Here is a 60,948-nt window from a genome sequence, read left to right on the forward strand (position 1 = left end):
ACAGACACTATTACCATCACGTCCCTTTAACAGATGAGAAAACGGAGGCATTGAGTTAAAGCAACCACCCAATGTCACATACAGTTAGCTTCAGAACCAGAATTTGAAGCCAGCAATCTGGCTTAAGTATGTGTGCATATGGCATCTCCGCTGTGTGGCCACTTCGGCCTCCCAGGACCTCCAGGACCTCAATTTCCTCACTGGCTGGGGGAGAGGGATGGACAGTGAGGAATGAGGGATCAGCAGCCTAGCAAATCTTCCCAGTTATGTGACCGTTTTATAAAGGAATCCTACTTGGCTAGTCACATCCATAGAAACAGAAAGTAGAATGGTGGCTACCAAGGTCTTCAGGGAGGGGAAAAGGGGAGTTGTTGTTTAAAGAGTAGAGAGTTTCAGTTCTTCAAGATGAAATAGTTCTGGAGATCTGGTTCACAACAACGTGAATACACTGAACACTACTGAACTGCACAGTTAAATGGTTAAGATGGTAAATTTTATGTGCTTAAAAAAAAAGACAGAAATCTTACCTGGCAGCTCAATAAGTGAAACAGACGTGGGAGCAGCAGCCTATGACCCCAGCCTCTTGGCTTCTTTTCCTAGACCATTCCACCCGAACAGCCCCCAACGGAGGTGTCTAACCACTGGTTTGACACCACTACACAAGACAACTTAGAAATTCTCTTTAAGATGATTCCAAAAGCCTTAGGCCAGATCGTAATCTCAAGAGTCCCAAAATCCTCAAAAACTTCAACTATCCTTGTGGCTCCTTGATACATAATCAGTTCACACTTGTCACCCTGGTACTTAAGATCTTCCGCCACGTGGCTCCAGTTTAAGCGTCCAAGTTTACAAAGCAGCGCTGTGTGCCCCCCGCCCCCATGCCTTGTGCCCTCCACTCCAGCCACGTGCGACTCCAATCTTTCCCTCATCAGACCATCACTGGCACACTCCCATGTCATCATGTCCCACTTCCTCTTCTTGCAAACCCTAGTCCTCTAGACTCTCCGATTCCCCGATTCTCAGAATTAACCACAACAGTCTCATGTCTCAATGTATCACCTATTTCATATTTGTTGTGAAACCAGGGCTGTGTGCTCAACCCCTCTGCCAGCCCAGAAGGCTCTTTCTATGCCCACCTTAGCGGGGGTGAGGCCCCATCTCTCTTCCACTGTCACTCCCAGAAAGTCCCCAATTTCCCCACCTTCTGTCTGTTCTTGGGGCTTAACAAGTATCTGGGACTCCCACATGGAAGGGCCGATGGGAGTAGTTCAGAAGAGACTCCAGCATAGGGGAGCATTGACGATGCCCCATCCCTCCCTCTCCACCTCCCCCTCCCCATCATGGTTCTGAGCCTAAGGAACAGGAGGGAGTGGATGCTGGAAGGCAACCTCTGCCATAACCAGCTTGTAGCAATGAGAGCCAAAGAACTCCAAGACGAAAGTAAGTAGGGGCATTGGCACCTATTTTTCATTTAAAAAATCCTAACTAAAGGACAGAACAATTATCATATTTGCCAATGAAGCTCTTTGCGTCTTCCTTGAGTCTTAAAGTGACCTACTTCCATCATATGTACATTCCACCAGCACCTGAAACTCACCTCAGCACCTACGATATATTGGGACCCAGTTTACCTGGAGCTGACCGAAGGGAGGCACAGAGCAGGAAAATCAGGCATTTGAAAGGGAAATGCACGCTTCCTAGTTTAGATCTGCAGCAACTCCTTTGCCCACCACAGGAAATTATTTGGTTACTCAAACCGGGCAACCCATCTCTTTGTTTGGGAACATGGTGATTATTCTCAGGAGAGAGGGTAAATAAGATAAAGGACAGAACACACACTGGATTTTTCATTTGGTGAGCAGAATGAAAATCATCTGAACACATCCCTGTGGGAAAAATAATCAATTTTTCATAGACTTGTTCTAGGTTTCATAAAATATATTGCACACATATTTTTTAAAGAAAATGGCTTTTTAATGATACTTAAAATATATGGCATGGCAAGAATTATTTAAAATGTGTTTCTGAGGCCTGAAGTTTGGTACTGCCTGCTAAAATATAGATGATTTGGATAAGTCCTGTCTTCTTGGGATAAATGTGAGACCTGGCTCATCTTATTATAAAGCTCACATGCAGGAACTTGGTATTCGGGCAGTTAAGTAATTGGTACAAATCCCCCCAAGGTATTAGATCTCCTGAACTTCTACCACTTAACAGTTGCCCACTGGCCTGTGAGCAATAACTACTCTTAACCCACAGGCCAGCAAAACATAGTTCACACAGAAAAAGTCAACACAGTGCAGAATGAGAGGAAGCAGAGCTGAATCCAATAGAATATGACCATCGCTCACTCAACATGTTTCCTGAGCAGTGCACCAGGCCCAGGAGCATAGGGACACGTGATCCAGATGGTCTGGCTTCTCAATCCTTGATCCAGGAAGATCAGCTCCATTTTTAGGAGCAACCGGCTTGATTTTCCGCATGGGAGACCATGCTTTTCCCAGGAACAACTCCATTCTAAGTGGAAGACTATGCTCCTAGACCCACGACCCACATCCAGCCTCATGTGAGCATTCAGCGCAGGTCTATAGGGTGCAGGTGAGAACATAGAGGATAAGCGGGTCACCACCACAACGGGGGAAACAGGCATCTTCAGAGCCAAGGTGGCAAGTCGCGAGGGGCCATCCATAGAGCATGGGCTGCCCATTTGTCACAGTTCCGGAAAACCAAGGTGTTTTCTCCACTCTCTGCTGAATAAGGACGTGCCTGACATCTGACACGTATTCGGCACTTCGTATATTATATATACAAATAACTAGATGAATGGATAAGTGAATGAAAGTTTTTAAGTCGACTTAAAGCAGATCCAACATACGAAGATCTAGGTTTCCAAAAAAAAAAAAAAACCATTTGGCTCTAATTTTTTTCATCATGCAGGGAGTTACATAAATATTATGCTATTTTGTGTCTAACATCTTCCTTCAAGGAGGTATGAAGACATTAAGCCTCACTGATGTCAGAATTTCATCTACCTGAGAAGACAAGTGACGTGCCCAAAACAGAGACCACATCAAATTTACAACACCAAGAACACAAGCTTCAGTAGCTTACAAAAGGAAGAGTCCCTTCAGGCCCAAGTTGGCCGAGAGGACTTGGAGCAGTGGACTCAGAAGGGCATGAAGAGTGGAAGTCTTTAAATTACTAAAGGGGCGGAGATGTCACTTCAGAGAGATGGGAAAACAGAGGCAAAGATTTAGAAGTAGAAATAAGCATCTGTTTGCTGACGGCCATGAGAGCACCTGCCTGCTCAGAGCTTGGGAAACAGGGCGCATCCCAGGGCAGGGACTTGTAACGGAGGGAGGGGTAACAACTGCAGATAAGTTGATTTGTTACATCAGGGAGTCATTTTAGGACCTTGAGAAGGAGTAACAGAGTGTTCCTTTGGTGAGAATCCACCCCGGGATTCCTTGAAAGAGCATGCTCCCCTTGACATTGAGTTAGTGATTTCATTTGCACTCGGCTTTTCAATATCCCATCTCAGTGGTTCCCAACTTATGGACCACAGAGCTACGGCAGAGGTCCCTGAAGTCAGATAAGCACTGCCCAGAGATTGACTTGCTCCCGGTATATTGCCGCTATCTTGTTCTAATATATGCAGACACAGTATGAGATATAAAATGCAAATTCACTCAAAAGCAACAGTAACCTGAGTTGCCCCAGGCACCAGCCTATGGCTACACATGGAGTCACCTTAACAATAACCCAAATGTCACTTGCTCTAATCTCCCTGCTGTTCATGCAGGACTTCAGCCTCCAGTAAAATGTCCCTCACCCGTTTCCAGGAGTTCCCAGGGATTTTGCACCAGTGCCTGCAAACAAATCCGTCCTCTCCAGACAGCCACTGGGTGGCGCTGTGTCTGCACAGCTCCCTCAGTACCACCGCGCCTCGGACCCCCAGTGGACCAAAGCTGCCAATGGTTTATATGGAACAGTACAGGGAAATACCTCATTCCTCTTTTGAGCTGTCATTCCCAAGGCAGTCATATTTGTGCTGCACACAATATTTTACCAAGATTTTTTTTTTTTTTTTAGAGAAATAGCTCTTCCAGTTTTTACTTACTGCCCCTAAGCTATAAATGAAAGCTGTATTCAATGTGAATCCAGTGGGGAGGTTGGTCAGGAAGAAAAATATTCAGGACAGATCCCATGCTATGTTCACAATCGCCCCTCCCATAATCTGCTGTCAAAACGCACATCCTTTTCGACCCAGCAAATAAACTTCTAAGTGTGCAAAGAAACGAAAAGTACAGAAGATTTTCACTGCAGATTATTTGCAAGAGTGAAAAAAAAGAGAAAAACATTTTGTATAGAAAGGGTTAAATTAGTTATGGCACGTTCATATGGTAGAATAGAGACAGTTGTTAAAAACAATGAGGTTGGCTTATAAATACTGCTGAAGATCTGTGATGTGTTATCAAGTGAAATAAGCCAATCAGAAGACATTAGGTATAAGACCCCATTTTTAAAATGGACACCGTGGTGAGAGGTACACATAGACATCATGTGTCAGGAACAAAACCTATTGAAGTATTGACAACCTTTCTCCTCCATCCCCATTCCTAAAACGTAGTGGTTTCTTATCACTAAGATCCTTTCTGGAACTGACCCAGGAGACAGTAAGAGACATGTGTCAGAGTCCTTGATTGGCCAAACTGTCTTCATCTCGTCTTCACGGAGACAAGATGAAAGAGGAGGTAGTGGATGAAGAAAGGCAGCCAGCCAGAGGTGGAAGGAAAGATCCCGGAGCAGTTGCTAAAGACTTGGACCACGGGAGCGGAAGCCGGGTGAAGTTGGGTTTAAGGGTGTTTTGCTGTCGTCATGGGCCATGTGACCCCTCCACAGAGTCTGTGAGTAAATCCATGACAAAAATCTAGAACACCAGTGAGGTTTGGGGATCCAATTTGTGATCTGATCTTCTGCATGTTTCTGTGCTACCTGTGAGGTGAGAACAAGAAGCCTAGTTTAAGGTCATATATGTATGAAAAATGCAAGGAAGGCCACCCCAGAATTTGTCCCAGTGGGTACCTCAGCAAAGTCAGATTAGGTACCGGTGTACTTTGTTGCAGTGAACATGTATGACATTCATCATTTTAACAGGCATATATTTTACTTACACTCAGGACAGGGAGCCAGGGCAAGGCAAGCCTAGTGACTAAGGTGCAAAATTTAAGGAAGCACTGGCTCTCAGGGTCTTCCCTGCTCATATTGGAATATAAGCACCCCTGTGAGGGAGCGCCTCCTTAAATTTAGCACCTGAGCCACCCTGATTGCCTCAACCCCACCTCGGCCCCGCTTACCCTCTTCTTATTAACTACCATGGTTCTGAATCTTTATTTAAATTCAAGCTGGGATGTCATCTACCGCACAGCTATATACAGAGTAGGTTGTTGTTTCAAAAACACCTTCATATACGTATTTCATGACTCTTCACAACAATCTTGGAGATAGACCAGACAGGTGTTATAATTCCCATTCTACAGATGAAAGACCAGAAAGGTTAAGACACCTATTCAAGGTGACACTGCTCTCTGAGGGCCAGCAAACTCAGCCCAGTTCAGCTGACTCCAATGATTCTCTTCCCTCTAGTGTTTCCATGACCCCATGCATAAAAAATAGAAATTGATATTGTGCTTATATCTATCAGGGAAAAATGAATCTCTGAAGTGAACCTAACCCAAATATTCATATCTCCCAGCAAATAAGGCCCTGCATCTCCCCTTGTAGCTTTGGAAACCATAGAAGACAAAGGCAGCCTCTAACCAAGATGGCCGCCCCATTACGAGCAAGCCCTCGGACTTCTCAATTAGCCCTAGCCGCTCACAAGGACCTACAGGCAGGTCCCTAGCTGCTAGTTGGCATGAAGTCTGAGCCATAGGAACCCTTTGGGAGGCTGGGCAGTGGGGGGCATCTGCAAAGGAGCCATCAACCTAAGAGAACCTCTCAGAGTTGGACAACCCCAGCAGGAACGCAGTCTGCTGGGGGCCAGCACTTCCAGCTTTTCCCCCTTGAGACGAGCAGAAAGGAGTAAGACTAGCCTGGCTGGCCGAGTGGTTAAGTTCGCGCGCTCCGCTGCAGGCGGCCCAGTGTTTCGTTGGTTCGAATTCTGGGTGCGGACATGGCACCGCTCATCAAACCACGCTGAGGCAGCGTCCCACATGCCACAGCTAGAAGGACCCACAAAGAAGAATATACAACTATGTACTGGGGGGGCTTTGGGGAGAAAAAGGAAAAAAAAAAATAAAATAAAATCTTAAAATAAAAAGACTAGCCTGGAGCTCAACCAGGTGGCCTGGTGACCTCAGGGAATTAGTTTAGGCAGACTCTGAACTACCCTATTCATCCAGCTGTGTTTTACAACATTGCAAGATCCTAACACTGTATTTAATAAAAATGAGACTTCCCTCCCTTGCCCTCTGAAAATTTGTTTCTCTCAGTTCCCAACTGGTGCTTTCTTTTAAAACTTTAACTGAAGTTAAAAAAATTAAGAAATCAGGGAGTCCCCGTGGCCAAGTGGTTAAGTTCACACACTCCGCTGTGGCCGCCCAGGGTTTTGCCAGTTCAGATCCTGGGCGTGGACATGGCGCCGCGCATCAGGCCATGCTGAGGCAGCATCCCACATGCCACAACCAAAAGGACCCACAACTAAAATATGCAACTATGTAGTGGGGGGATTTAGGGAGAAAAAGCAGGGTAAAAAAAAAATAAGATTGGCAACAGTTGTTAGCTCAGGGGCCAATCTTAAAAAAAAAAAAAAATTAAATCGGCAGAACATTTTCCTGCCAATTGTGCTTTTCTTTCTTCTTCTGAAAAACCTAAACCACACCTGGGAGAACTCACCCTGTTCTTGTTGACCTGCTCCTCTAAGAACACGGATCCATCCATCTCCCCCCAACCTGGGGCTCAGGGACACTGTTTAGTCAAGTCTTTGCCTCCCTCTTGCGTTGAAAAGAAGAATAACATGCAAACAAATTCTATATCAGAAAAAACGTTGAGAGGACCTCTACCCTGGGCTGTTTACACAAGCTGTGTAAAAAGGGTATTACAGTATTATCCATATAACGTTCGAATTAATACTTCCCAGAAAAAGTAAACTTTAAATCAAATAAAATCAAATCAGAATAAATTGCACACCCACCTGAGCAGCTGAACCAAAAATCAATGGAGTGATTCTTTGGTCTCTGGACTAAAAGATTCAAGATTGATTTTTCCCCTTTTTCGTAAACAACGAAGCTCCCTGGTAACTTGAAGTGTTATCGCAGTCCTGTATCTTGCAAGGATTGATATGACAAAAGCATAGCAGTTTGTCTAAAAACTTTCAATAGCCATACAGATGGCTGAATTTGCATGAGCTCATCAGGCAATGATTTTTTTTTTTTAAAGCATTAACCTCAGAAGTAGGAAAAAAACAAGTTTCCTCCTAAATACCCGAGTTCTCCATCACAAATATTCCTTCGCAAACTCAGTTATATCCTAAAATAATATGACTTCTCCCAATATTCAGTGATCTGCAGGGAATGTTAAGTTTCTGAAGGGCCTTACACTGTCCTGAATGTAACGAAGATTCCTTTGAGGGAGTTCTTCTTTGAGGAAGACGCCTATGCACCGTGGACTGTTGTGACGCCCTGCTGGGCCTGTCTTATTCACGAGCTGCTTCCCCATTGGGGTCACCTGGTTTTTGTACAGTACTCCTCTTCATGAAGGTGACCACCATTTGGCACTGAGCACCTATACAGGTGCTGACAACGAGTTAGCATTATCCTTGGTTCTCAAGGGGGGAAACTGAGGATTAAAAGTAACGTACCTGAGATGGCGAGGTCTGGTGAGGGGCAGAGCTGGGACGCAGACTTAGACACTGGAACCTTGAACTCTGTGCTCTGGAGGCAACGCCCACTGCCTCTTATGAAGTTTCTTCCCTTACCTGGCGGGAAGGCACACCTGAGACCAACATTTCCCTGTGATAAGATTCACCTGGGAGCTTGTTCAACCCTGCTTCCCAGACTCCCTACCCAGGAGATTCTGACTCAGCAACTCCGTGCTGAGCTCAGAAACTCTTTTTAACAAATGATCCAGGTGATTCTTATCATCAGAGAGCTAGGGGAATGAATGGTCTTAGACCCAGAGTAGGCAAGGTAAAGGGCCAGAGGGTATTTTTGGCCTTGTGGGCCATAAGGTCTCTGTCACAGCTACTCAGCTCTGCGGTGGTGACACAAAAGGAGCCAGAGGCAATTCGTACCTGCATGGGCATGGCTGTGGTCCAACACTTTATTTACAAAAAACAGGTGGCTGGCTGTAGTTTGCTGACCCCTATCTTAGACCATTTGTAACACCATTAAAAAAGAGACTTTGACGCTTGCTATTTGTCACCTCACTAAGTCTGTGTCTGAATCAGGCAATTGATCCAACGAAAATCTCCCCACACCATGAAACATCACCTACATTGAGGGATAAAGTCAAGGCTGTGTCTTCCCTCCCTCTTCAGGGAGCAGCGCTGTTAATGTCAGATGCAGGTTTGTGACCTCCTCTGTCTACACCACTCATGACGTAGGGGAGGACATTAGGAGGTCAGGCGGAGGCAGACAAGCAAAGCTTTCACCTCAGCTGATTGGTGAGTGTGGAATTCTAAGATGGCCTCCATGTGTTCCATCCCCTGGCGAATAGGCACCTCCTTCCAATTACCCAGTCACACACTAATTTAAGGCTACTCTGCAGGGATTTTGCAGATGTAATTAAGGCCCCGAATCAGTTGACCTTAAGAGGAAGCAATCATCCTAATGGGCCTGATCAAAACAGCTGAGCCCTTTAAACCCAAGTCTAGAAGTCAGAGACAGAAGAGTCAGGGAGAATCAAAATGAGAAGACGCCAGGTGGGGCAAGAGTCTCCATTGCTGGCTTTAGACATGGAGGGGGCCACATAGCAAGAAAAGTGGGTCATCTCTAGGAGCTGAGAGGATCCTGGCTGGCTGATGGCCAGGAAGGAAAGGAATCCTCAGTCCTACAACCATAAGGAAATAAGTCTTCCAACAACTAGTAAGCTTGGAAGAGAACGCCCAGCCCCAGATGAACACCGAGCCCTGGCCGACACGTTGACATCAAGTGGGTGAGACCCCAGCAGAGCAGAGAATCCAGCCACGCTGTGCCTGGACTTCCGACCTACAGAAACTGCGAGATAATAGTTATGTACGGCAGACTGCTCAGTTTGTACTAATTTGTTACACAGCACTAGAAAACTATTACAGAGAGGCCCAGGGCTTTAATGTCTAAGTTACTGCTGGAGATTTTTAAGTTTAACAATTTCTGGTTTAAGTATAGATGGATGTGTCCCCTTAGAGCCATTTTCATTCAGCCTGGCTGGATTATCCCATGACTTAGGCCATGCACACAGCCCACCTTTCAGGACTGTGGTTATCAACATGTTGACTGCAATAATGTTTGTCCAAGACCAACTGCAGGCTTATTTCAACACACTTGACATGTGCAAAGCATCAAACCAGTTACTGGGGTTTACATCTTGGATGAGGGACGTAAGTTTGAAAAATTAACTGTCAGGCACATATTGTAACTGCAGTGTAAGAAAACCGTACGGTAGCTCAGAAAGCAGGGCAGTTAATTCTCACCGAGAAAAGATGGTATTTCCATCAGAGGACACAGTGTAGGCCAGAGAATAGAAGTGCGTGGTATTTTAAAGGACTAGAATGAAATCGTAAATGTAAGGTGTTGGTGGAGATTGTGGGGGACCTCGGACTGTGTTCTTTATGCAGTGGACCACCAAGGGCCCCCAAAACTCTTCCTGCATCCTGGGAATTCAGAGCTCTGACCACCAAGTAATCTTTTGGGGCACCTGTTTCTATGTTCCTTTTTTTTTTTTTTTACTCCCTCATGAGGAAGACTGATGCTCAGCTGAATCCAAAGGAGCGTTGACTTGCCTGCTGTCCTCTGGAGATGCTCCCGCTAAATGCATGGAAAGTCACTCAACATCAGAGATCATTGAGCCAAGGATGTGAGAGCCACTGTCACCTTAGAGAGCTTACAGTCGCCCACGTTCTCTTAAAATTTTCCGCAATTCCAGATACAGAGGTGGGGAGGGTTGGCGGGAACGAGAGAGCAAGGGTTAATACGGTGGAATTTCTATCGGCACCAGCTCCCAAGCAGCCTTTTAACAGAGATGTTTAATTGATCTTTATTGAGCAGAGCCTTCCCTTCTGCTTATAAAAGAAATGATCGCTCTTCCCCCTGGCTCTATCTGGAGAAGTTAATAGCCCCAATTTTCTCTTACAGCGGAGATACTTAATGACCGGGAGGCCATCATAAATAGAGTTTATCGTCCGAAATACAAGCCATGTCCTAATCAAGCTTCACATGAAGGTTGCCTTGCTTGTCTCTGCTGATTTTTGGAGGGGCTTTTCCCAGCTGACAAGCACACTGTTCTTGCCACTAAGGGTCTGCTGTCCAGTTAACAAATGTCTTCAGCAAAGTATTCTATAGGCCTTTCCCAAAGACCCTTGAGGATGCCGTAATGCAGATGGATTTGATCCTCTCATGCAGGAGCTTCTAGGTGAGGCCCAAGAACTGGGTCAAATCGTTTGCACGCGTTGTGCAGGAATATTTTGCAGGTATGAGGACAATCATTTCAATCCTTGCAGGATTCAGAGACACTTCCAGGATTCAGGACAAACAGAGCCACTGCCGGGGAGATACGAAGAGTGGTTGAGAGGGAAAGCAATACTTTCCAAGTTGCTTTAGTTCATTTTTAAAGGGCCTTATTGATATTAGCATTATTCCTGGAAATAACCTTCCAACGCAATAAGCATTTATTAATATTTCCATTTTACAGCTAGGAAATTTTGTATTCAATGTTCCTACTGGTATGCTGTTTGAGGAATAGATTTGTCAGTAAACTGGAGGCTAGTTCTTGCTGCCACAGGAAACTATTGTTATTTGGGGGGTTGTTCTAGAGGTACGGATTTTCTGGGTCTTTGGTTTTCTCTCTTCCTTCTGGCTTCACCCACCTGTCACCTCCACTCCCTCCTCCCCGCTCCAAGTTGCCATCTTGGCATAGTAGGCACCACGGTGGTGATTTCTAAACCAAATTTTGAAACCTGCTGTATGAAAAATACAAGTGTTCTTAGGTGGACAAGAGGACAGAATGTTTGAAACCATGATTGTCCAGAAAAATCTAAGATAAGTGGTCACTCTCATAGTGTGGCTCTGCCATATCCTGAAATGGCCTGCACGGGAAGGTGTGGGAAGGGACACACCTACCATTAATTGACACAGGAACATAACCAAGGCAGATGTAAGACCTGGGCCTGAGGTCACACCGGGAACACAAAGGGGAAGAAGGAAGGAAGCTTTGCACCTGAGATTTTAGCTTTCTTTTCACTTGATATCACAGGTAAACGCTCAGGACTGTGGTGGTGTTGTTACCAGGTCCTTTCCACCTGTAATGGGCTGAGTTGTCTCCCCACAGTTTATATGATGAAGCTCTAACCCCCATTACCTGAGAATGTGACTGTGTTGAGATGGGGCCTTTAAAGAGGTAATTAAGTTAAAATGAGGCCATTAGGGTGGGTCCCAATCCAATATGACTGGTGTTCTTATAAGCAGAGGAGATGAGGACACACGGAGAGACACCACGGATGCCCACAGAGTGAAGGCCACACAGCAGGAAGGTGGCCATCTGCAAGCCAAGGAAGGAATTCCGGAACAGTCCCTTCCCTCACAGCCCTTAGAGGAAACCAATGCTGCTGACGCCTTGATCTTGGACCTCCAGGCTCCAGAATCGTGAGAAAATAAGTTTTCTGTTGTTATGGTAGCCCCAGCGAATTAATACAGCGCCCAACAAAGAATGTGGAAAGAGGCCTGGAACAGCTGCCCCTGACACGGTGTTTGCCACATGCCAAACACGGCTCTGAACGCGTCCCAAGTGTTAACTCGATCGTCACGTAACACTGTGAAGTGGGCACAATTATCTTAGATCCCCATTTTACAGATGAAGAAACCGAGGCACAGCGAGGTTTGGCGAATTGCCCAAGGCCATACATCTGACATGGGGAAAAGCTGGGATGTGAACCCCGTCACGTGCCTCGGAGTTCGTTCTGTTACTGCCTGTCTCCCCTAATTGATCGCTCATCCAGAAAACCTTCCAAAACAGGTCTAGGAGGCAATGTGGGTGGCACATCTGAGGATACTGTGCCCCCTGGTGCAAGGCAAGGAATCACAAGTTGGAAAGCTATGGAGAGAGGAGGGAAGCTGGTTCACCTCGGAGGCCCACGGGATGGGGGGAAGAGATGCCTGGGCCTGGTGGACTGATGGCCCGGAGAAAGGAAGGCTTTTCCCATGATGGCCGCCACACGGTCCACAGCGCTGCTGAGGACATAGCCCTACTCAGGCAGCCTCGTGTTCCTCTGGGCCTGTTGGCTGCTGTACGCACATGGTGTGCTACGGGCTGCTGGGACCTCCTGAGTGTACAGTCAGAAATGGCTCGCTCCGTCTCGAGCAGTTGTTTCTCCAGAATAAGCAGAGAGAAGATGCCAGAGTGGGAGTCAAGGAGGCTCACCTTCACCCTGTGGACCAGCATTTCTCAGCTTTAGCTCCCACGACATTTTGAGCTGGGTAATTCTTTGTTGTGGGGGTTGCCATGTGCACTGTAAAATTGTTTAGCAGCATCCCTGGCCTCAACCCTCTAGATGCCAGTAGCACCACCACCCTCATGTAACAACCAAAAATGTCTCCAGACATTGCCAAATATCCCCTAGGAGACAAAATCACCCCTGTTGAGAAGTACTTCTCTGTCCTCTAGGAGAAAAAGGAAAAGGTAGTTTGTTGAGACACTTATTTCCATCTGTCAGAAAGTTGTCATAATAATATGTGAAATGTTCTATGTCTATGATATTGTATACTGCCCATGGCAGTCTCCTCTTCCTCTTCTCTCCCTCTCCTTGAGAGTCACAGGAGAATGAGGCTAATCCGCTCTATACTTGATCATTCCTTTCTACTTCCCATACTTCTGAGATACTAGAAGGAACCTGTGGCTGACTACACCATCAAAATTCAAGCTTTCTGACCTCAGCTTGGGGAAGGGTTTGGGATTGACCTTTCTCTACCCTGAGGTAAAGATTAAGAAAATAAAACCCGTGCTGATCCTTCTGATTTTCTAGTCCAGCCATTAATGTGACAGGCATGGGGTGCTAATAACACCTTTTCTCCCTCATTGCTGAAGCAGTAGATAAAACAATGTTGTAGCTGTGTTCCCCTATCCTGAAAGCAGGCAGTATTAATTAGGAAATAAAGCAGTGACAGCGTGTGCATTAATGGACTATTAATGCTTGCCGTGGGTGCCCCGCACGGTCTGAAGCCAAAGGCCAACCGATTTCCACCGCCTGGTAAGCACACTAATAGCCAATTAAAATCCATCCTGAATCGGCTCCTTTCTCCTGGTTGGGAGGTTTTTCAATTTAAAAAGTCAGGAAGTTTCCGAGTGAGCAGAGGTTTGTTTTAACGCACGTTCCTTCTCTCTACGTGCAAGGAAAGGTGAATTGGCCCACAGAGGACGGCGGGAGAAGGCACAGGAAGGACTGGAGTGACAGGGACCCACATGCTGGCTCTCAGCGCAGCCCTTTGGCTTGTTGGCTGGAGGCAAGAGGCCCCTTGTGTGAGGTCATTTACTCCACTCATCTCTTTCCTGTGTGTCCAAGCCGCAGCAGGAAAGGAGGCTGACGTTTTTGCAGGAGCTTTTGTTTTCGAGAATATTCAGTCGTGTTGACGTCTTATCTTCTACCAATAGCTGTCTCCCAAGAAAAATAAGGGCTAAGGAAACATACCCTGAGTTCTGACGGGCGCCGGGGCTGCTGCGGGCCTGAGTCAGTTTCCTCATTTAATCCCCACAACAGCCCCTGAGGGAGGGACAAGGTCTACCCTGTGCTGCTGATGGAGAAACAGGCACAGAGAGAGTAAACAATGATCCAAGATCACACAGCTGGAGTGCAAGAGCCCGTTTTTAAAACCAGACGGTCTGCCTCCCATTCCAGGAGCCTGGAACCAGACTCACAGCCTACAGGTCTCTTCTGCCCACCTTGACCTGGCGGTACAGGCCCCTTGCCCCAGCGGAAAAGTAGGTTATGGTGTTCGCAGTGCAGCCATTTTCTCCTCCCAGTGGAGGGGCAGGTGTCTGACGCTGCCAGGAAGCAGGGAGAAAGGCAGGAGCCAGAGCCTTGCTGTTCCAGGTGTGGTCCATGATCCAGCAGCCTCACCATCACCTGGGAGCTAGTTAGAAATACAGAATCCAGGCCCCAGCCCGGAACTTGTGAATCAGAAGCCGTATTGTGACAAGATCCGCAGGAGATGCATATGCATATTAATGTTTGAGAAGCACAAAGCTGGAGTCCAACTATCCCATCCCTGGGGTCATGTTCTTCTCTGCAACTAATGAAAAGGAAGCGAAGATCCATTCCATTCTGTACCTACTCTGCCCCAGTTACCTGAATATCACAAGAGCTCATTTAACCCTCGCCAGAGCCTGCAAATGATACTGAGAGTCAGAGCGGTCAAGCACCTAAGGGTCCATAAAAACATACAACCAAGGCATATTGGAGCCCAGAGCCCTACAGGGAAGTCCCCTTAGCACAACATCACACCATAGCAGCCCAACTGCAGGGCAGGAGGGCGGGTCGGGGACCCCAAGCAGAGTTCACATCACTCGACCCCAATGCCCACAGCAGACCACAAGGCAAAGGGGAGAAGTGAATTCTTAGTGCAGAGTCTCTGAATTTTGCCATAAAGAAAAAAAAGTCTGTTTTTCAGGGCTGGTTAAAATAGTACTTTCAGGGAGGAAAGAGAGAGCATCTCAAGGCCCCTTCAGGACTTAGAATTTAATGCCTATTTATTGAGAACTTCCTGGGGCCTTTGCTCAGTACCACATCAAGATGGAGTCGTTCTCTGTGCCCTAAAAGCTTATGATCTAAAAAGACCACAGAAATGGGCGAGACGTAAAACATGCCAGAACAATGCAACAGCCTTAATCAGACGGTCTTTGCTTTTCTTTGCTTATAAGTCACTGGTTTTAAATTTAATATAGTGTCATGTCTTTATTCTTCTTGAAGTTTTCTTAAAAGATCATATAAAGATTGTCTTCCATGGTAAGACTTTTATATTGTATTTTTCTTAAAATGGAGTACGGTACATCTAACCCTTCATCAGATGATTGCTTACAACTCACCTTGCTTTATTAAGAACACTGCCAGAGGCTTCTATGCCCCTAGTAATAAAAACGTATTTTAAGGCCCATTCAAACCAATGAAAATCTGAGTTTTCAGAGCACAAGATAATGAAAATTCTCTAGATCAGTGTCTTTTACTACTTTTAATCTGTTAACAGAGCCTGAGTGTCTCAGATGAAAGGTACTCTAGCATGAATTGCTGTCGTTAATAGCATTCCATACAGGTAACTCTTGATTATTCCAATTTCTCACAAATTTGGACACTTTTACTGCCACTGTAACATCTCTAAGGGGTTTGAAAGAAAAGAGACCTGTACGATTTATTTCTCAAAATATACACATAAATATAATTGCACGTGCATAGAAGGAAACCTTATAAATAATGTATGAGGACCAATGTAATGTCAATAATAGAACTATTCTTGTAGAAAGACAACACTTCTCACAAATTGCCCCCTCACCAAAATTAATTGGGAATTTTTAGGGACCACCAAACTAGAGTTGGAGATTTACAGGAATCTGGCATGTTTGAAAAATGAAGGGTTTTGGCAACCTCCTTGATGAAGGCAGCAGTTGTCTTCCCAAATTGCAAAAAAGGCCCCAGATAGTCTCCTTGAATCCTTACCCCTTGCACCGTGACTTTGCAGCTTTTCCCATCAAGAGGCAGACTCAGTTTCCCCACCCCTGGAATCTAGGCTCACTGTGTGACTTGCCTTGGCCAACAGAATGCAGCAGAAACGATGGTGTGCAGTTCAGAGCTGGGCCTCAAGGCGCCTCGCATCTTCTCCTCTCCCTCTCGGAGCCCCGCCACTGTCAGCACAAACCCCAGCCGCCTGCTTGTGGGATGACAGACAGGCGGCTCAGTCAGCCCCATGGCCCCGGAGACAGACAGCCCCCAGCCGACCCCACAGAACATAGGAGCAATTCCAGCCATATAAGCTGGGTTTTGAGGAAGAATTAAGAGCATATGCATACGCTGTATAAACTGCTCTGCAAGCATAAGATATTATTTTTCAAAAGCATTCTTGTTAGACATTACATTATATATATAGATGTGTGGGCATATTGAAAACAGCACTCCAATGAATATTGGAGAGCAAAGGATACAACTGACATTGAGGGTAAAATATATTTTATATCCAAATTCACACTCATTTTTATAAATTATCTGACGAAAAACAGGCTTGGATAAAAAAACAGCCCAAAGAGCAAAACAGTGAAGAAACAGTCAATTTGACCGCCACCTTCAAGGATGTGACGGAAAGTATATGTTTGGTTCTTTGTATAATTTTGATCACAAAAGCTTTATTTGATTGGCACATACCTGGAAGAAAACAAAGCGTGAAGATTATGTGTTGGTTTGCACACTGGCCCCTGTACACGGAGGGCAAGGAGAGACTGAAGGAGGCAGCCACTCCAGACTTGTAGGTGGCAGGTCTAATAAGCAAGGGAACTTATATAAGGGGCTTGTCTTGGCTGCGAGACGAGCAGACCTCTGCACCTGCCCATCAGAATCTCACAAGTTTCTACAGAGGCCTTAACTGGGTTCAGTCATGTGTAACATCCAGAAGCTCTCAACAACACACTGCTCTCTCAAGGCTCTGTCCTTGAAAACGGCTCCCACTGTGGGAACGGTGGGCAGAATGTACATTTCAAGGACAGGGGAGAGGTGAAGAGCCTCTGATGCCCGGGTCCAGGTCAAGGGTCAACTGGCATCCACGTCCTCTCCATGACCTCCTCCAACATTGTCAACAAGGAAAGATGCCAGAAAAGATAAGCTTGGGCAGAAGCCACTCTCCATGTTATAATGAATGCCAGGGTAACCCAAGCAGTTGGATACACGAGCCTAATTAGGGCTTGGAAGTAGGAAGCCTTTGGGGACTACCCCTGGGCAGACACTGACTTTCCCAAAGGGACAAGAGAAGCAGAAACCCAGGTGGAACCAAAAGAGAAAACAAAGAAAGGCGAGTTTGGTGCGTAGGAAGATGTGGTCCAAGCACGTGTGTCTCAGAGCTTCTCGGGCACTGCAGACCTGCTCTTTCTCCCATTCCCCCTGACCTGCATGGGTATAAACACCTCAGGGTTGGCTCCTTCACTTCCACCTATCCACGGAGCTGACAGTTACTTGCTCAGAGGGAAACAACCTCCCTGCACTCAACAGCTACTGGGGAGGTGTGAGTCCACCCTGAGTGAGGGAAGAGAGCAAGATGTCAGCACGACCAGGTGAAGAGGAAGAAACGCTCAGTGGACGGACTGGGTAGATAGAGGGCTAAAGGGGACAGGTGTAGAAAAAGGAAAAGGGAAGGGGGTTCATGAAGATACAGTCCAGCCCCATCCTATGGATATTTAATTTATTTTATATAAATTCCATTAAATCTGCTCTGAATAAAAAAGAGAAAACATGATCATTTAAACCGCGTCAGTGATTTTACTGCCATCCCGCTCAATGGGCTCGCAGTGCGGAGTCAGAGGGAAACAGGAGGTGTGAGTCCGCCAGTCTCTCAGGAAGGCTCAGGCCTCGGCGCCTCTCATAGCCCAAGTATCGTGCCTTTTGCATTTTTCTAGGTACGTTATTTCTAAGTGCAAGTCGACCCCTTCATTGGGTTCTCAAAGGAACAGCAATCTCGCCCAGTACTACTGGGAAAATGGCTACTTTGGGTTTTTGAGAACCAGTGTGTGGGGCTCCAAAGTAGTACATGCCTAGGGGATTTTTCAAGAAAATTAAGCATCTTTACTGATTTTTTTTTGTCCTAAATTAGGTTCTTGAATAAGGTTATTTGAGGTTATAACATATGACCCAGATGTACCAAGAGCTAAGAGAGGGGGGCAGCAAATGAATCAAGGATGGCCAATCGGAGAGTCAAGGGTCAGCTTCCGCAGTCCATGTGGAAAGCTAGAGAAAGAGAACGTCCAGTCAGTGGGAGCTGAGTGAAGACATAAGCCAGTCCTCCTTGGGCTGGGGGTGCCTCCTCTCTTCCTACATCTTCACACTCTCCTTCTCTGTTGACCCCTCCAACCCACAGTTAAATAGCCACAAGGCTCTCCCCTGGGGAAGCCGTCCTCTGGTTCTAGTCTCATGTCCTTCCATCCACCCCTCTCTCATATCCCTTCACCAATGGATTTCTTGACTTGCCCCCAGTTGCTCCCCTCGTATCTACTCTTGGCCCACAGCCATCTGGTTTCTGTCCCATCACTCGCATAAAACTACTCTCTTTGAAGCCCCTGATGGATTTCTTTGTTAAGAAGTCCAGGGGTCCTGCCCGGTGGCAGAGAGGTAACTTCGCACGTTCCGCTTCGACGGCCCAGGGTTCACCAGTTCAGATCCCAGGTGCGGGCCTACACACCACTTATCCAGCCATGCTGTGGCAGGCAGCCCACGTATAAAATAGAGGAAAATAGGCATGGATGTTAGCTCAGGGCCAATCTTCCTCAGCACTCCCCTAGCTTAATTACCATCTATATCTGTCTCCATGCAAGCCCACTGTCTGCAGCTTTCAACCTACATATGTGACTTCCTGTTAAATATCTCTATTAACGTGTCGTCCAGGCACCTCAAACTCAACACAATCGTATTACTTAATCTCCACTCAGAAAAACAGCCCAGGACAGGCAGTTCAATACAGCAAATTTCGTTAGGTGATGGAAAAGCTAAAAGCCCAAAGAAGATAATGAAACAACCCAGAAAGACACCACAGCGGAAGCCACAGCCACTCCATGGCTGGAGGGGCAAAGAAGGAGGGTGTGTTGCCTCAGCCAGAGCTGGGACTGCTAGGCAGGAGCAGGAAGCGCAGAGGGAACAGCTGCCTGGTGGGGCAGGGATTCAGAGGCAAAGGAGCCACCAGCCCTGCAGCAGGTGCCTAGATAGAGAACAGAGAGGGAGGAAGAAGTACTCTGGTTTCTCCCCTCCTCCTGCCCTCCAACCTCCTGCCAATGCTTTCCATTGGCCGACTGACCTTACCTGGAAAAGAGTTGGCAAGGAAATCTGAGAGATGGGGTTTGCAGGGTCAGCCCCCTCTGACACAAAGTGGAGCAGCAGAAAGGCAGAGAGTGCATCTGAAGCAAACGGGCAAATGACAGCCGTACCCAGTTATCCCTGCGTCTCCTGTCCCATTGAGCGGAAACATCTTTCACTCATTCTATAAGTCATCCTTGACCTTTCCCTTTCCCTCACCTCCCACAGCTAATCATCCACCCTCTAAGTAACTCATCCATTTCTCTCCTCCTCACAGCCACCACCATCACTCACTATTATTACGGCAACAGGCACTACTCTCCCTTCTCCCCTCTCCCTCCTCCAGACGCTCCCCTCTAATCAGCCACTACACTCCAGCAGGGGTTTTCCTCAAATGCATATCTTACATCACTCTGCTGCTTAGAGTCCTATGATGGCTCTCTCATTGTGCTTAGGATCAAGTCCATGGCAGGACTTTGTTACTTCTTGAGCCTCTCTCTCCTCTTGTCACACACTCCTTTACCCTGCAAGCTCTGACCGTCCTGAACTTCCCGCCCTTGAACACCCTGTGGCACATCTTGGGTGACAGTCTTCACATGTGCTCTCCTCTCTCTTCACAGAACACTCCCCAATCCTCTACCCTCTCTGACTTAGCCCCCTAGTGTTGGCCTCATGGCAATTCTTCCAGGAAGCCTTCCCCAGTCTTCCTCATATGTGTTCCTTGCACCTGCACTTCCCCCAGTGGTAAGGTTACCACATTTAACAAATAAGCCACGCAAGTTTAACTGGGCTTCCTGTATTTTATCTGGCAACCCTGCCTGGCGGGCACTTGTCCCAGGCTATGACAATTGCATGTTCACAGTTTAGTTTCCCCACTGGACACCAACTCCCTTGAGGATAATGATCTTGTCCATACCGTTCCCCATTTTGCTAAGTGAATAAGCAAGTGTGAGTGACTTAGATGGATGGATGAGTGACTTGTGGATGGGAGTTTTCACTCAAGATCCTATAGGACTGGACTTCAGGCCTAAACAGGAGAGATGCTTCAGAGACTAAAAGGAGACCGATGGCAATGATTCACCCAAGCTCGAGGGGTTGGTTCTGGTCCAGGCTCTCAGGCTATAAGAACTTAGCAGAGGAAACTGTAGGCTAAAGGGAAACGCCAAGAGGGTGTAACTGGAAACAATTGTTTAATGCTTTCAGCCTCTACAAAGCTAACAGACCGACGTCAGTTGGCTTTGTAATTGCTCTGGCTCAGTTTTGAGGGTCCTTCGCACAGCTGTGGTTTGTTTGTGCTCCTGCTACAGAGGTTAAAACGGTGGAAAAGGTCAGAAGGCAGTGCCAGGGAAGAATAAACATCTTACTCTTTTTTACCTTGAGACAGTTTTCTGATAGAAAGCTTAAATCTTGCTATTTGCAGACTGAATAACCAAGGGCCAGGTCAGGAACAAATATGAAAGAAGTGGGCAGGGTGGAAGAAAGATGAATTAGAGCACATTCTCTAAAGAGGTCCCAGACAATTGTCGCCATGTTGGAATGCAGGCCCAAATTTCCTACCCCTTCAAGAGAAGACATTAATGCTTCATGATTTTTTAATGTGGCCATGAATTTAATAATAATAACAAGTATTAGAAGGTTCAAACAAAACACAACAGTGAGTTTATTACTCTGTGTGGGCTTCCAAATACTCTACAATGGAATCAACATGTCTCTCTGGGCTGAGATCCCCTCGCCCAACAAACCTCAGGCAGACGTTCATTCAACTTCCAGAAGCCTCTAGTAGAGAATCAATGCCTAGGATGCTCTGCAGAATCTTGGGAAGCATTTGTTAATTCGCTCTGGGACGAAATCTTGTCAATATCAATGAGGCATGAATGTAGATTGCTTTCCCATGCTATCACTATAGTCATCTATATGCCTAGTCAACATTTGTTGAACATCACACGTGGAAGGTGAGCAGACAGTGGGAAGAGGCTGAGAAGAACGAGGTACACTTAGGGCTGAAATCCAGCAGGTACACACCTCTGCCGCTTGTTCACATATTGATCTACTTCCATCCTTGTCGATTAATGATCACTGCCCAAGCCCAGCCACGCTGGCCTCAGACCCCAGCAGGAAAGAAAGTGCCCCAGGCACTGCAGGAGGCCAGTGTTGGCTCACGTGACGCCCTGAGGTTGTGGCCGACTGCGGGGGGGGCCTGGTACTTTCCTGCAGCACCTCCTGTGGCCACATTTAGTGAGTGCGGTCTCTACAGGGTGCCATACTGGTGGTCCAATATTTTGAGTATCACACACCAGCTTTCCTAAGAGAAAGGAAAATACATGTCCTCCAAAATGCCCAAATTGCTCTCGTCTCTCCCTGTTCTTTTCTTGATTAACTCCTGCTCTACAGTTCAAACCTCAACTCAAATGTCACTTCCTGGTCTGGAATGTGTCCCCCTGACACAGTCTCACGGTTCTGTGTTCCTTTACTCCATACCTTGTTTGTTTATTGTCTGCCTCCCCAGCTAGGCTGTTGTAGGCTCCATGAGGGCAACAGAAAGCAGAATTTATTTGGCAAACTCTGCGGGCTTCCATATGGTTTGGCTGGAATTGGCCACCCACTAGCTCCAAGAATGGGCCCCGATGTCTTCCAGCTGGTTAGCATGTCCCTTCTTCCAGGACCTAGTAATGGCTTCAGGAATGAGAACCTGACCCAGGCAGCCCAAGCAGAGCAAGGCTGGACACACTCTCTGGGAAACCAGTGACACAGACCTATTCTGAAGAGGCAGTGTCACCACGGTGGTTATCACAAAGCACGATGTGAAGGAAGGCAAAGGTGCAGAGTCCTAGAAAGATGGACCCAAAGCTACATATCCTGGGCCTCTGGAGCAAACCAGACCTGGGCTGGCCCCGCCTTTGGACTTTTCAATTATATCAATCAATAAATTCCCCCCCCCTTTTTTTTTTTTTGTTGGCTTGAGCCAGTTTGAGTCAAGTTTTCTATCCATTGTCACCAACAAAACCCTAATTGATATAATACCATGATTGTTTTGCTTGCTCCTGTATCCACAAGAACCCTGCTCATGGCAAACACTGAATAGGTATGTTGAATAATGTGCTGCTGGGAGAATGGGGCGTGGCTTAATGGAGGAAGTGATTGGGTGACCGTCAGCTGGAGCCTTAATTTGAACAAATTTCTTTAGACAACGTGTGCTATTGCCCTAGACTTAAATGCACCAGAAACTCAGAAATATTTTCCCCAGTATATTTTATAGCAGAATGCTTATTACCTGAGACCATTACCCTGCTCACCTGTCCTTTCCCAAGAACTCCTGAAGATTTCTGCTTCAACCCCTGGACTTTCAACCTGAAGAAAGGAAGGGTTTAAAGAGGGGGAAGGGATCAGGAAAGAACAATTCAGCTGCTAGCAGCCTTTTACTCTGCTCTGCTGTCATTTTCCCCCTAAAATGACCTGTAACTTCTTACATTGCAACCTCAGGTTTCATTTCTCGGGCATTTAAGATGCCTTTGGCTTTTTACCTGGCTAGATAGAAGCCAAGATTTTATTTTTCTCTTGGGGGCTATTCTGCTAGGCTGGAGTCATCAGAAGCAACTTTAACTTTAGGCTGTTACCTGACAACTTCCAAAGTATAATCAGGCTGTGTGGTTCATGAGCTGGCTATTAGATCAAACGCCCGTGTCGCCAAAGCGCTGTACTTCTAAAAATATTGAGAAAGAAACAAATTTGACTGGACAGGGAAGGAAAATTCCACAAGTTGGTCCCTATATCTTGATCAGGGGATCTCTTCCTCCTTTCCTGATTCACCAAAAAGCACACTTGCCCATACTATTTGCATTCTCAAAATATGTTTCTTATTCTTGGGGATCTTGGAATATATATCCTCCAATCGTTGGCTTTTCACTTCCTGATGTACTTTTTTGCACACCTTTGCTTATATTTTAGGATTTTCTTCCTTTGAGGGAGAGGGGAGTAAGTTATAAAAAGTACTGATGGAAAATAAGCAATAAATCACTTCACCTTCTCCATCAAATCAATCCACCTGTATTATCCTTTTTATGGAACAGATTTGCAATTCAAAAGTTTGACGAAGAACAGGATAGTTACAGAATCTCAAAATCTCTCTCTATAAATGACATTAATTATGAAGAGACACAGAGTAACATGACAGCGGAGAAACGTCGTGGACACCACCTTAACCAAGACACCAATGACAGATGGACATCAGGTGCCTCTCGTCAGGATGCACTGAGAGGGACTCAATATCGTTTCTGTGGTACCCTTGCTGAAAATACATACCCTGAAACAATCAGAGGACAAATCCAAATTGAGAGTCATCCTACGTAACAACCAGCCTATACTCTTCGCAAACTGTCCATAACCTGAAGAACAAAGAAATTGAAGCAGTGTTTCATATTTAGACTAAAGAGACACGAGAACCAAGTGCAGTGCATGATTGTAGACTCATTCCTGGCCTGAAAAAATTAGCTATAAATGATGTTATTGGGATAATTGGCAAAATTTGAATATAGACTGTAGATTAGTCAACAGTACCAGTGTTAAGTTTCTGACTTCGATCATTGTGCTGTGGTTGTGGAAGAGAATATTGTTCTTAGGCGATGACTATTCAGAGGAAAAGGAGCTCAATGTCTCCAACTTACCCTGAAGCGGTTCTGACAAAAAATGTCTATATGGAGAGTGAATGCCAAAGCAAGGGAAGCTATACGTTAATAATTGGTGAATCTAGATAAAGCGCAGACAAGAGTTCCTTGTACTAATCTTGCAACTTTTCTGTAAGTTTGAAATTGTATCTATATTTATATATCTACCTCTTTAGAGCTGTATAAAATAAATACACACAATTCGAAATAAATTTATAACCCATTGCATCAGCCTAAAATCCAGCCCGTTCCTCCAGTATTCTTAGGCAATCTGTATAGAAATAAAGGCTAGAATACCAACAGTGACGAGGTCAGCAGATGCATTAATTAGGGTCCTGTCTACATTTCCAAAGGAAATTACGTTTCATTTGAATAAAATGTATTGGACTTCCTTAAACTTAGTGCTGATTACTGACGCGTTTAAACACTCAAAGTACAAATTCCATCTTTCCCCAAGCGAGGCCCAAGGTTGTCAATATGCTCGTGTACTAACGAGTCAGCAAGGCTAATTTCTATCACCTGACTGTAGAACTTTTGTGGACATAAGCTTTTTCTAACATGCCCAGTTCCCCATTTTCTTAGAAAATTCAATTTACATCTTGGGATTTCAAATACCATGAGATCTTGTTTTTGTCACATCAAACGAACTATTTTATTCTTTAGCTTCTTAAAAAGAAATTCAATAAATCTTTGCTCACTGCTAGCTTTTCTGTCTCCCAATATCTCTTTGATCAAGCTTTTCCACCCACTCTGGAATAATCCAGGGGTAATTAGAACTTACCTTCTTTAGCCCAAAAGGAGCCAATTTATCACAAACTGTCATAGATTCCGATTTTAAATTACCAAGAGCCCAATTACCAACAGAGGCAAGGAATCTCCTTTCCAATTAAAGTGATTGATTTCTTTGCAGACCCAGTAGCATTTCACTTTTTAATTATGTTCATTCCGATCAAATGTGAGAAAATTCTTCCTCATTTTATTTTCCTTCCGAAGAACACCATACAACAAACATTAATCACGGAGCGGTACCAGGCCGGACCTGCTAATGCCTTTGGCAGAATTGGACATCTAATCTATCAATGGGTCTTGTCTATTTTATGGGTCTTGGCTCCTTCCGCTCTAAAGAGGGGAGAAGGGAATTATTTGTTACTTCACATGGTTCACCTAAGGGCTGGCCAAACCTTTCAGCATCAGCTAAGTTGTGATGAGACAGCATTAGATATTTAGATAAATAGACTAGCAGGGGAATGAAGACTTTAAGACAGAACACAATTTTGTTTCTTGTGCAAAGAACAGAACCGCAGTGTTGGAGACGAAGCAGTGTGTGGAGGAAAACTAAGGAATGGGAACAATTTTTTCTCATTTCAATTGCATTAGCACAATTATGTGTTGTCACAAATTTTGAAAGAGAAAAATAAAACTCCAAATTCAGTTTGAGGGAAAAAATACTATTTGGAGCAACCGAAGGAACATGAGGCCGCCACGCCTTACACAGATTCCCCAAGGTCTGAAAGACATTTAATCTTCAAGGGAAGGCCAGCAGGTTCTGGCTCCTGCAGCTTGCTGACCCAGGAGCCTGCATCCTTATCTCGCCTTCCACCTCTCTGCATGTGGTCAGCAGATTGGCATCACTTCACTCACTGGAAACAAACAAAGGTCAAGTTTTTCACTCAATGAGTATTTTCCAGCAAACTGTGTCCAGACAACAGTGACTACCCTTTGTACTTGTACAGATGCTCTTGCTGACCATTTTCCAAAAGCTTTCACAGATTTATAAGGATGAGACTGGAAGGCCTCCAAGATTTTGTTTCCCCATTCAACCAGTCATATTTGATCATCTTAGTGGAAAATGAAATTGGATCGTATACTAACCTTTTGAAAATTAAAAAAATCCACGTATGAGATTGTACCTCTGCCTTTACTCCAGGCTGTTTGCAAAACTCAGAAGACCAAGAGGACCCGTATTAAGACTTTTCATTCATTCAACAGACAATCCCAAGGGCGAGGCAGGGTGCCAGGTGACTGAACTGGAGAAACACGGGTCCTTCCACACCCCTGTAGCAGGAAGCAGATAAGCTGACACCTCTGTAAAGAACAGAATGGAGGCGCTGTGAGGGGACAAAAGGGTCACCCTTGTAAGAACAAAGGAAAAGAGAATTGTTCCAATGGAGACACCAACAAGGCTGGCAGGTGTCTTGAAGAAAGTTGGTCTTGCCAAGCAGGGGCAGGAACTCCAGGCTTCCGTGTGATGGCACAGGCAAATGCAAGCCACATTCCAAGAACCACAAACATAGGAAAGAGGCAGCCAGATCAGACTCTAGAAAGCTGTGATTGCCGAAGCCTGGGCTTTTTATGTATCAAGGAGGAGCACGAGGGGAAGTAACAGTCCAACTGTCTGTGCTGGGAGGCGCAGACGAGGCGGCCGAAATAACCCGCTGAGGGCTCACAGCAGAGCTGGCCATGGCAGCGGGAACGGAAATAAGTGGAGATTAGAGACTAGGGGCTGGTACAAACCACAGGGACTTGCAACCATCATACGAAAGGATGAGGAAGGAGGTAAGGTAGACTCAGTGCTATCCTATGTGAACACTTAGCTGGATTCCAGGGACTGGCTGGCTCCTATGTAAACATTTATTGCGGTTATTATTCACATCCTGCATCGAGCCCTTGTTTTCAGCTCTTAAACATCCCTGAGATAAGTGAGGGAATTATTTCAATCCTCCTTTTTACAGATGAGAGAACCAAGACTGAGGAATCTTAGCCTTGACCAGGGGAACCCAAGTAACAACCCAACTAATTGGCATAGAGTTGGCATGAGATCAGCACAGTCCTCATTCCACGGTCCAACAAAATACGAAGAGAGCTCGAAACTGTCCTCTTGGCAGGTTTCTGGCCTATGTGGGACAGAGGTCACAGAACTTTACACCGTGAGCTGTGCTGTCAGGTGGTTTGTTGAGAATGCCCATCCCAAGAGCCAATGGAAAGCTACTGCAGTGCACTGAACCATTAAAGACAATGGATGCACAGGACTGAGTCCCACACCTTTGGTTGGACTAAATTACTCTTATCAGATCAGAGGCTACATTTAGATTCAAGTTTTGCCATCATAAAGTTCTTAAAAGAACAATCAGTCTAAAAAGCAGGTAAAGAAATGCACTGACAAAGGTTTGGGTATTTTAGGACTTTAATGTCTTTCACATATTCAACATAAAATACTGACAATGGATACACAACAGGGGAAAAGAGTCTTCAGCAAAGATCTTCTGGAAGTCACAGCATCACTGGTCAAACACTACAAAGAGAACAGTCAAGTGAACAAACGATGAGGGGGTTTACCAGGGGATTTCAGCTTAATGGAATGACTGAAAAATAAAGAACCAACCAACCAACCAACCAACCTCCTCCGCTACCCACGGAAAGGAAAGTACAAGTGAATCAGGGAGCTTAATCTTGGGAAGCAGCTTAAAAAGGAAGGCGGAGCGGAGGGCCATCACTGTTGAGAATGTAGTGCTATAAGGCACAGTGCAAGGATGCTAACACACTCTCAAAGTCTCTACATATACCACCAAGAACCGTATTAGTGGAAATACATTGCATAGAGATATAAACTATTCAGTATTAAAAACAGACCTTGCTAGATAAACGTATAGTATGTCACTTCTATCTCTTAGAATAACAGTATCAAGAAAGATTCCAGTTTGCCCTGTAGCACGGAACTCCTAAAATCACATGGTCAATGTTGACCTGAATTAACAGCTGCTGAGATTCCACTGTTGTCACTTTGAAAGGATCAAGATTCAGCACCCAGTGGGCCCCACCCACGCTCCAGGCTTTGTGTTTGTCTGTCTCCAGAAATAATTAACATCAATTTGCATAATTAAGCCCACAGGCAAGTTTGAATACTGAGATCTAGCTAGAAAAAGTAGCAGCAAAGACAAAATAAGCCCGAATTTGTTAGAAAAACAAGAGGAAGATTTTTTAAATGCTTCCAGTTCAAGTTATATTAAGATTTCCATTGAGTCCCACCAGCTTTGCACAGCTGTGGATGTTTTGCTGTTCTTTAAAAAAGAATCTATAATAAACATATTGGTTCGAGAAAAATACCATGTCTAAGTTTTTGTAGCCCTTCCCAAGTTACTTTAAATTTTGTACATTGTTCAAGGGCAGAGTATATATTGGTTAGGATGTGTTCACAGCTGATGCATCTCCAAAAAATTCTTCATGAAAGCTGCCAGCTTCTGAACATCTTCGATCGTAACAGCATTATACAGAGAGGCCCGGATGCCTCCCACAGACCTAGAACAACGCAGCAAGGATGCAGCCATTAAGAACAAAAGCATCTAACTCTCATGAGGGAGTCGCAGTACCTGAGACCATTGTGTCCAACCTCCCACCCGAGGGCCCCTAGGGGTGGCCAAGAGCTTCAGACATCTCAGTGATGAGAAAATTCTCCCAAATTCAGGGAAGGTCCCTCATGCTCACGTGTAGCCTAGATTAATTCAACTACTCTTGGCAAAGATAAAAACAAGGTGGGGAGAAGAAAAGATAAAGTGGGTGATTTTGCTCAGCATGCTACTTGATGAGGCTGCCATACAGGGAGCAGGCGCCGGCAACCCCTGCAGGGTGGGAGCCCCACCGCTGCCATTCTCACATGTGGGGACACATCATTTTCATAGAGCGCTCAGCACTAACTACTCTAGCTGATGTTCAGCTGGAGCAACACTGGAACAAGATTGTACCAGCCTCATCAGAGATGGGACAGAAAGCTCTAGAAACTGCTATAAGAGCAATTTAAGAGATATTCAAAGGTGATTTTGACAAAGGCCCCCGAAAGATGTGGCTCCATGGTCTGGGCTGGGGAATCATGCTAAGGGTTCTAGAAGCAACAGGAGGAAGGGTTACCCCTGTAACAAGTGGCCTTTGCCAACAAGTTATAACAACTGCTACTCCAAGCTGGGCAGGCTCCCAGACGTGTCATTCTGCATTTGAAAAAGTAAACCAATTCTCCACTGACCTCCTGGATGTGTACTCACCGATGCCCTTTCAAAGAGATCATGTTGAGTTCAAGAGCTTTATCGAGAAATCTCTTCTCTAAAGCATCATCTCCCTTGGCGCTGCCAATGCGGAATGGGATATTCATCCTGCTTCTGTTCCTGGGCTCCACTGGACACCTGAAAAACACGTTCATCACTCCAGCCACTTTTCTGAAATGTGCAGCCTGTCATTAACAAATCAACAGAAAATATTTTAAGAAGATTTTATAGATGCAAACAGGAGATTTTTTAAAAAAAGATGTGCTCCGGGACATTTATAATTTACTTAGGCAGATCTTTCTTGCATGGGGAACAGTTGAGTTAGCATTCTCTTGTGTGACTAGTACTTAATTTCCATGAGCCTCAGTTTCCTCATCTGAATATTGGGAATAATACTATAATACCTCCATTTCAGACTAGATGTTGACAGTTCAGTGGTACAACACACATGAAGCTTCTAACACATGGGAGCCACACAGCAATGAGAGTGACTCTTTCTCTACGAGGCTACAGAGAAAAGAATACGTTGGTCCTAATAGTGGCTGAAAGACTTAAAAATGAGCAGTAGCTTTCAAAGCACTTACCACATTGTATTGTCCCAAGCTGTGTGACCTCGAGCAATTTACTAAGCCATTCTGTTGTGCCTCACTTTCCTCATTATTGAATAGGGGGAAGAATAATGGAACCTACCTCACAAAGTTGATGTGAGGATTAAGTGAGCCAGTATTTATAGAGAATTTTTGTGGTACATTTAAAAAAGGTCACAAAATCTCTGCAGCCCTCCCAGGAAGAGGTGGAATCCAGTTCTCCACCTTTTGAAACTGGGCCGGCCTTATAAATTGCTTTGACCAAGAGACGGCAACACAAGTGATGCTGTGCAACATCCAAGCGCAGACCTCATGGGCACCCAGTTTCTACACCTGCCGTCTCCCACACTGTGCCATGTAAACCAAGCTAGCCTGAGAAAAACAAGAGGCCTGCCAACAGCCAGCACCAACTCTCAGACATGTGAGTGAGGCCATTTCAGACCACTGGCTCTGAGTGAATTTCCAGGTGACTTTGGCTGAATACATGATCCCAGGTGGAGCAGCAGCAGAACCACCCAGCTGAGCCCAGCCCAAGCTGCGGACCAAAAGAATCATGAACAAAGAAAATGGCAGCTGTTTGAAGTCACCATGTTGGGGTATTCTGTGATGCAAACAAAGATAACTGATACAATTTAGAACAATGTCTGGAACATATTAAATACTATGTGTCCATTAAATTTCATAAATTCTTTTGTTTTTATTTTAATTTCCAGCACCTTACACAGGGCTCATGCAGACTCTCAAAGATGAATGATGTGTGAGTTTTTATCCAGGAAAGGTTAGTACTTGACTTTCAGTTTCTGATTTGGAAAATGAGCAGCTAAAATTATTTTCCACTGACAACCACCTACAAATGGAAGAGCTGACACGCTACTCTGCAATAGAAGAAAATATGTAATAACCCTCTCTCTATTTTCTCAAGCACATCTTGTGTCATTCTTACACTTCCACACGGTGGGATTCATTAAAATTAAACAGCAAACAAAGCAGTGAGGAAGCCCCCATTAAGAGTTATGCTCTCCCCTGAGGGCACCTACATAATTCCTGTCAGTGTAAATGGGAGTCAGACGCACACCCACAGGCAGAGCCTGAATTCTGGGCCCCCTTTCTCACCAGGTGGTAGGTTTCATGGTTGACATTTAAATTAAAAATCTTGGGGGCAGGGGCTGGCCCCGTGGCCGAGTGGTTAAGTTCGCGCGCTCCGCTGCAGGCGGCCCAGTGTTTCGTCGGTTCGAATCCTGGGCGCGGACATGGCACTGCTCGTCAGACCACGCTGAGGCAGCATCCCACATGCCACAACTAGAGGAACCCACAGCGAAGAATACACAACTATGTACCGGGGGGCTAAACAACTATGTACCGGGGGGCTTTGGGGAGAAAAAGGAAAAAATAAAATCTTTAAAAAAAAAATAAAAAAAAAAGTATACCTTACCATCTAAAAAAATCTTTAAAAAAAAAAATCTTGGGGGCAGCCCCATGGCCAAGTGGTTAGTTCCACACACTCTGCTTCGGTGGTCCAGATTCGCATGTTCCGATCCCAGGTGCAGAGCTACTATATTCAACAGCCATGCTGAGGAGACATCCCACATACAAAGTAGAGGAGGATTGGCACAGATGTTAGCTCAGGGCAAATCTTCCTCACCAAAAAAATTAAAAATTCAGTGGGTACCCTCTTTTGATATTCTAAGGCCTCAGGTTCCCAATGTGAGGGTCCAATTAAAGAGATGGAGCAGCAAAAAGTCTATCTAATTTGAGGGCCAGACCAGTGGCCTGCTGGTTAAGTTCAGCGCACTCCACTTTGGCAGCCTGGATTCAATTCCCGGGTGCAGACCTACAGTACTTTTCAGGAGCCATGCTGTGGCAGCAACCCACATACAAAATAGAGGAAGACTGGCAGCAGATGTTAGCTCAGGGTGAATCTTCCTCAGAAAAGTAAAGAAAGAAAGAAAACATATATCTAATTTAAGAAAAGAAACTTAAAAGGGAGAAAAATTAAAAATCTGGATTTACAGTTCACTCCACCCCACAAATTTGCCCATGCTACCATGAAAGTAGATGACATCACAAAAGCCACGACGTCATAAAAGTCAGAAAGTGAAGATTAATCTCCACACAAGAAATATTGACGCAGTGCCCAAGGTGTCACTGGGATGGGACTGAGTGAGGAAAAAAAAGACTAAGAGGAATTAACTGTTCCCAATCTAGTGAGATGGTTGTGGAGGGAATTAAACTTCCACGCACGAAGTGCTGTAACAGCAAAGCATTGTGGAAGCAGAGAGCCCTGCGAGAGAAGGCTGAAAGGTTTCAGAGGGGACATGGGAGCAGTTAGGCCAGGAAAGATGAAGCAAGGGCAATCTGGCCAAGACCAGCATTTGCCAAGGGAGGGGGGACCCTGGCAAGTTCTCTGATGCAGCAGGATGGGTGGGTTCCCGGCCAACGGCCAACGGAAGAGCCTGGAGCGGGAAGGGATCTGCAGATCCACTCTGCTGGGAACTGGATGGGGCCTTGAGAAATGGGCAGCAATCGGGTTTGCACAATATGAGAACCTCACTTCAGAGAAAAAACTACAGCACACAGAGGAGACTGGAGGATGGAGAAATTGGGAGGTTAGAAGACCTGTTAGAAAGCTCTTACAAATAACTTTCTAGGTCAAAAGAATTAGGGCCTATTGTTGGCAACGGGGGCCCAGTTGTCACATCAATGAGTAGAACAGGCCAGCTGTGACAGACTCAGCACAAACTCCCACTGTTACATATTAAATGTGAGTACCTATTCCTGACTTCCAGAGAAATATGCTCTCCCTCTTTTCTTGAAACACACGGCACTCCCAATGGAAGTTTCTTTTTTCCCACTTTTAGAGACACAGGGATTATGGAATAAAAGACCTGGATTTTTAGACATCTTCCCACAGTCCAATATTAGCTCAAACTCCGTGTTTGAACACCAGGTACTGCTGTGGGCTGCCCTTGGCCACTGCTCCCCAGTTTGCAATCTCAGGAGTTATCACTGAATTCCAGAGGCAGGCAGGGTCTGCTGCCTGGACACAATGGGGGGCAGGAAGGAGAAGGTGCCCAGGCTGACTTGAGAGGGCTAGTGTGGGGCTGGGTGGGTGTGTAACCAGCCAGGTAATCCTAGGACTACAAAGATTTAAGAAGAACATCCGAGCAGCATTTCCCAGTATGCCCATGGTGGAAGCTGATGTGGAAGGTGTTAATGGCATTACCGAAAAAGTGGTTCCATGGCCATATAAATTTAGGAAATCCTGCATTAACGCCGCTAAACAAGTTTCCTTACTCCTCAACTTCCTGGAGCCTCTCCTGTGCGCATGTGAATTATGAGCCCCCAGGAGGCTAATTCATATAGGCGTACAGCTTTCCCCAAACGTGTGTGACTAAAAAACGCTTTGCATCTCTCAGATTAGTGTTCTAGAATGCCCACTGAGAAACACCAGGACTTTCCAAGGTACCAGAGGAGGGGAATGTCTGAGGGGGAAGGTACCACTTCAGAGAGACCATCTCACCAAGGTAGTGAGGGTCAGGGGACAGCAAGAAAATTGCAGGCAGATTAAGAGCCGTTCATTTCAGTGCCGTCCACTCTAAGAGGATATGGATATCTCAGAAACAAAGGGAATGAAGAGTGAAGAGCATCCTGACAGAGAAGCCACAAAATATAGTCACTAGGCCTCTCCCAACTACCTGTTTGTTTTTTGGGTGTCTTTTTTTTTTGGTGAGGAAGATTCACCCTGAGCTAACATCCACTGCCCATCTTTCTCTCTTTTTTTTGTTTGTTTGAAGAAGATTAGCCCTGAGCTAACACCTGTGCCAATCTTCCTCTATTTTGTATGTGGCACGCCACCTCAGCGTGGCTAACAAGTGGTGTAGGTGTGCACCGAGGACCTGACCCCAGGCCGCTAAAGCAGAGCACGCCAAACCCAACCTCTACGCCATGGGGCCAGCCCCCCAGATTTGTTAAATAAAAAATTAATTTTAAATTTGTACACGATTATCAAAATCTAGATTAAAAATATGAAGATCTACCATCCGTTCCCATAGAGGCGGCTGCCAGTAAGTCTGGTGTGCATTCTTCAGGTGTGCATTTTTAGACATACAAATGTGTGTGTAGACGCATCCATATGTGTGTGTTCACATGTGTATATACATGGATATACACATATACGCAGTATTTATAAATATTGTGTTTTATAAGTGGAATAACAGATATGTATGTCCCTTTCAGCACTTGCTCGTTTTTTCTATTGGCCTGATGACATACCACAGTCATCTTTCCGTGCCTGCTCACACAGACCTCCTTGCCCCGCTCCATGCACACATTATTCCACACTGCGTGCGGATGGGTCCCTGATGGGCACCTGGGCTGTCTCCACATTTTCACCGTTACATAAGTACCCCACACCGGATTTGCAGGTGCCTAATTCTGCACACACTTCTGGGCCCGGGCAGAGTACTGGTGGAGGCTAGACACCTAGAAGTCAAAATCCTTGGTCAAAGAGCAAGTGAGTTTTGAATTTGGATGGATACTGCAAACTTCACTCTAAAATTGTCCAAATTCATACTCAACATATCCAAAGTGTGTTCCCTTGCCAACACCAGATGTTCTCAATCTTTTTAATTTTTGCAGATCAGAAGCAAAAAAAACCTCACAGTTTTAATCTGCATTTCCTAAAGATGCTGGCACCTTGTCCTTTATCTCTTAGCCGTGTTTCTTCTGAGTTGTTTGCTCACAACCAGCAGAAATCGCCGCCCACCCCTTCTCTATTTGGTTTTTTTTTCCATTGATTTCTGGGTTCTTGCCTGTACTGAGAATGGTAACCTTTATAAGATATATGCTACAAAGTTTTTCTCATGTCTGTTGTTTTTTTTAATTGTTTATAGTCTTAAGCTATATAAAATTTTTAAATTTTCATATAATTAAATATGCCTTTTCCTTTGTGGTTTCTGAGTTTTATGGCCTATTTAGGAAGGCCTTCTGCACTCCTTACTCACGCAGAAATTCCTCCATTTTCTTAGACTATGTTTATATTTGTTTTTTGCATTTATATGCATTTGCATCTTTTCAACTGATTAGAATTTGACGTGGTGTGATGCAAATATCTCACTCTAACTTTTGTTTAGAAGGATTATCAATGCTTCAAACATCAGTTACAAACACGCTTTTTCATCTAATTTAAATGCAGTTCTCAAGTGCACACGGACCAGTTTCAGGACTTTTCTGTCATTCCACTGATCTACTGCCATGGCTATGCTTGTGGCTTTACAGTGTCCGAGCAGGTTGTATGTTAACACTATTTTTTTTAATTTTCAGCTATCCTTTTGTATTAACTTCCGAAAATGAACATTTGTATTTACCCCTAGATATTTTATAATTTTCGTAACTAATGCAAATAGGATATTTTTCCTTGTTACGTTATTTCTGGAGTATGGGAAAGTAATTGACTTGTATATGTTTAGACATAACTCATTACAATTCTGAACTTGATCATTTCTAAAGTTTTCCGTTGATTCCTGCATTCTGAATAGAAAGTCACATCACCTGCATTTTGTTATTTTTGTCACTTCCCTAGTGTAGTAGTCAAAGCCCCGGAACCAGCCCCCATGACCCCGACACATTCATATCCTGTCTGATCCCACTCCCCAGCTGCTGCCTTAACCTGTTGGTGCTGCTGTAAATAGGCTTAATGTCACTTCACAGGGTGGTGATGACCTCAAAATGTATTAATGTCCATCAAACACCGAGGGCTCTGTCTGCTTCATTTGTTTTCGGCTTGTCACTAAACCCATCGCATGCTTCCCTCTTTTCTAAGGCCTGGTCCCCACATGCAGGTGGTGAGGACGGTGACCTCAGACCTGGACACGGACTCATCACTTGGACATCTTTAAAATATTAAAATTAACATCCAATATATATTAAGCACTGTGTATCAGGAACAGCCTAAATGCTTTCCACAATAACCACAAATAATAATATTAAGAGCTCACTCTTAAGGAATGCTCCCTATGTGCCAAGTACTGTTTCTAGTGCTTTATAGAAATTAACCAGTGCAAGATCCCACGTTCTTAACCCCTATATCAGAATACTTTATTCCGTGCACTTTCCTCTAATTCTCATGACAGTCATAAGAAGTATGTACTATTATTCTGTCCATTGTACAGATGAGGAAACTGAGTCTAGAGCAGTTAGGCCATTTGCCCAAGGCCACTGCTAGTAAGTGGCAAAGCAGGACTCCTGAGGCCAAAATGCTACACCTTCCACATGGGCTTAACTCGAAGTCACCAGCACCGTCTGGGTGGTCAGGCTACAGAAGATTGTGGGGACTTCAACGGCTGTCTTATTGCGTCTCTGAGTTCCCCGCCAGGCTCAATGGCAGGGCTGGCGCAAGGCCCAGAAAACTGTCCAGCACCGTGTTCAGTAAATGTGCTGCATTACATGTCAAGGGGGCACCAAGGGGGGTCAACAATGAGGAGCAAAGGTGGGGAAAAGTGGCAAATTCTAATTGTAGGTTACTCAGAATTCCTTTTTAAAATTGCTCACCTCGTCTTTTGGGGACATATTTCCATAGTTTGAAAGAAAAGTAAAAAATTTCCTGAAAACCCAAGTGAGTACAGAAACAGCTCATGAGCGTCCAAATGCAAACACCAAGGAGAGAGGGACAAAAGTCTGCTCTTGACTCCAGCAACAAGGTCCCACAGGAATGTCACGAGCCAGGATGGCATTTTCTGGGCAGGCGGCCCAGGGGGTGGATGGAAGTTCTCAGAAAGAGGTTTATTCTGAAGAGGATGCAGGTTCTGGGTCAAGACTGTTCCTAAGTGAGGAGCTCGGGGTGGAAGGAAATCAGATTCCCCAGGAGACAACCCACCTGCCACCCTGGCTTCGGGAGGCTGCCTTCTGGGAAACGCCAGGTTGGGTGCTTGGAATTAAAGGACCTCAGGGGAAAAAAAATTCAGGGGATTCCCAGTGTTCCTTCTATGCTTTATTTTGTTTCTAATTCTCTGTATTTTTTCCAGAGGCATCACCAATTTTTCTGTTCTCCCATTTTGTACCTATACACCTCCTGAGAAACATATTAGCCAAAAGCTAATAGAAAAATTGGTCTCTCCTCCATAATAGCAGCCAAGTGCTTTCACTCACAGGCAGGTTCTGAGCACTCTTTGGGAGTCAGGAAAGACGACATTCTTCTGGGTATCCCCAGAGCCTAGAACAAGGCTAGCCCAGGAGTCATTTGATGGATGGACAGACGGGTGGGTGGGTGGATGGGTAGGTAGTTGGGTGGTTGGGTGAGTGGATAGATAGGTGAGTGGTTGGGGAACGGGAGTATGGATGGATAGATGAACGAATACATGAATGAATTAATGGATGGATGGATGGGTGAGTGGGTGGATGGGTGGGTGGATGGAAGGGGTGGGGTGACTGGATGGGGGGATGGATGGATGGGTGGGTAGATGAGTAGATGGGTAGATGAATGGGTGGATGGATGGAGAGAGGGATGGGTGACTGGATGGGGAGACGGATGGGTGGGTAGGTAGGTAGATGGGTGGTGGATAGATGGAGAGATGAGTGACTGGATGGGGAGATAGATGGATGGATGGACAGATGGGTGGATAGATGGATGAATGAGTGGGTGGATGGAGGGATGGAAGGAAGGATGGATACATGAATGGATGAGTGGGTAGATAGATAGATGAATGGATAGATGAACAAGCATATTAAACATGTCCTCGGACCTTTCCACACTTTCTTTCCAATCCCAGCACAAGCCATCCCCTAAAGACACTGTACTTTCCTCCCTCAATGCCTTTGCAGGGGCCATTCCCTGCGTTCCTACAAATTCCTAAAAATACTTCTGCACTCTTTTCTGCCTAATTCTACTCACGCCCAAGGCTCTAGCTCATCCAAAACCCCTCCTTTCCCCTCCAGCCAAAACAGTAACTTCCCGCTCTGAGGCCATGCCTCATTATTTAGTCCTTGGCTCTGAACTCCTTGGACCATCTACTAATCATGCATGTTAAAATGGCTCCAGTAAGTGCTGGTGGGGCACCCTGGCCTGCCCACTCACGCATCAAGGTCTAGGGTAGAAGATTCCCCAGGACCAAGCCCCCAGCTGGCACTTGCCTCTGTTGCCCAGAACCAGAGAGCGAGCAGAAATGCAGAGTGTGCACCCCTTCCCCCAGAGGGCACAGGGCAGAGGAGCGCAAAGGCCAAGGCATCCAGCCAAGCCAGACTTCCCCAGGGCTTGTAGCTGGAGGGTCACTGCACACCAACAATTCACAGGATTGTGCAGGCAACCAGCAATTTAAGGGCAGAGGTGGCGGCAGCATGCTGCTTTATCCTCGCTGTCCAAAAAGTACATCCCACCCCCACTCATAATGGTAATGGAGATGTATTACAAGTTAGGATTGAGGCATCGTTTTGTCTGTCCTGTGTGGCCCACTAAATTCTGAGAGTGCAAATCCCCGTGTTACTGTCAGCCAGATAATTTTGTTATAACAGACTGAACCCCAAAGAGTAATGGCCATTAAGAAGGGGATCCAGGGGCCAGCCCCGTGGCCGAGTGATTAAGTTCACGCGCTCTGCTTTGGTCGCCCAGGGTTTCACCAGTTTGGATCCTGGGCGCAGACATGGCATCACTCATCAGGCCATGCTGAGGTGGCGTCCCACACAGCACAACTAGAAGGACCTACAACTAGAATATACAACTATGGACTGGGGGGATTTGGGGAGAAAAAGCAGAAAAAAAAAACAAGATTGGCAACAGTTAGCTCAAGTGCCAATCTTAAAAAAAAGAAGGGGATCCAGGCCTGATAAATCAGTATAAGTATTTATTATGTGCATATAAATACGTGTACAAACATCACACACAAAGTATAAAGTCTGGTCCTTATACGCCTGTCTCCACCTCAAAGGGCAAAAGCACACGAAGAAGTCATCTGTTAAGCTCCTCGTATGCCGGGCAGTGTACTAGGTGCTTCACATCTGGCATTTTGCTGAGGTCTGTCGTAGAGGGTTGAATGGTGGCCCCCAGAAAGGTATATCCATGTCCTAACCCCAGACTCTGTGAATGTGACCTATTTGGGAAAAGGGTCTTTGCTGGTGCGGTTATGTTAAGGCTCTCTGGATGAGAGAGATCATCCTGGGTTACGTGGGCAGGCCCTAAATCCAATGACCCCTCCTTCTAAGAGGCAGAAAAGTAGACACACAAGAAAGGAGAAGCCCACGTGAAGGCAGAGGCAGAGAAAGGGGTGACGCAGCCACAAGCCAAGGACACCGGGAGCCACCAGAAGCTGAAGAGACGCAAATGGATTCTTCCCCAGAGTCTCTGGAGGGAGCAGAGCCTTGCTGACACCTTGAAAGCCACCCAGTTTCTAGTACAGTCATGCGTTGCTTAAAGACGGGGATGCGGTCTGAGAAATGCATCGTTAGGCGACTTCATCATTGTGTGAACCTCAGAGTGTACTGATGGGGAACAAAACTTGCCACCCCAAACTGTGTCTCCTTAACACGAGGATTATTTCAGGCTGATTATTTTTAAGAAACAAAGGACTTAAAGTTTTTCCTGTTATGTCCCCCTTCACTGCCTAAAAGAATTCAGATAACCTGTCTCAGGAAGCGAGCTGTCACCTTAGCATCACATGAACGAGGTGGCAGACAGGGAGGAACCTAGAAAAGCCTGTTTGTTGGGCTCCCCTCTGTGTTCTTCCGTTTCTGTGTGGCCAAACACCTGTTTTCCAAACTGTTGCTCCTTGTCACCTGCCTGTGAATTGTCTTCCTTCCCTTTGAAGTCCCTGACTCGCTACACTTCCAACATCTTCTTTTGTCTTTAGCCAAGGATGGTACTTAAGGTGAGGGCTTCGGCCATTTTGGCGAGTTATTCAGTTTTCCTGGGTTTCTCCCATGTATACATGTTATTAAACTTTTGTTTTTCTCCTGTTAATCTGTCTCATGTCAACTTAATTCTTAGATCAGCCAGAAGAACCTAGAAAAGTAGAAGAAAATTTCTTCCTCCCCTATAGTGCTTACACAAACCTAGATGGCACAGCCCCACGACACACCCAGGCTATATGGTACTAATCTAATGGGACTACTATGTGGTCCGTCGTTAACCAAAACATTATCATGCAGCACATGACTATAGTTTGTTCCAGAAGCCCTAGGAGACTAACACAAGGCCATGGTGCCGGTCCAGTGGTCAACACACATTCATGAATCAAGTGGTCACAAAAATGTTTAACTAGCAGTCAACTCATAAGCACAGGCAATTCCATTCACAGACTGCAGGCCTGGGATGGGAGCATTCCTCCTGTAATAAGGGAAGCAGTGAACTTTCCTAAAAGGGTAAATAACCCAGAGGAGGGGCCAGGAGCGAGTGGTTACACCAAGGGGCTCCAGCAGAGTCTCTAGGTAAAGTGGAGAGCTTCCAGCAAGTCTGCATGCTTTGTTCCCAGGGACATACAGAGGACACAGGCAGTGGGAGAAGGGGTCCACTCAGGGGGTGAAATGAGACTCTTCCCCCAGGCGATATCTTTGTCTTGGGTGTGAGAAAGACACCCACTGGGAGGCAGGTGCCAAAGCCTGGGGTTCCTGGACAGGGATGCAGAGGGAAGAGCTCACCTGCCCCCCGTTCCTGGGCCCAGCTCATGCCCACCCAGCTCACCAGCACTTCAGTGTCTCAGAGAAAGGCGAAGGCATCTACTGGTCAAAGCTACATGGCATGCACATTTTTAAATCCACAAGAGGTAAAAGTGAGATAAAATCCACCGACTTACACATAGAAGCCTTGAGAATTATCAATAATATCGTAAATCATCTGAGATTTGATGGAGCTAAGCTTCTCCATGGCTGCTGCACCACCGTTGTTCTTAATCCACTCCAGGACCAAGCCCATGACGTAGATGCTAAAACAAAGATTGAAAAAGAAACCTTTCAGTTCAGCTTTGCACCAGTGGAAAGACATTCAACCAAACATGTTTAAGTTGTACTAAAACAGACTTAAAGACATCGATAAGACAAGATGAAAGCAGACAAGTATAGACCAAGGAGGGAGCATGTCATGAAGCAAGAACTAGCATCAACTCAATTCTAGGCCCCTGAGGGCCATTCAGAAGCAAAGTTTCATTAGACTCCTCATTGGACATCACATCGGTCCAATCTGTCCAGCCCAAGTCCTAATGCGAACTCCTCGCAGCACCTGGACCACACTTGCCTATCTCAGCCTGCTGACATTTTATCCCCCTACGAGCATCTTCAGACCCCGGCTCCCCACCCCCACCCCACCCAGTTAACCCTTCACTTGCTGAACTCCCAGAGCCCTCTGCTCATGCTTCACATACAGTTTTTTCCATTCACACCTCTATTTTCTATTTCTATGTGCCCGTGTTTCGGCTTCCACAGTCTGGAAAAGCTGGAAGCACACAGTGTTCACCTTTTCCAGCCCACAGCCCTGACACAGGGCTCTCCCCCTGGCAGGAGGCAGTATGACATAGTAGTCCGGACTCTAGTCCCACTGCTGCCTCTTACTAACAGATCACCCAGGATTAGTCACCTCAGGAATCCAAACCTTGGCCTTCCTATCCGGAACCAGGGAGGCCTCCAACCCATGCTCTTCCCAACCCCACCCTCCCACCCAACAGGCAGATGCAGTAGGGTCCCCTGCTCCCTGGTCTCAGAGTGGGGTACGGGAGCTAACTGGAGCATCAGAGCCCTCCAGGGGATTTTCTGAATCGGGAGTTAGGAGAAAGGGGCAGAATGGTGTGTTGGTGAAACTGTGGGCTATGAGCTAAGGGCCCTAAGGAACATCTGAAAAACCGAAGCCAGCACTCCAACAGAGAGAACCAAGGTGTGTCCCAGGTTCTAAGAGGCCCTGCTGCTCCTCGGTCCTTCCTGCAGCTTGGGACCGTCCTTTTCTAGCCCATATTTCAATGTGTCACCTGTGAGACCTCAGGGCTCCTGTGGTGACGACAGGAGATGGGCTGGGGGAAGTGCTTGGCCCCGGGCCTGGCATGTGGCAGGTGGGCCACACTAGTGGCAGTTAGTGCCACTACTCACTATTTAGTGCTTTACTAATAAAGCACTTCACCATTAAGCGCTTCATTAGCACTTAATAAGCTGATTTTTTTTTTTTAAGAAGATTAGCCCTGAGCTAACTGCTGCCAATCTTCCTCTTTTTGCTGAGGAAGAGAAGACTGGCCCTGAGCTAACAACCGTGCCCATCTTCCTCTACTTTATATGTGGGACGCCTGCCACAGCATGGCTTTAGCCAAGCAGTGCCATGTCCACACCCGGGATCCGAGCCGGCAAACCCCGAGCCGCCGAGAAGCGAAACATGCACACTTAACCGCTGCGCCACCGGGCTGGCCCCCTGGTTATTTTTTTTAAGCTGACTATTTTTAAGAAACAAAAGACCAAGTTTTTCTTGTTTCCTCCCCCTTGACTACCTAAAAGAATTCAGATAGAAAACTTGTCTCAGGAAGCCAGCTGTCACCTTAGCATGACATGAGCTCGGTGGTAGACAGGGAAGAACGTAGAAAAGCCTACTTGTCAGGCCCTCCTCTGTCCCACTGTCTCTGTGGCCAAACAAACCCTTTACTATTAAGTGCTCAAAACTAAGCCAAAACCACAGGATGTCAAAGCCCGTGGGATGGTTTCCCCGGGGATCTGCTGAAAGCTACTCTGGGTAAAAGGCTCTAATAGCAAGAGGCTTGCCCCTGGGAAGCCCAAGACACTGCCTGGCTCACTCACTGTCTAAGCCGGGTGGGTGGAGGACCCAGGCGCTTTCACCCCCAGAAGGCAGCACAAACCAAGGCCAGGCTGCCCACCCAGCGGGCACTGGGCAGACAACAGCCAGCACCCAGAAGCATGCGAAACCTTCTCTGGAAGCTTCCCCAGCCCAGCTTCCCAACAGCCCTGGGAGCAGAGAAAAAGCAGCAAATAGAAAGGGAAGGGAGGGCAGAGCAGAAAACGGCCCCTGAGTGATTTACAGCCTTAGCTGTAGCTCTCTAGATAAAGACTGAGAAATCAAAGGGACAAGGAGAAAGAAATAAGAGAAGGGAATGAATACTGCTGAGGTCTATGGCGGGCGAGGCATCCTGCCTGCTAGTTGCTCTCTCTTTTATTTATCACAATAATCCTGAGGTCAGAGCCACCATTATCCTATTTTACAGATGAGGAAACACACTCAGAGTGCTTAACTTGGCGAAAGTCACCCAGCGGGTGGTTGATAAAGCCAGGATTCCAACCCCAGTCAGTTTGACTCCAAAGCCCAAGTTCTTTTCACTAGTAACAAAGGCCTCTGGTTTACTAGGGGATCCAGGACCCTCAACCACTATCTCACCTGCTAGTGGGGCAGCCAGGCTGGCACCAAGCGTCACAGACACAGCCGCCAAGTCCAGCTGCTACAGGGGCATCACAGCACACATGTGCATGTGGACATGTGTGTGTTCCAGATAAGATGCTGTCCATCCGCCCCTCTGTTCCATAAGATGCTCTAGAATTCCCATCTAACCCAGAACTGCTCACTCCCCCACGAACCACAGAAACACACCCTGCCACACGATCCAAGCAGCGCCACCCTCAAGCCCATCTACTGACAGTACTTTTCAGAGGCCAAGCTTTGCTTTTACCTGCAACTCTGTTATCTCAGAGTTCCCAAGCTGTAGCAAGGGCCCAGGCCAGGTCCACAGTCCTAGACAGACCTCGGCACCAACACTGTCATGCTCAGACCCACTGCCCATGCCCTCTGAGAAATTTTAATGCAATCTGAGCAGGCAGTCAGCAGAAAGCCCAGCCATTTACACGTTGCCCAGAGCCAGCCCCCTCAGGCTAGGTGTATGAAGCCTCAGCAAGAGGCAGATGGCTGTCCTGGAGACCAGAAGACATCCCTGGAGTGGAAGGATGTCTAGCCCCTGTGATTCTCCTGTGGCTTTCCATTCATTATTAAATCAGGCTTCACTCCCATACAATGCAAAATTTTCAAAATCTAAGGGCCCTAAAATGGTCAAGCAGCTTTGCAACTGGGTCTCAATTCTCCCCTCTACCAGTATAATACTTGTAACCGATTTATGCCTTTACTTCTGAAATGCCACCTCCAAACACACAGCACAAGTTTACCATCTGAGCCTGCCTGTTAAATGACTCAATAAACCACAGCACAGCCATTCTATGAATATCATACAGCAATTCAAAGGAAAAAAAGGCAAGCATTTGAGCTAAGATAACGGCATTCACAGTATATTGTTGGACGGAAAAAAAGGAATTCACAGAATAGTCTGTATGGTAAAGTTCCAAGCACACAATTAAAATACATGGTTCTGTAGATCTGCATATGCCCGCTTAAGGGTCTGTTAGGATACACAGTAAGCAATTAACAGTGGTTACCTGGCAGGCTCTGCTCGCTTCAGAAATCTTTACTAAGAGCACCTGTTTTGTTGTTAGTCAACTCCGACCCCTAGCGCCCCTGTGCACAGCAGAGCAGAACCCTGCCCGGTCCTTCTGCACCATCCTCTCACCCTCCGTTACTCTATCAGACAATGCTCCCCTCTTCATAGGCTTTTCACGGACAATTTCTTCCTAAGTGGGTGGCCAGGTCCTTCTTCCTAGTCTGTCTTGGTCTGGAAGCTCCGCTGATCCCTGTCCACGATGGGTGACTCTGCTGGGATTTGAAATCCCAGCGGCACAGCTTTCAGCATCACAGCAACACGCAGCTGCCACAGTGTGACAACCCACAGACGGGTGGTGTGGTTGCCTGACCAGGAAACGAACCCAGGCCACGGCGGTGAGAGAGCCGAATCTTAACCACGAGACCCCTGGGCTGGCTAAAAGCACAGGATCCTTTTATAAATCTTTTAAAGCCATAGAGTACTCTGTGCACTAGGGCCTAGACAACACACCATAAAGTGCCCAGAAAACTCACCCTGGCTGAAGACTCTACCTCAGCAGAAGTTTCTAGAGTTGACGATGGGTGAGGCTAAGCCCCCCGGGGGTTTTCTGGTAAGAAAGGTGGCTAGGGTAGTGGGGTTATTTTCTTTCTTATTAGTTACTTTACCTCATACTACAGATAAAACAAATTATTACTTAGGGTTCAGTTGGTCATGGTAAGTAAGAACTGTGTCATGGGGCTAGAAGGAAAGTTTGGGCGGCTTTTTGCTTACCCACTAGCTGGGCTTACTGTCTTCTCCTAAAGGGTTAAACAGCCTGACCACGAGGCCCTTTATTCCACCCCAATTCACCGCTCAGGGCTACAGGCAACTCTGAAGGCCAGTATCCAGCACAATTCAAACCAAGTGCCCAGGGCCGATGGTCATTTGGCTCTGATTTTAAAACAGAAAAAAAGGCTTCTTTTCAAACTTGGGTCCTTTCCAAGGTTCCTATGTGATACAAAGTTCCAACGTGTTCTGGGGGCTTTATCAGCCTCGTACAAGGATGGGAGGGACAAATCTTCCCAACTCCATTTGGAGCTGGCTCTCACTGGGCGAGCTACAATTTTCTAATCTTGAATGTTTAAGTACCGCAAATGACCTCTAAGTTTTTCAAGTCTTAGATTTAGGGTAACTGCACAATTAAACAGAATTAGACTTTTTTCCTCTTCTCTTCTTTTGGGATAAAAGAAAGCCAAGCAACTTCCAGGGGGTGTCTTGGCTCAGAATACATTTAACCCAGTCTCTCGCCTTCCACATTTACACGACTCTAATCAAATATTATTAACAGTCCTGCCCTGAGAGGGTCTCATGGTCACTACTCTGATGTGTCTGGGGAAGACACTTCGCCCCTTTTCTGCCCTTGTCTCTAGCTCAGTCCCCTCCTAGGGCAGGAAAGCTCTGGGGAGGGAGTTCCTGCCCTTCTCCCACCCTGCAGCCTCCCCCAGCCGGCCAGGTGACCAGCTGACCCGACTAGTCAAGGCCAGGTCAAGGCCTGCACAGGGGCAGGTAGAGAAGCCGTCCTCTAAGAAAGCCGCTATCCCAGGAGGACTTTCTCTCTGCGTGTCCAGGTCTGCTCCAGACCCTTTCATCTTCCACCAGATTGACCAGCTTTCTCACGGTTTCCACTATTTTTCACCCTAACATTAACAAATAGCATATTAATGTATTCATTACATTTTCTTAAAATTTGCATCACATTACCTCTTGGAGAAGGTGCCAGAGGGTGTGTCAGCTCCCTGCTCCTCCAGGCCGTGCTCTGATCAGCCTTCAGGCGCCATTTCAGGGCAAGTGCTCTGCCTGCCTCCTGCCACCTTCCCAAAGCCAGTGGCCGCCTTTGCCTTGCCCTGAAAGGCTCACCTGACCATGAGCCAGGCCCCGGGCCCAGCTACTAATGTAAGGAGCCCATCCCCCGCCTCTGTGCAGCCTGGGACCAAAGCCCCTCCTCCAGGAGCCCTGTCCTTGAGGGCTCCCAACAGTGTCTTCAGCCCTCAGCACGCCCAGTTCTCACTCCCCACTTGGCCAGCAATCACTGTTTTCCCACTACCCACCCCCCCGCCAACCAAGAGGTAAGAAGGGTGAGAGAGACTCAACCCCACCCAGCCTTAACAGGCATTCTGGGAGAAAGGGAGTGGGGTTCCCACGTGACCAAGAGAGGAAGCACCAGAACACCCCATTCCTGGAGGAAAGCTGGAGACACAAAATGCGGAGCTGCCTCATGTGAGCGTGCAGAAAACCAGCAGAAATTTCCATCAGAATTCTAACTTTGGAATAAACTCCTTTCTTTCCTACGGTAAGTCACGAGGAAGAAATTTCCTACAGGCAGCACCTGGCGGGGGGACCTCCGATGGACCCGCTGCCTGCCCCAGCCCGAGCCGCCTCCTTTTCACGCTCTTCTAAGAGAACTTCCACCCATCACGGAAGAATCCAGTCGAGGGGAAGAGCTGGACTCCAAAGCCACCTCTTCTCCTCAGATGGAATCCTTCAAACACAAACAAATCCACACCGTAAGTCTGCTTGTGAGGAGCACCAAGGGGCAGGGGGCACGTCTGCAGGCTCTGGAGCCAGGCTGCCTGGGTTCGAATCGCAGCTGTGCCTCTTCTAGCAGCATGGCCTCAGCGTCTTCACTTGCAAAGTGGGAAGAATAAAAGTATCCACCTCCGAGGGGGCTCGGGAGACCAAGAGTCACACACATAACACGTCACTATTTAAATCACAGCACCCTCGAAAGACAAAGCCATAAACTCTGGCTCTTCCCTCCCCTGCTAAGCCTCTGGAAGCTAACAACAACAGAAACCACAATAATAATACAGCGGTTCACATTTATAGATCACCAAGTGCCAGGCGCTCACTACGTGTATTTTATATACACCTCTCAACTCATTTAATCCTCCCAGCAACCCAATGAGGAGGGTATTATTAGTATACCTGGATGCACAGATAGGTTAACCGACTTGCCCAAAGTCACACAGCTGGTAAGTAGTAAACTCTGCCAGGCAACTGCTAAATCCTGAGTCACAAAGATGTTCACAAAATACCTGAGTGTGGGAGTGAGAGGATCATGGGGAGACAGCCTTCTCTCCCCTAAAGTGCTGCAATGCCCTTTTCTCATTCAGCCAACGAGGAGCCAAGCTAACAGGAGCCCCGCAGACCAGGTGAGAAATCAGAAAACCAGCAGGTGTTTGGCCCAAGCCCCTCTGCTCGCTGCCAGGCGACCAGCTTCGTGCAGGCCCAGCGGGGAAGGAAAAGACAGCCGGGGAGGCGCAGCCACTGAAAGGCCTTCTGCCAGCTGCGCTGGGGGTGCGACACGCAGGCTGGACTCCTCTGCGGAGGGCTGCCGGGTTAACGGGGAACCACCGAGGCTACCGAGATCGCATAAAAATGCCCCAAAAATGAAAGGACAAGAAAAACTCATCAGTGCTCAGAGGGGGACGAGGGAGAGGCGAGCGGGGCAGCGAGTCCTCACAGGGACCTGGGCTATGAGGGCCCCGGTGCACGGCCATCGGCTCTCCTTTAAAAGGTCCCCCCCACCTCGATGGAACAGTGGGACCCCCTCAACGGGCCCAGAGGCCGCAGCCCGCAGGTACCTGAAGCACGAAGGCGTGTTGTAGAGCGAGTTGTTCCCGGCCTGCACTTTGTAGTCGAGGATCGAGGGGCACTCTCTGAGGGCGAAGCCCAGCAGGTCCTCGCGCACGATCACCACCGTGACCCCGGCGGAGCCCACGTTCTTCTGCGCGCCCGCGAAAATCACGCCGAACTGGAAGAGGAGACGGGCGGGTTTAGAAGCACGGGGGCATGTCTCATAAACGTATTCCGACCTCCCAACTTCTTTCCAAAGCGCAACTTTTACGAGAAAGAGACTCTTCTATTCCTGCTGAGAGTGCACACGGTTCTCTAAAGGCATCTCCAGCCCGACAGCAAACCCATAGCCTGCAGATGACATGTCGCTGGTCCTTCTCCCGACGAGGGCTGAGCCAAGCCCAAGGCTGTGAAGATCTTACACATAATCACACGCACTCAGCACACCTCCTCTGTATAAGCAAGCCAGTCCCTAAAACGGGCTGCTCACTATTCACGATAGCCCAGACGTGGAAGCAACCCAAGTGCCCTTCTACAGATGATTGGATAAAGATCATATGTGTGTGTGTGTATACACACACACACACACACACACACACACACACACACACACACACACACAGTGGAATACTACTCAGCCATAAAAAAGGACAAAATCATCCCATTTGCAACAACATGGATGGCTCTTGAGGGCATTATGTTAAGTGAAATAAGCCAAACAGAGAAAGACAAACTGTATGATTTCACTCACACGTGGAAGATAAACAAACACACAAAGAGAACAGTTCAGTGGTTGCTGGGCAGGAAAGGAGCTGGGGGGTGGGCACAAGGGGTGAAGGGGTGCATTTATATGATGATTGACAAATAATGTACAACTGAAATTTCACAATGTTATAAACTATTATCACCCCAATAAAAATTTTTTGAAAAACTGCACAACTCAAATTCTATCTTCCTCTTTAACATGCAGAATAACTTTCATCTACAGTTCAAGGTTTCCCTTCCCCCTTTCCTAGAGTAAAGGGACATAGCAGTTATAACCAAATTTCTGCCAATATTTAGGTTCCCTATGCTATTCTGTGCAATGAAAAAAAATGGCTATCAAGAGGAAGTATACATTTTGTTACATTAGGAAAAACAAAACCAGCCTACAAACTGTCCTTGGTAACCAAAAGAAACAGAAGTTTTAATCCATTTATATATGTATAAAGGGACAATTGGAAGATGCTCAGAAATAATGAGGCGAGCTGCCTGAGAGAGAAGAAATTTTAGAAAACATGTTTAAAGGTACTTCAGGAAATTTTGTCATGTAAGGCACAGAATCTCTCCAATGTCTCCCCATGAAACCCTTCGGGAAATCAAGTGATATCCCAAGTGGAAGGAGCAGGGACAGCCTGGCCCAGCAGGGAGGAGCATTTTATAGGTGACATTGTTTAGAATTGCCAGTGCATGATGACTGATAATAAAAAGCAGGCTATCAACAAAATGCGGTATATCCACAAAATGGAATATCACTCAGCCTTAAAAAGGAAGGAAATTCTGACACATGCTACCACATTGATGAACCTTGAGGACATTCTGCTAAGTGAAATACGCTAGACACGAAAGGGCAAATATTGCATGATTCCACCTATAGGAGGTACCAAGAGTGGAAGAATTCAGAGACAGAAAGATTGGTGGTTGCCAGGGCCTGGAGGGAGTTATTACTTATTAGCCAGTTTCCGTTCAGAAAGATAAAAAGTTCTGGGGAGGGATGGTGGCAATGATTGCACAACAATGTAAATGTACTTAATGCCACTGAACTGTATGCTTAAAAATAGTTAAAAAATGGTGGGGCTGGCCTGGTGGCACAGTGGTTAAGTTCACACATTCTGCTTCGGTGGCCTGGGATCGCCAGTTCGGATCCTGGGTGTGGACCTACACACCACTTATCAAGCCATGCAGTGGCAGACATCCCACATATAAAGTAGAGGAAGATGGGCATGGATGTTAGCTCAGGGCCAGTCTTCCTCAGCAAAAAGAGGAAGATTGGCAGCAGATGGTAGCTCAGAGCTAATCTTCCTCAAAAAAAAACAAACATTAAAATGGTAAATTCTATGTTAAGTATATTTTAGCACAATCTTTTTCAAGAGGCAGAGTACCACGTAGTCAGTTTGTTTTAAATTCTTTACAGCCCTTACAACACCCTATCGCTGCATGCACCTGGGTGCACTGCTCCCATGCCCACCTTGGTGCTACTCGTAAAGCCTACTGTCCTGTCAATGTTCTTGGAGTTAGGTGGGTACCAGGCAAGGTGGGGATCCTTCATAGGCGCCCTGAGCCTGGATATTCTGCATCTTCCTTTGAAGACAGCAAGCTACTCCCAATGTAGTGACCAAAAAAGTTTTCTAAGTGCCACTCTCAAAGGCAGATAAATTCCCCAAGGACCCCAGTGTGACTCTGTGAGGCAATCATTGAGACAGGGCTGGGAAAGCAAGACTTAACCATTCTAACAACCCATAATAAACAAGCAACACTCAGCCTGCTCACTGAGAGCTGCCCTGGCTTCGGGGTCTCTGCTGGCCCAAGACTCCCATGCCCTTCCCAGTTCTAGTATATATGAAAATGCCCTTGAAGAATTGCCACCCCCCCACCCCAGCCTCTTTTACACTCCACCTTGGAAACATCCACTGGCTTGGATAGGAAGTTCGAGGACATGTCGCAAACCAGCACCGCCCCCTTGACATCAGGTATAAAGTCAAACTCCACTCCGTGCACGGTCTCATTGGCGCAGTAATACACATAGGAGGCGTCCGGGCTGAGGTTCCAGGTGCTGGGATCCGGAATTTCTATCACAGAAGACAAGTTGGAGACTCTGCACTTTTCTCCCCCTCTCTCCTTATAGAGATGTGAGTTGACCAGCAAGGACCCCTCCCCCAGCAGTGAAAGACTGTTGCTGCAGCATCCACAAACGAAAGCATCCTATCCACCTTGCATTGTAATCACCACCAGCATCCTAAAAGGATGGTCAAGCCTACCCTCTTAACTGTTATCGGGTGCAAATAATCTTTTAAGAATGGCGTGGTGGATATTTGGAGCTTTTCCTCGTCATCCTATGTCCACTGATGGTCCCAGAGTCTCCTCTTGGGGCTCCAGCCCACCCCCTGCCACTCTCAGCCTGTATAGTACAATGGAGCCAATTCTACCCACAGCCCCAAAGGTAGAATGCGACTCAGGCACAGCCACACACGACTGATTTGGAATGGGACACATGAGACATGAGACTGTCACTGGGAACGCTTGAGCAAAGGCATTGAAACTTGGGTGACTATAAGGTCAGGAGCGGCTGCAGCCATCTTCCAAAAAAGAGGAGACAGCTGTCCTGACTGTGGAGCCACCATGGAGGAGACAGGGAGACACCAGGACCTGCAGACATTGTTGGGGCCCTTGATCCAGCCATACCTAAAGCCAAACAGACCCCTGGGCTTTTCAGCTAAGTAAGCTTATGAATACTCTTTCTGCAGCAACCAGCTAGTACTCTTAACTGATACAGCCATCCAGTCTAAACGGTATCAAACTAACTACTGACAAGGAAAGAATTAACAAGTGCAGGTTACCCTGGGCAGGGAAACCTGTTACCTGAGGGACCACTCCCCCTCCCTCCAGCCCAGTCAGGATTTCCCTGTCCAGCTCAGCTCCCCGCACTTACTCGTATAACTCCCAAGTTTAGGGTGGACGATAGTCACAGTCCCAAACTTCTTGGCTTCTTCTGCAGCCTTAGCTGACCAAGCTCCTGTCACCACATAGTCGGCACACCTTCCTGCTTTCAGGCCAATCAGGTTTAAGGGGACGGCACTGAACTGGCCGGACCCACCTCCTTGCACAAAAATCACCTTGTAGTTGTCTGGAACGGCTCTGGGCAGAAGCACAGGTGACAGTAAATGCAGATTCACGTGGCCAAAGCCCGAGAATGAGTGATGCTCTATCAGTGCTTTACCTTGAGTGGATATACTACAAGAAATATGGTAAAGTCCCACTGCCACCTTGTCTTCCCAATCCAGCCAATTATCCATGCACTCCTTGGACAACTATTTCTTGGCCCCTGGTGGAAGCCGATGGTTACCGTTTGCGCTGAAGCTACGAACACCCTGCTGTTCCTTTGGGGAATCATCCCCCTGCCACTCTCAGGTTCACCAGTGGCAACCCCAGCTCCAGGGGATGAGCACATGACCCAAGCTGGCCAACGGGGCTGGGTTCTGAGATCTTTGATCCAACTTTTGGGAAACAGGAGCTGTTTCTATTGAGGGAAAGTATGAATTTGTAGGAGCTAATCCTGCAACCGCTGATGGCCACCTGGTGAAGTTAACATATGAAAAAGCAGAGCCAGGAGATGGAGAAAAGGGCTTTCTCGACATCATCGGAGCTCCTAAACCACTTCTGCACTCTTCTGTTATGTGAGGTAATACACTCTCTTTTTATGGCTAAGCCAGGAGTTGGGCTTCTATCACTTGCAATCAAAAGTCCTAAAAGGATGTATGTGCTGGTCCATGCCATGAACCAATTACACACTGGAAAAGGATCTCTGATAAAGGTTTAGGCTTAAGCACATAATCACATACCCTACATACATCGGGATTAAGAGCAAAACTTTTTGACACCAGCATGGAAAATTAAGATGATGGAGGGGAGCCGGCCCAGTGGCACAGTGGTTAAGTGCGCACGTTCCACTTGCGCAGCGGCCCAGGGTTCGCCAGTTCAGATCCCAGGTGGGGACATGGCACCGCTTGGCAAGCCATGCTGTGGTAGGCGTCCCACATACAAAATAGAGGAAGATGGGCACGGATGTGAGCTCAGGGCCAGTCTTCCTCAAGCAAAAGGAGGAGGATTGGCGGCTGATGTTAGCTCAGGGCTACTCTTCCCTAAAAAAAAAAAAAAAAAAACTCACAAAGATGATGGATGGCTCCAGGCAGTAGGATAAGGTCAGCACCAGAGCGGGCAGGCCATGGAGACTGGACCCTGCCTTTGAGTAAGGTCAGACTTTGGGAAGAGGCATACAGAGGGTATACGGCGGGCGGACAAAGCTCCAGCAGAGGCATGAGTAAAGTACCAGACGGTGGAGCATCGTGAGAGCATCTTGGGGAATGGGTGGTATGCAATGTCTGGTTCTGACCCGTGCCTGCCTACACCCGTGCTCAGGAGGACAGCAAAGCACCCATACAGGCCTTAGGAGGCTGGAACCATGAGGTTCACAGCAGCTGGAAGCCTGAGGTAGGGTTCCTGGTTTATGTTATTCAGATGCAGGGCAGTTCACAAGGCCAAGAATTGGATGGAAGGATGCCAAAGAGAGGCTGGGTACAGGGGTACAAGGTAGGAACTTCATTAGGCAACCAAGGGAGCGGCCCATAAATTGGACTGGTAGTCCGGTCCAAAGAGGCTCACAGCCAGGTCGGTCAAATGCCACATCTCCTAGGCCAATGTTCTAAATATCCCCCTCAAGGACAGGATTGTTCTATGAACGTGACAGGGGACCCAGCAGGCAGACCCGGCCTATGAGGCCAAGCAGATGATGACCAGTTCTGCACACTCACATTGCAATGAGCTTCTTGTGCTCCTCACCGAAACGTCACCAAGTCTGACCCCTTGGAAGCACTTTATCAAGGCAATTTAAAAGGAAAGTTATGAAACAATCCGTATGATTCCAATTTTGTTAATGATGCAACAATGGACACTAAAACGTTGCCACCGATTACCCGACTGATGGGGTTACAGATAATTCCAGTTTAATTTGTGAGTTTCAGTTTTTTTCTAAACTTTCTACCATAAACGTGCAATAGTTTTGTGAGCAGAAAAAAAAGTGTTTTGTTTGCCAGGTCACCATATTCATGTTTATGTGAACATATTTATATAATATATACACTCTCTCCTTTAACGGCAATCTAGTTAAAAATAGGTTTCCTCTGGGTAAGAAAAGCAGTGGAGATAACCCAGGAGAGTTCAAGTTCATTTGAGCAGCAGTTCCTGGAGTTCGGAACTCTTAGAACTTCCCAAAGAGCCTGTGAAAAATGAAGTTCCTAAATAGGTTCTAATTCAGCAGATCTGGGGGGGCCCAGGCCTTGAATTTTTAATACTTCCCCAAAACCAGTTGATCCTGACAGGTGGTGTGAGGCCCATGCTTTAAGAACCAGTGGCCCTAGATGACAGTTAATTATGCTGACAAAGAGGACCACTTCTTTGTCATTTAAATCTGTTTTAAGCCAGTTCAACTCCCACAGTGCTGAAAAATCTTAGGAAACACCACATAAAATAAAAACAAAAATAAAACAGACAAACACAGGATGGGGAACAAGTAAAAAGCATTACGGACTAAATTAGCGAATTTGGGAGAATCTTACTAAGATTATTTTTATTATGGAATATTCTGAACATACAGCAGAGTATAGCAAATAATGTAACAGACGCCCAGGTGTATAGATTATCAAACAAGAGGAACGCAATTAGGTCTTTAAAATTTTAAACTTACAACAATTCCCGCACAAGATTCTCTGTGTTGTTAACAATCTTAGCGAAATCTGACGATCTGTGGCTCATTTCTGTGGAAGGAAAGATAACAAGAGTTCCAGTTCAAAACCAAACAAACAGAAGTTACCACAAAATCTGTGAGTAAAATAATAAAGAAAAATTTCAGTTATTTTGCATTCAAATTGTGCGCCAAGGCTCACTGAGTTTAGGGGAATATTCAAATTGATTTTTAAACTACAAACACCATAGCCTTATATTCACAGCAGAATGACTTTTCAAGTGGTACATGCATCCAACGAGCCATTTGCTAATTCATCCTTAGGCTTCTATGATTTCTCACTTCTTTCTCACAAATGAGCCTGTGTGCAAAGGCTGTCCATTAGGACAACAGCACAAAATTCCATACTGTGCCTTCATTTCACAGAAACCTAAGTACGTGTGCCAAACCCAAAGGAACAATATTTAATAGCAATGAGCACACAGTTAACTTTGCAGTCTCTTAATACTATGCAGCCTTTGGAATGACCACAAATGAAAAAGAAAATTAAATATAAAAAAGTAAATTTTCAGGGCCAGCCTGGTGGTGCACTGGTTGAGTTCACGCACTCTGCTTTAGCAGCCCGGGGTTTGCAGGTTCAGATCCCAGGCACGGACCTACACACTGCTCATCAGGCCATGCCATGTTGGCATCCCACATACAAAACAGAGGAGGCTTGGCACAGATGTTGGCTCAGCAACAATCTTCCTCAAGCAAAAAGAGGAAGATTGGTAATAGATGTTAGCTCAAGGCCAATCTTCCTCACCAAAAAACCCATAAATTTTAGAACTCAATGGTCCTCTTCCCCAATAGCACAGGGGAAAGAAACTTAATGAAATTATTAATGTGCAAGGTCTTCATAAAGGGTTGGTGTACTTTAAAATTTTTAACAAATTCATCTTTTTAAGTATAGTAAAAATCATAACATGGACATGAAACAATATTATAACTGTGTGGGGCACAATTATGCAAATGTGCAGCATCTAGTCTCAGATCATATGAGGAACAAACACCAATTATGAAACAATGAGCTGAGATGTATGAACCTCTTACCAGGATTTATGTTGCTTTCAAAATTACTTCTATCAAACAGGCAACCAAAGTTATCAAAATTTGAAAACACATCAACAAAGGCCTCTAGGAAGACCCAGCAGAAATTCTAGGCTCGATGCATTTCAACTAGTTCCCTTTGAAACCTGGACATTCACAGAATCCAAAAGCAAATCTTACCAAGAACACTAATCCCAACTCCTTTGTAGTCTAACAATTCTTTTTGTATCTCTAACAATACCTAGAAAAAAAAAGAGAAAAGATGATTTGAATATGCTGGACACAGCTCTTCCTCTGGACGTACAAAGCTGGGGAGGTGGAAGGGCCAGGAAGGGGGTCCACAGCCCACCCACAAGGCCTGTGAGGTCCAGAAGCTTCTGTCCCGGCCAAGTCCCTTCCTCCCACCGTTCCCACAGGGCTGCTGATGCAACTTACACACAAGTTGCGTGTGAAATTATGTAATAGGTTGATGCCAGGATACGGTTTTTCCAAAGGCATGAATTTACTTGACATAAAAGTTCACTTAGCACAACCAGAAGGCCCTACTACTAGAGTATACAACTACGGACTGGGGTGCTTTGGGGAGAAGGAAAAAAACAAAAAGACAAAAAGATTGCCAACCGATGTTAGCTCAGGTGTCAACCTTTAAAAAAAATTCACTTCGATTTTTTTTAAAATGACCAACTATACAATTCTTCTGATGACAACTCTTAACTGTCAGGATAACAGCTCTGGAAAAAACCAGATTCCCTAGAAAACGTCCCCTCCACAATCTCATTTGCCACTCTCTTAAAGCAAAAGTACAAAATTCATCAAGTTCTGGGTTCAGGGAACAACGAAAAATAAAATTAGGCGCCAATTAAACAGATAACTCAATTTCCCATCCTTTTGGCCTAACTTGCTCTACTGGGACAGGCTGGTGGGGCAGGAAGGAAGCACCCGCTGTGAATAAAGATTGGTCCAGGCAGGGGGCCGGCTCCGTGGCCAGTGGTTAAGAGTGGTTCAGTTCGCGTTGGCGCGCTCCGCTGCGCGGCCCAGGATCCGCGCGGACATGGCACCACTAGTCAAGCCACGTTGAGGCGGTGTCCCGCATCCCACAACTAGAAGGACCTGCAATTAAAATATACAACTGTGTAGGGGGGCAGGGGGTGGGAAATAAAGCAGAAAAAAAAAAAAAGATTGGCAACAGTTGTTAGCCCAGGTGCCAATGCTTAAAAAAAAAAAAAAAAAAAGATTGGTCAGGGGTACTGATGTATTGATCTTTGGTCCCACCCACTGAGCCATTAGAATGGTATTCTGATTCCCAGTTTGCAGATGAGGAGTCCCAGCTGAGGCTCTGAGAGTCAGCGACTTAACTGTATGTATGTCCTTGGCCAGCCCCTTGACCCGTCCTGGAAAATCACTGCAGTCCCAAATCACGCTCTGTCTTACAGGGGCAACTGCGAAAGGGGGACCCAGTTTAGGGTCAATCCCACAGTGCCAGATAATGGGGAGAAGGAGAGGGGAGGGGTGGGGGAGGAGAGGGGAAGAGAAGGGGAGGGGAGGGAAAGAGAGGGGAGGGGAGGAGAGGGGGAAGAGAAGGGAGGGGAGGGGAAGGAAGGAGGGGGAGGGAAAGGAAGGGGAGAGGAGGGGAGGGGAGGGGAGAGGAGGAGGACAGGAAGGGAGAGGGAGGGGGAGGGGGCGGGGAGAGGTGGGGGCGGGAGAGGGAGGAGAGGGGAGGAGAAGGGGAGGGGAGGGGAGGGGAGGGGAGGGGAGGGGAGGGGAGGGGAGGGGGAGGAGAAGGAAGGAGAGGGGAGGGAAGGGGGAGGGGGAGGGGAGGGAAGGGGGAGGGGGAGGGGAAGCAAGGCTCATCCTCCCCTTGCAAAGGGCTGCTGGCTTAGGAGAAGCCCCACTGTTTTTTTCCCAAAGGCAAGCAAAATGCAAATAACTACAAACTAAAAAGAAACACATCTATCCTTTATTTTTGTTAAGGAGAAAAGATAGAAAGCCCTATCAGAGACACACTGAAGTGTTTGTGTGAAATGACCTGATATCTGGGATTGGCTTTAAAATGACCCAGAAGCAGGAGGCAGAATGACAGTGTCGGGGAGGGGGTCCTGAAACAAAACTGGCAAAATATCCATAGCTGTGACATCTCAGAAACGGGTCCTTGGATTTCCTTGCATTATCCCCTCTTGACCTTTGTATATGTGAGAACTGCCACCAAGCAAAGTGAAAGAAAAGCTCTAAAAATGTACACAAAATAGGTGAGATAAGCCCTGCCTAGAAGCATCCTGCCACTAGAGATGGTTTCCTTAAAACAAACAGGCTAAAAAGGACATCTTAAAACATAATCTTAACTGGATGGAGCCTTGGCTGAAAAGACAACTTTTGAACAATAAAGAATCAGACAAAAAAAATCCCCTGATAAGGGGGTTCAAGAATTTGCCATTGTTTTGCAAACAGTCTTATTACCACTGACTGATCACAGAGACTTTAGTGAACACTTTCCTTTAGTAAACAGAAACATCAGACCGTGAAAGAATCATCTTTGAACTTCTGTTTAAGACTGTATTCCCCTTATAGACAGTACCGCCTAAATAGACATCTATAAAAGTTTATAACCAAAATCATCACAAAGAGTTTTAAAGACTTCTACTCAAAAAGCACACCCCTCTAATCCAGTGGAGTTTTATTTCTTTCAAACTGCATAATGCAATTGCTTTCGTAGGTCACAACCAATTTTTCCAAGGAAATAGAAAAGACTAGAGTGGAACAGAACATAAAGTGTGTATGTGGTAGGAAATTAGCCTAAATATTTCCTAAGGCTTTTGTTTTAATTATAATCATATGCATGTACTTGGGCATTTTGTAAAATATATTTTTCATGGTGGTTACAGTCAAAAAAAGTTTGAAAAGCTTCTCTAATCCTGAGAATGCACCTGCATCACGAAGACATAAAAAAGCAACATCAGCCCCCCAGGTTAGAGAGCGCCTGTGAGGCGATAAACCCGCTCAGGAAAATAACTGATAAATAATTGTGTTACTCAAGACAACCGGCTTTACAATAAATGCATAACTAATTACACAGGAATCCAAAGCACGGAGGGGAGAAATCGTGAGGCGGTTTGCACAACTCTAGCAGGAAATCTGGCCTAAACTAAGAAAAAAGTCTGCCCTGTTCTTTCAGCTCTTGTGAGCGCCGCCCCTATAAGCAAGATGTGCTTTCCCTTTTAAAATTCTAAGATTCTCTGTTCTTACCACAGCACAGAGAAGGCTCTGTCCCGGGGAGATTTCTACTCTGTGCAACAATAGAGAATTATAAAGGACTTGGCTATGCCCCATGTTACTACAACATACATCAGAGTCACCCTGGTTAGAAACATAAAAATACACCAGCAGCGGCTGCAGCTAACGTCAGCGCATTCAAGGCACCTCATCAGAGACTTTGCCTGCTTCACAGCTTGGGCAAGGGGAATGGGCGCGGGGGGGGGGGGGGGGGGGGGGGGATGGGTGGAGGAGGAGGAGCTGGAACGTGGCTAGGGGCTGCAACGGCTGGGAGAGAGTTCCTCTTGCACTTGAAAAGGTCTGGTTGAGGCCCGGGGGAGAATTCAATCATTCGATTTGCTCTAGAACAAAGAGAAGCGAACTGGGCTAGCAGCCCAAAGCCTACCAGAATTTGAATATTCGAATGCCTTTAGAGGACAAGCGGGTTTAAAACAAATCTACGCGTGAAACGGAGCGGAGAAAAAGGCTTTAGGGTAGGGTGGGTTCTGTTTGGGCCTAGGAGGGAAAGACTGGACTGAGGTTTTCAAGTTTACATTACTTAAAACCAAGGTTCCCGAGTACTGGCTACGCCAAACACTGTTTACCGGGGGCCATGCGCTGGCCTCCAGTTTGCAGTCCCCTCCAGGAACGCAATCCTCATTCACCATTCATTCACAATGTCCATTCATGCATCCACGCAGCACTGCCGGGCGAAGCCAACGCAGAGAGGAGCCGGTTCCTTCCCGCCGCGCCCCCGCCGCGGCCGGGCAGAGGAATCTGCAGGTGCGCCGCCCCGGAGGGCCGAGTCGTGCATGCCTCGCACGGGCAGTCCGCGCCAGGCGCAGCTGCACAAGCATGCCTCGCCGCACTTCCTTCCCGAAGCGCATTCTTCCAGAAGCCCACCTGCGAGTGCTCCTGAACCGGCCATGCACGCTGGTGCAAAGCGGGCGGGGGACTCCGGGCGGGGAGGGGGGGATCCGAGCGCCCAGCTCCGGGATGCACGGCCACCCGCGCGCATGCTCCTGCCCGGACCGCACTCCCGGCGCGCGCTCGCGGGCACTCACCGAGCGAGGCAGCTTGGCGGGCCCCGGCCCGAAGTTGACCACCTGTGTCGGGGCGTCCATGGTGCAGCGGCGCGGGACACAACACAGCGGGAGAGGACTGATCGCAAGATCAGTGCGAGTCTGCGGCCGCCGCCGACCCTCTGCCTTCTGCCAGCACCTAGCCGGAGTCCCCATTGGCCCGAGCTGTCGCCGGCCTGGCGCTGATTGGTTCGCGCGACAGGGCGCGCATCCCCATTGGTCGTGTTTACTAGCCGGGGCCCGGGATCAGTTGCTCCTCCTCGCGTTTACTGTTTCAACCCCCTCTTCGATCAGCGCAAGGCACGCGGGAGATTGCACCAGCCAGCGGGCTCGCCTGCGCGCCCGTCCGGGCATCGTGGGCGGCGGGAAGGGGCTGCCCCTGCGTTCGTGCTTCGGCGCCCTGGATGAGGCCGGTTCCAGACCTCCAACCGTGACCCCAGCCCCTCTCTCTAGGCTGCCCCGAGAGAGTCGGAGCAAACACCCCCCGCCCCCCCAGCCAGCCACCTCTCCTCCACCCGCCGCTGGGCTGGGCTCTGAACCAACAGTCGTTAATTTATCAAGCTTTTCTAAGCACCGCCGCCAGATACTACATTGGAGAGGCCAGGCTCCCAAGGATGGAGCTGCAGAGTGGAGAATGGACCCCGGGTGGGTAGGTGGGGGATGAGGTTTTTTGCACGTGCACCGGAGCCAAGAGATCCTGCGGGATTAAAGGATGTGGGCGGCCAAATGACGCTGGGAGGAGCACTTGGCCGAGGGAGCCGGGATGCCCCCCAGGCGAGTCCTTTAAAGTTACTGATTCTCAATTTCCTCTTGTGAAAAGAGCCAGCTGGAACTTGGTCCCAGCTCTCAGGTTGCGCGTGCGCTGACAAGCTGTGAGTTTAGCAACGCGGAGATATTAACTGGGACGCGATACCCTGGGAAGCCGCAGCCCCAGCCCGAGGGTAGGCCCAGAGCCAGGCCGGGCGCAGGGCCAGCGCCTCTCAAACTTTTCCGCCCAAGTGCCGGTCTCAAAAGAATTCCGTTGGAGACCCACATGGGGTTCTGGAACAGGGAGGCCCCCTTCCCTGCGAGAAAGAAGTTTCTTTGAAGTCTGGAATTTCATCATTTTTTGTAAATGTGAATTTTGCGTTTCTACTCCATAATTTAACCTAGTTTCTTTTAATATAAAAATATTTTCTCAAATCTTTGAGCAAAATTGATGCACCAGGAATACACACAATGCCTATCCTGGGCTTTCTGGAACACTAGCCACAGTGTCAACTATCCCGGCTTGAAAAGGCTTGTAAACTGGCGGGGTTTGGGCTTTTGTTTGCTTTTTCTGGTGAGTGTGTGGGCGGGACGGAGCTGGGAGCAGAGTACTGCTTTGGGTTTGGGAGTTGGAGGGCAAAGTTCCCAGAAAAAGCTGAAGTGAGCAAGGTCACTGCCTTCCTCTGCACGTTCATTTAGAAAATTGCAAAACTGAGGGTACGGATCGCAGTCCATAAACTCAGGTGTGTGAGAACGTATCCTTTATTTTATGTAATGACA

General features: G+C 46.8%; 1 protein-coding gene across 1 annotated transcript; it reads right to left on the reverse strand.

The window, feature by feature from the left end:
• Positions 1-27,052: 27,052 nt before the first annotated feature.
• Positions 27,053-59,944, reverse strand: PSAT1 (phosphoserine aminotransferase 1). Its single transcript, XM_014835893.3, has 9 exons — positions 59,404-59,944; positions 55,274-55,334; positions 54,008-54,077; positions 51,197-51,402; positions 50,164-50,336; positions 47,517-47,686; positions 40,285-40,413; positions 28,920-29,057; positions 27,053-28,182 (listed from the first exon to the last, which is right to left on the reverse strand). The coding sequence occupies exons 1-9, from the start codon at positions 59,575-59,577 to the stop codon at positions 28,077-28,079; spliced, it is 1,227 nt and encodes a 408-aa protein (XP_014691379.2). The 5' UTR covers positions 59,578-59,944; the 3' UTR covers positions 27,053-28,076.
• Between the last annotated feature and the right edge of the window lie 1,004 nt (positions 59,945-60,948).

This window comes from Equus asinus, chromosome 23 (assembly GCF_041296235.1).
Source record: "Equus asinus isolate D_3611 breed Donkey chromosome 23, EquAss-T2T_v2, whole genome shotgun sequence".
NCBI classification, from domain to species: Eukaryota; Metazoa; Chordata; class Mammalia; order Perissodactyla; family Equidae; genus Equus; species Equus asinus.

Bases quoted from the DNA above. Each gene is read 5' to 3' on its own strand.
- PSAT1 (XM_014835893.3), bottom strand. From the start codon at position 59,577: ATGGGGACTCCGGCTAGGTGCTGGCAGAAGGCAGAGGGTCGGCGGCGG. The intron at 51,403-54,007 runs GTAAGTTTAAAA...GCTTCTGCCCAG, and splicing joins AATCTTGTGCGGGAATTGTT to AGCCGTTCCAGACAACTACA. The intron at 29,058-40,284 runs GTAAGTCGGTGG...CGTGTTTTTCAG, and splicing joins AATTCTCAAGGCTTCTATGT to GTGTCCAGTGGAGCCCAGGA.